General features: G+C 44.8%; 1 long non-coding RNA gene across 1 annotated transcript; it reads right to left on the bottom strand.

Annotated features, from left to right (window-relative positions):
* Window positions 1–28,664: 28,664 nt before the first annotated feature.
* LOC137345585 (uncharacterized) lies at window positions 28,665–65,850 on the bottom strand. The gene is made up of 3 exons (XR_010968577.1): window positions 65,768–65,850; window positions 52,805–53,033; window positions 28,665–29,066 (listed from the first exon to the last, which is right to left on the bottom strand). It is a non-coding gene; the product is annotated as an uncharacterized lncRNA (long non-coding RNA).
* Window positions 65,851–72,089: the final 6,239 nt, after the last annotated feature.

Below are 72,089 nucleotides of genomic sequence, written 5' to 3'. Positions count from 1 at the left end.
AACCATTTGCTCAGCAAGACCATTAGATCTAGGGTAATGTGGTGAGGATGTCATATGGTTTACGCCCCATTTGGCACACATATCCCTGAAAGGTTTACCTGTATACTGTGGTCCATTGTCAGAAATGATTTCTTCAGGTGCACCAAATAGACTGAAAATGGCCCTCAATGTGTCTGCGACGACTGCGCTTGAAGGGCTGGATTTTAAAGGCTCTCTGCTGTGGGGAACGGTGGTGGGGGGTGGGGGGGCAATGCACATCGGTAAGGCGGAGGCCTGCCACCAACCCCGACGCCGGTAGGCACCATACCGATTACAGCGGTGGTGGCGAGGCCTCGTTGTGGACGCCCCGCCGCTTGGCGACAGGACCCGCATTAAAATATGTAAATTGATACCTACCATGCAGGCTGCAGCGGTTCTTCCAGCACGTTGCACTCTTCACTCTGGCGGCTGACAAGCTGTGCCTTCGAATCCCCGTTCGGAGAAACATGGTGCGACACCTGTGGGGAGAGGGGTGGAGGTTTTATTCTCTGTGTGGGAGTGGAGGTTGCGGGGTTAGAATGACTCGGATTGGTCAGGTAGGTGATGGGAAGGGGTAAAGGACAAAGATGCCAAACTTGGGGGGGGGGGCGAAAGATCGAATTTTCAACATCGGTATTCCGGTGGGGAAAAGGGCAGGAATGTTGTGATATTCCATAGAGGGAGAGGGTGGTAATGGGAAGGCTTGTGCATTCATTTTTAAAACTTTAAAGTTCCTGGCCCTTTAAAAATTTCAAAGCTCTTTTCGGGTTGCAAGCCCTTTAAAAATGGCGCTGGCAACTGCACATTGGTGCTGGATGCCACTGCTGGCATGGCTTGCCTGTCCGCTGCATGTGATCACGGCGGGGGGGGGAGGGGGGGGTGGCGGGGTGGGGCGCCGCCAACATGCAAATGAGCCGCCGCGCTCTGTGACATGGACCCCGTGCATGAGGGTCGCATTCTTTTATGGCAGCCACCTATTTCGGCGGCAGTCTTAAGATGCAGCCCAAAGTGTCTTTTACCTGTCTGACAATTGGAAATTTGGAGAAATAATCGGTGACTAAGATAAAGTTGGCTCCAGTAACGGAAAACAGATCAGTGGTAATTTTGGACCAAGGGACTGATGGAATCTCATGTGGGTGTAGATAATCAGTGCGTTATTGTGGCTGGTGGCTCTGGCATGCCTTTCACTTCCTCACTAACCTTTTGATGTCACTGTTGATCCCTTGTCAATAAACAGTGTCTCGTGCCAGTTGTCTGGTTCGCTCTATGCCCATATGTCCTTGGCGAAGTTGTGACAAGATGTCCTGTCGGAGAGCTTTGGGCAAAATCACTTGTTTTCCTTGAAGGTGACGCCTCTCGAGATACCAAGTTCATCTCTATAAGGCCAAAGGCACCTGAGGGTTTCTGGCACCTCTTTTACCGTATCTGGCCAACCTTCTATGATGACCCTCCTCAGTGCCTTCAGTTGTGGGTCATTGGTTGTTTCTGATTATAGTTGGTCACATTTGTGCTGACCAAAATGCAATAAGTTGATTTTGAGCACATCTTCCACCTCAATGTCCATGCTGTCTACTTGTAGATGCAGTGGAACTTCTTCATTCTTGTTCGGGCTTGGCAATCTGCTCAGCGTATCAGAGGTGATAATTTTGGTACCTGGTTTGTAGCAGACATCGAAGTCGTACCCCTGTACTTTCACTAAGAGCCTCTGTAGTCGAGGTGGTGCATTTGACAATAGTTTGCACCCGATCATCTCCAGTGGTTTGTGGTCAGTTTCCACCATGAACTGCTTACCGAACAGGTAGGTGTGGAACCGTGTGATCCCAATCACCAGAGCAAGTGTTTCATGCTCTACGTCTGAGTAATTGGATTGTGCTGAGGATAAACATTTGGACCCGAATGCAATCGGTTTGCCATCCTGCAGGATGCACACTCCTAGCTCTTTCCCTGAGCCATTGCCTTCTTCCTTGGGTCGTGGTACTGCAGGGTACTGGTTTTTGCTGACAATGCTTGTTTGAGAGATTCAAACATATGCTGATGGTCCTCCTGCATTACAAATGGTATGTCTTTCTTTAAGAGCTCTCTAAGTGATGCTGCTTTGTCAGAAAAAATTGGAATATATAGTGCCAAGAAGTTGAAAAATCCAAGACATCTTTGGAGGTCTTCCTTGTTTTATGGGTTAGGCAAATCTTTACATCTTTGACTTTGCCTGGGTCAGGACGGATTCCACAACCGGAATTGATGGAGCCAAAAAATTGATCTGACATATTCACCTGGCAGTTCTTGTTGTTAAAAACGAGCCCTTTGCGACCAGCTACTGCCATCAATGAATGAAGATTCTGTTCATGTTTTTCTTTGGTTTTGCCCATTACCACAATGTCATTGGCAATCCATATACAGCTAGGCACATTCTCTATAATTCTGTCCGTATGCTGCTGTTGCCCTGTTGCTGTGCCTGTTTGTTTGTGACCTACTGTGATTTCTGGCTGCATCTTTGGAGCCAGATTTCTTGCATATGTGGGCCCAGTGTCTTTTTGCACCGCATGCCTTGCACAAGTCTTGAAATGCAGGACAACTTTGCGGTGAATGGGACAGACCTCACTTACCACACAGCTTGCCAGCTCTTTTTGACCTGGTTATTGTGCTTGCAGATGCTGTTGTCCAGCTATAATGACTTCATTTTTCCTGCCATCTTCCAGCAGCGCAATAATGCTGTGACCTTTCTTTTTCCCCAAGAGGTCTTTCTGAAACGTTTCAATGGGTCTTGATACAATCACCAGCTCCATTAGTCACTCAGACAGCTCAGTTTCTGAAAAATCACATTTGTTGCCCTTGCTACAGCATCTACTGATGAACTGGTCTATTGATTCCTCCAGCTGTTGCCTGTAGGACATCAATTCCAGGCAGTGAATTCTAAAATTTACTCTTAATTGGAGCTGATCTTCTAGCACTTTCCATATCTTTGTGGGATCTTTCTGGTCCTCTTCACATAAGTCTGAGGTATTGATTCTATGTAATCTCTCATTTCCAACTGCTATTAGTATTTTTACAGTCTGTTTTTCTGGTTCTGTAATCACTTGCTCTATAAAGCATAACTGCATTCTTTGTTTGAAAAGTTGGAACTTGGATAGGATATCCATGGCCTTCCAGTTCATGCTGTGAAATTTGGTATCCATCTTCCTGCTGTTCTTTTGCTTAAAACATGCTTTAGAATTGTTCTGTGATTCTGCACTGTTCCCCTTTAAGAAATTCTCTGTTGTTTAGACTAGCTTCTTGAATTGAGAGGAGCAGGTGTTTTACAATGCTCTATGTTTATCTTGCTTGCAACACTTAAGCTTGTCTGTTTACACAGCTATGCAATAGGCAGTTCAATTGCTTGTTATTTTTTGCTAGAGTTTTTTTGCAGCACTTAAGCTGGTCTGTTTACACAGCTGTTCACTAGGCAGTTCAATTGCTTTTTTTTGCTAGTGTTTGTTTATGCTCATCATGCTCGAGTGGTTTAATGGTATTTTTATAGCTGTGGCTGCATGAATGGAGGCTCTTCTTCATGCTTGAGTGGTTTAATAAGTTTTTTAAACTTTGGCTGCATGAATGGAAGCTCTTCAGTGATTTTTTTACATGGCGTCTTTAGAAAAAAAATTAAACTTTTAAGCATTTCAAAGCTTTTTTAAAAAAACCAGTATCCCTTTACCATTGGCACAGTGACTCACCTGATTTACTTACAGCCTTTCTTTCTGAGCTCCGTCTTCTGTAACTGGAGATGGTTCTTTCTTCTTTCCACATTCTGGGCCAGTATTTCTGTGGTACATTCTCTCCAGTCTCTTCAGTGGTATGGGTTTGTATCCCACTGCTGCCACCATATAATGAGTTCTTTATGTTGTCTCATGAAACATAAATGAGATGCATGGAGTCCAGTTTGCTGAAGATCTCAAACAGGTTTATTGCAGCTAAACTATTATATACACCGACCACTCCCTGGTGTGCAGCAAGGTTAGACTCAGACCAAAGAAGTTGCATCATTCCAAGCAGAAGGGCCACCCGCGCATCAACACGAGCAGAATTTCTCACCCACAGCTGTTACAAAAATTTCTAAATTCACTTGTAACAGCCCTTCAAAACACTCCCACAGGGGATGCTGAGACCAAGTGGGCCCACATCAGAGACGCCATCTATGAGTCAGCTTTGACCACCTACGGCAAAAGTGCGAAGAGAAATGCAGACTGGTTTCAATCTCATAATGAAGAGCTGGAACCTGTCATAGCCGCTAAGCGCATTGCACTTTTGAACTACAAGAAAGCCCCCAGCGATTTAACATCCGCAGCACTTAAAGCAGCCAGAAGTACTGCACAAAGAACAGCTAGGCGTTGCGCAAACGACTACTGGCAACACCTATGCAGTCATATTCAGCTGGCCTCAGACACCGGAAACATCAGAGGAATGTATGATGGCATGAAGAGAGCTCTTGGGCCAACCATCAAGAAGATCACCCCCCTCAAATCTAAATCGGGGGACATAATCACTGACCAACGCAAACAGATGGACCGCTGGGTTGAGCACTACCTAGAACTGTACTCCAGGGAGAATGCTGTCACTGAGACTGCCCTCAATGCAGCCCAGCCTCTACCAGTCATGGATGAGCTGGACATACAGCCAACCAAATCGGAACTCAGTGATGCCATTGATTCCCTAGCCAGCGGAAAAGCCCCTGGGAAGGACAGCATTACCCCTGAAATAATCAAGAGTGTCAAGCCTGCTATACTCTCAGCACTACATGAACTGCTATGCCTGTGCTGGGACGAGGGAGCAGTACCCCAGGACATGTGCGATGCCAACATCATCACCCTCTATAAAAACAAAGGTGACCGCGGTGACTGCAACAACTACCGTGGAATCTCCCTGCTCAGCATAGTGGGGAAAGTCTTTGCTCGAGTCGCTCTGAACAGGCTCCAGAAGCTGGCCGAGCGCGTCTACCCTGAGGCACAGTGTGGCTTTCGTGCAGAGAGATCGACTATTGACATGCTGTTCTCCCTTCGTCAGATACAGGAGAAATGCCGTGAACAGCAGATGCCCCTCTACATTGCTTTCATTGATCTCACCAAAGCCTTTGACCTCGTCAGCAGACGTGGTCTCTTCAGACTACTAGAAAAGATCGGATGTCCACCAAAGCTACTAAGTATCATCACCTCATTCCATGACAATATGAAAGGCACAATTCAACATGGTGGCTCCTCATCAGAGCCCTTTCCTATCCTGAGTGGTGTGAAACAGGGCTGTGTTCTCGCACCCACACTTTTTGGGATTTTCTTCTCCCTGCTGCTTTCACATGCGTTCAAATCCTCTGAAGAAGGAATTTTCCTCCACACAAGATCAGGGGGCAGGTTGTTCAACCTTGCCCGTCTAAGAGCGAAGTCCAAAGTACGGAAAGTCCTCATCAGAGAACTCCTCTTTGCTGACGATGCTGCTTTAACATCTCACACTGAAGAATGCCTGCAGAGTCTCATCGACAGGTTTGCGTCTGCCTGCAATGAATTTGGCCTAACCATCAGCCTCAAGAAAACGAACATCATGGGGCAGGATGTCAGAAATGCTCCATCCATCAATATTGGCGACCACGCTCTGGAAGTGGTTCAAGAGTTCACCTACCTAGGCTCAACTATCACCAGTAACCTGTCTCTAGATGCAGAAATCAACAAGCGCATGGGTAAGGCTTCCACTGCTATGTTCAGACTGGCCAAGAGAGTGTGGGAAAATGGCGCACTGACACGGAACACAAAAGTCCGAGTGTATCAGGCCTGTGTCCTCAGTACCTTGCTCTACGGCAGCGAGGCCTGGACAACGTATGCCAGCCAAGAGCGACGTCTCAATTCATTCCATCTTCGCTGCCTTCGGAGAATACTTGGCATCAGGTGGCAGGACTATATCTCCAACACAGAAGTCCTTGAAGCGGCCAACATCCCCAGCTTATACACACTACTGAGTCAGCGGCGCTTGAGATGGCTTGGCCATGTGAGCCGCATGGAAGATGGCAGGATCCCCAAAGACACATTGTACAGCGAGCTCGCCACTGGTATCAGACCCACCGGCCGTCCATGTCTCCGTTATAAAGACGTCTGCAAACGCGACATGAAATCGTGTGACATTGATCACAAGTCGTGGGAGTCAGTTGCCAGCATTCGCCAGAGCTGGCGGGCAGCCATAAAGACAGGGCTAAATTGTGGCGAGTCGAAGAGACTTAGTAGTTGGCAGGAAAAAAGACAGAGGCGCAAGGGGAGAGCCAACTGTGCAACAGCCCCAACAAACAAATTTCTCTGCAGCACCTGTGGAAGAGCCTGTTACTCCAGAATTGGCCTTTATAGCCACTCCAGGCGCTGCTTCACAAACCACTGACCACCTCCAGGCGCGTATCCATTGTCTCTCGAGATAAGGAGGCCCAAAAGATTATATACAGTACAGAGCAAACTATTTACAGAACCTTACTCTGGGTGTTACAGTTGCAGAGTGACTCTGGCTTGGAGTCACATGACTACATCCTGGTACCTAGCCATTAGCATACTAAGATCTTAAAGGGACATCACTTTTAAAGGCACTCACACAACATCACCTTAATTGTAAGTTTTATCATCATTGCTCAGTTATTTCTTGGAAGTAACGTGTGTCTGTCTGCACTTCTTTGCAACTCTTCTAGGAGATGCTGTGCCTGAAGAGCAGTCTGACAGCACCAGAGCAACTACTCCTACACCAACCTTATCCACTCATGGTAATTTGTCTACTCCAGTTATACACACTTGAGAGGAGTTAATTAGCAAGTTAGAACAAATAACAGTGGGTAAAGCACTGAGCACTAGTGAGCAGAAGGAGCTGAAGAGGGAGAGAATGATACAGCCATCTCCCTCCAGAAGATGGAAAAATGTCCTCCCTTGGCTGTGGAATCTTATCCCTGAGATAATCAATCTCATGTGGAGAATGTCTCTTGCAGGTGAAGCTTATGAATAAGTTGGAGGAGCCTATTACTCACCTCTGCAATATTAAGATAATGTTATCATCATATAATGTTATAATATCATTATGTCATAATGATTTGGATGTGGGGACCAATTGTAATATTTCCAAGTTTGCGGATGACACAAAGCTTGGTGGAAATGTGAGTTGTGAGGAGGATGCAACAAGGCTTCAAGGGGATTTGGACAGGCTGAGTGAGTGGGCAAGAATATGGCAGATGTTATATAATGTGGATAAGTGTGAGGTTATTCACTTTGGTAGGAGGAACGGAAATGCAGAATATTTCTTAAATGGTAAGAGATTGGAAAGTATTGATGACCAAAGGGACATGGGTGTCCTTGTTCATAAGACACTAAAGGCTAGGTGCAGCAAGCAATTAGGAATCCAAACAGTATATTAGTCTTTATTGCAAGAGGATTTGAGTACAGGATCAAACAAGTCTTGCTTTAATTGTATAAAACTTTGGGGAGGCCCGTACCTGGAATATTGTGTGCAGTTCTGGTCCCCTTGCCTCAGGAAGGATGTACTTTCCATACAGGGAGTACAGGGGAGGTTCACCAGACTGATTCCTGGGATGGCAGGATTGTCCTATGAGCAGAGATTGAGGAGATTGGGCCTGCATTCTCTGGAGTTTAGAAGAATGAGAGGCAATCTCATTGAAACTTACAAAATTCTTAAAGGGATAGACAGTGTAGATGCAGAAAGGATGTTTCCCCTGGCTGTGGGGTCGAGAACCAGGGGACACAATCTCAGAATAAAGGGCAAGCCATTTAGGACTGAGATAAGGAGGAACTTCTTCACCCAGAGGGTGGTGAATCTTTGGACTTCTCTGCCCCAGGGGGTGGTGGAAGCTCAGTCACTGAGTAAGTTCAAGACAGAGATCGATAGATTTCTAGTTGCTAATGACATCAAGGGATATGGGGATAGTATGGGAATATGGTGTTGAGGTTGATCAGCCATAATCTAGAATGGCGGAGCAGGCTCAAAGGACTGAATGGTCTACCCCTGTTCCTATTAAATGCCTATTTAGGATGTCCGCCAGAACGTCTTAAAAAAGGGCCCACAAATTTAACAGTGGGACCAATGCACACACATATTGGGTGTTGAATTTCCCACTGAAAAATGGGTACAGCGCATAGCAATTTCTATCCACATTGTTCTGGGACATGGTGCTCAGTGTTCAGTAATCCAGGGGTTCATTCAATGGATCATATTCTTAGATGAATGCTACGATTGATATTTATTGGAAACTTGTGAATTATTCACCGATGTTTCTTATCAGCTGCTGGATATGGGTTTCCTGGAACCTCCTCAAGTGCTTCTTTGACAACCTCCACATTCTTGTGCAATGAACAGTCTATTCCTTCATACTGCTCCTCATTCTTGTCCTCTTTACTTGAAAGGACTGACATTTTCTGAATGGCATAATTTTGCAGCATCAGTACCATGAATAACATGCTGAACACTGGGATATCCTACTAACCTTGACATCGTCCATAGCGAAGGTGATAAATTGAGATCCCTGCCTGAACAAAGAATCTTTGACTTTCTTGATACTTTTGTGTACAGAGGATTGACTGATGTGATTGAGGTTTCCTAAGGCCACCTTGAAGGATACAATGGTATAAAAATTCAGCACTGTGTTCACTTCAACAGTCACTGACAAGGCTGGGCTCCTTATTGAGGTGGGCTGCAAAGATCTGCGGCCAGTAACTGTTGTAATTGCCCCATAGCCCTGAGTGAGATGTACAGCATTCCCACAAACTGCCTCGGTGAGAAATCCAGATATGACTCTCAGGATCTGTAGATCAGATGTTGATGCCTTCTGCAATGTCCAACTATCCTTGCTTCCATCCTCTTCTCTTCCATATCATTGCCAGCCTCCTCTTACTCATAACACAGGAACAACAATCTTCCCAGAGGGAAATCTTTCTTTCCTCGAAATGTTCTAACTGCTTTTACTGCTCACTGTAAGACTGTACTGTTTAGTGCTCAAGATGTAGAATGCTATGTTAAATTTGTAGCCCCTCTTAGTCTATAAATTTTATGGCAGTGTTACAATCTGTTCCATCACCAACTTATTTTCCTTTCATTATCAGTGGCTGTAGGTCATGTTTCACAAGGAAATTCCAGCCCTGTGTGAACTTTACATTTTTTCTTGCATGAAATTTTCATTCACAAATTAGATATCCTACTGATATTGTGGCCTGGAAATTGCTCAGTGATATTGCCAACAACAATAACAATAACAACTTATATTTATATAGTGCCTTTAATATAATAAAACATCCCAAGATGCTTGACAGAGGCATTATAAAGCAAAATATGACACTGAGCCATATATGGACATATTAGAGCAGATGACAAAAACGTGTCATCTTTGGTAGTTTTCAAGGAATGTCTTAAAGGAAGAAAGAAAGGTAGAGAGGTGGAAAGTTTTAGGGAGGGAATTCCAGAGTTTAGGACCTAGGCAGCTGAAGGCACGGCCACCAATGGTGGAGTGATTAAAATTGAGGATGCTCAACAGACCGGAATTAGAGGAGCACAGATACCTTGGAGGGTTGTAGAACTGGAGGAGATTACAGAGTTATTGAGGGGCAAGGCCATGGAGGGATTTGAAAACAAGGATGGGAATTTTAAAATCAAGGCATGGCTTAACTTGGAGCCAATGTATGTCAGTGAGAACAGGGGTGATAGGTGAATGGAACTTGGTGCAAATTAAGACACGGGCAGCAGAGTTTTGGATGACCTCAAATTTAAGGAGGGTGGAATTTGGAAGGCCAACCAGGGTGCTCATCAATGCTCAGTTTAGGTTCCACCAGGACCACTCGACTTCAGACCTCAATACAGCCTTGCTCTAAGCATGGGCATAAAAGAAAGAAGGAAAGAAACACTTTCATTTATATCGTTCCTTTCATGACCTCAGGACATTTCAAAGTGCTTTACAACCACTGAAGTACTTTTTGAGATGTAGCCACCGTTGTAATGTAGGAAACAAGCTGAAATTCCAAGGTACCGTGAGAGTGGCTGCCCTTGACGTCAAAGCAGCATTCAATCAAACGTGGTACCAAGAAACCCAAAGGCAAAAATTAAGACAATGTGGATCTGGTACAAAACTCTCCAGTGACTAGAGTCATACTTGGTACAAAGGTTGTGGTTGTTGGAGGCCAATCATCCCAGACATTGCTGCAGAAGTTATTCATCTGGAAGCAACAGGATGTGTCAAGCATCCAGGCTTGGCATTCATACCACACCAGTGCCACACAAATAACATCTCCAACAAGAGAGAGTATAATTACCTCCCCTTGACATTCAATGGCACGACCATTGCTGAATCTCACCATTAACATGCTGGGGTTCACCATTGACCAGAAACTTAACTGGACTATGGAAGAGAAAAATCAGATTGGATCATCACTCCAGATCTCAAAAGTGTGTGAACTTGATATTGATAGGAACAGGCTCAGGTGTGGTGCTCCTCCAAGGCTGAATAACCTGTTGACCTTCACTACCTTAGCTCATATAAAGAATGAGTATTTTGGTAAGGTTCAAGATGGCTACCTGTACCTTAATATTAGACAATATCTGCAGGAGAAGAAAGGGGGACAATGGGGAGGCGGAATTACTTGGTTTAAAGAAATCAGTTATATCAACAAGAATGTGATGGATTCTCCATAAATCACGGATCCCTAATATGTATGATGGATTAAAGAAAAATCTTTAAGTGTAAAGCAATTTTTTATTGAAAGACGAAGTGGTCTGGAATTGGGTAAACAAATATTGAAATTCTATGACCTGGAATTTTCAGTGGGGGTGTAATCGATGAGTAAAACCAAAACCTACGCTCGACGTTGTACCTATTTTGCTGATGGCAATGTACACCTGGATTTTCTGTGCACCTAACCTGATTACTGTGGAATATAAGAATCAGTTTAAAAAACACCAGTGTGATTTGAATGTAACCATTGGGGATCCAGAGAAACTCATGCTGCGGGGTGCAGGGGGGTAACTTTCTTCAACTGTGAGGCTTTGGAATGCAAGTAGCTTTCTCTCTCTTTTTAAATTCTTCTTAAATTTATTTACATTTTCAGTCTCTTCTCTTCTCACAGGTGAATGTAGACTGAAAAGTTGCAAAGAAGAGGGCCTGTGATTTTGTGGCAGGTTTCCTGTAGGCCCTCCTGGATGAGATAGAAGGAAAATCCTGAGCTCCACCATGTCACAACCATCCTGGCCATAGCTGGGAGGTGGGAGACTCACCGTGCTCTCCCTTTCTTTCCCCTCCATTCTAGACCATCATTCAAGACTCCCTGACCTACGGAGACTACATTATTAAACTTGAACAAAGTTTTTGGAAGTTAAATATTTATTAAAGTTTTTCAAAGTGCACTGTAAATTTAAAAAAGTGAAATCGAAAGTAGTCGTTAAGATTTCTACTTTGTAACAAAGCAGGTTTTGCTCTCAAATGGCGTAATTTGTGATCCCTTTTCAGGTTCGAACCTTGGTGATGGGGATCTCAGTCAGTGAAAGTCTCTGCCACTGACAGCTCTTTGGCTGCCTTGCCTTTCAAAGTGACAACAACAAAAAAGTGCTATATAAATATAATACAAAGTCCCAAGGCAGTTCACAGGAGTATTATAAAACAAAATATGACAATGAGCCACATAAGGAGATATTAGGTCATATGAACAAAAGCTTGCTTAAAGAGGTAGGTTTTAAGGAGTGTCTTAAAGGAGGAAAGCAAAGTAGAGAGGCAGAGAGGAGTAGGGAGCGTATTCCAGAGCTTAGGCCTAGGCAACTGAAGGCATGGCCACCAATGGTGGAACAATTAAAATAGGGGAAGCTCAACAGGCCAGCATTAGAGAAACACAGTTATCTTAGAGGGTTGTGGGGCTGAAGGGGATTACAGTGATGGAGGGAAGCGAGGCCATGGATGGATTTGAAAACAAGGATGAGAATTTTAAAATCAAGACATTGCTTGGCTTGGAGTCAGTGTAGATCAGCGAGCACTGGGATGATAAGATAATGGGACTTGGTGCGAATTAAGACACAGGCCACAGAACTTTGGCTGACTTCAAGTTTACAGAGGGTAGAATACGAGAGACCAGCCAAGAGTGCGTTGGAATAGTGAAATCTAGAGGTAATGAATATTCCAGCTGCAGATGAGCTGAGAGATGGGCGATGTCATGGAAGTGGAAATAGGCAATCTTAGTGATGGTGTGAATATGAGCTCAGAAGCAAACCTCAGGGTCAAATGTGACACCAAGATCATGAACAGACTGGTGCTAGGGAGACGGATGGAGTCAATGGCTAGGCAAGCAAAGACAATGGCTTCAGTCTTCTCAATGTTTAATTGGACACTGCAAGCAAATGTGTAATATCACTTGGTTCCAACTTCCACAGCTCAAGATTCTACAAAGAGTTTTTTTTATTCTTTTATGGGATCTGGACAACTGTGGCAAGGCCAGCATTTGTTGCCCATTTCTAATTGCACTTGACAATTGAGTGGCTTGCTAGGTAATTTCAGAGGGCAGTTAAGAGTCAAATACATTGCTGTGAGTCTAAAGTCACATGTAGGCCAGAACAGGTAAGGACAGCAGATTTTCTTCCCTAAAGGACATCAGTGAACCAGATGGGATTTTTAATATAAATCGCTCCATGGCACCATTAGTGAGACTAGCTTTCAATTTCAAAGTTTTTAATTAATTGTCATGAACCCATCCCTAGGGCATTAGCCTGCGCCTCTAGATTACTAGTTCAGTAACGTTATCACTACTCCACCACCTCCCTCAGAGCACAGCAGATGGCAACAGCAATCTTCACTATCCATTCCAGGGAGTTATGGCAGGAAACCTCCCGCCCCTCACTTCACTCAATTACTTCACTCAAAGGGTTGTGAATCTTTGGAATGCTCTACTCCAGAGAGTTGTGTATGCTCCATCATTGAATACATTTAAGGCTGGGATAGATAGATTTTTGGTCTCGCAGAGAATCAACAGATATGGAGCGAGGGCAGGAGAGTGGAATTGAAGCCCAAGATCAGCCATGTTCATATTGAATGGCAGAGCAGGCTCGATGGGCTTTATGGTCTACTTCTGCTCCTATTCCTTGTGTCCTTGTGTTCAAGAAGTTTCAGCAGTACTAGTGATGGCAAGGGGAGAGGGATTCACCACCCAATGTTTGCTTATTATCCAATATTATTACACCCCATCCAGGGTGGGGTTGCAGAGGAAAATCCAGTTTTTTATTTTCATCTTTGATCATGTAATGGTGGAATAGATGAGAACCGCATATTATCTAACCTCTAAGTACTGTTTGATGTTTTACACTGACACCAACTACAAACACCCTGAGGCCGAACTATAAAAGAAGCAATGAATGTTGTGTCCAAACTACATATTCAATGAAGTACCGCTATTTGGATAATGATTCAAAGGAATGTTTCTTTCATTTATTATTCCACTGGCCATTTCAGAAACCAAAAGTGTGTAATTTCGAAGGCAGGCTACAAGCAACATATCACGTAACACTTTGGGTCTGGATTGCAGCCAGCACTGGATCTTGCTAATACACGCCCAGCAGTTGAGGTTGCCAGGTGTTTCTCAAGGTGTGGAAAGACAGCCATTGCTAACAATATAAGCTGAAGGAGCACCTGTCACCTGTGCTGCCCTGCCCTTTTAATCACTGTATGTGCGGACAAGTAAAATTGCACCTCCAGGTGATACTTTATTTTGCATTGTCATTGCCCTGAATGTAGCTTTTCTCTGCTAAATGTTTCTGCAATTGTATTGGTTCATGTGTAACTCCCATCAGTTCATTAATATGCCTGGAATATGAAGAAGTAACTAAAAGACAAGAGACATTTCAAAACCACTTTTGAAATTTATTTGTAATGGAAGTATGGAGAGAAAAAGATAGAGACAGAGATAAAAAATCTATTTTACTTAGCTTTTGAAATTTACGATTAAATCTGAAGCAACCCACATTGGATTCAGCACACATCACGCATACTGATCTGTACAGGCCTGGTAGGTGCCATTATAATTAAAAAGCTATTGTAAAATTCTTTAGGAATAAGAAACATGCCGGGTCAAACATGTTATGGATCAGAACTGCTATGGATAGTCTGTCAGTAAAAAGAATGAAAGATTTGCGGTTATATGCTGCCTTTCATGAGCTCAGAACCTCCAAAGCGCTTTACAACCATGTAATGTAGTCACTGTTGTAATGTAGGAAATGCAGCAACCAATTTGCGCACAACAAGCCTCCACAAACAGCAGCGTGATAATGACCAGATAACCTGTTTTTGTGTTGTTGATTAATGGATAAATATTGGCCAGGCTCCTCTGTTCCTCTTTAAAATAGCAGCATGGGATCTTTTTAAGTCCACCTGAGTGACCGACACTGCAGCATTCCATCAATACTATACTGTATTGTCTCTCATTTGGGAGGAGGACTTGAATTCATATTCTTCTGATTCAGAGGTCAGAGTGTTACCAACTGAGCCACAGTAGACCTAGTCGCGATGATGCTAAAATTCTGCAGGTCTAACGTGACAGCATATGTGATGTGATGTACCTACTGGGAACCTTCACTGCTGCCCTGCCTTTTGGGGAAAGTTCCCTTATTAGCATTTCAATGGCCAGCACTTGCGCCAGCATAGTGGTACCTTAGAAAATGAGGGTACTGGGCAAGCCTTAGATGTCTGCTGTGGCCCAGCAGGTACCATGCTTACTTCTAAGGCAAACAGTTGTAGATTCAGATGCCACTCCAGAGACTTGGCACAAAATCTAGCCTGATACTCTGGGGGTGTACTGTATAAGCAGAGGTGTTGCCTTTTGGATAAGATGTTAAACTGAGGTTCCATTCGCCCTCTCAGGTCCTATGGCACTATTTTAAGAAAAGCAAGTGTTCTGGTCAATATTTATTTCTCAACCAACATTGTTGTCATGTTCAAGTTATTGTTTATGGGACCTTGCTGTATGCAAATTGGCATTTGCAGTTCTTACACTGCAACAGTGATTACACTTCAAAAGTACTTCATTGGCTGTAAAACATTTTGGGACATCCTGATGTTGTCAATGGCGCTATAAAAATGCAAGTCTTTCTATTGTTTTATTTGTCACCTGCCCCCTCTACCACTGACCCAGAAGAGGGCAAAAGGTTATCACCCCCAATCACTCACCATTACAAGATGGCCAAAGAAAGAAATGTTGTCCAAAATCCTTAGAGTCCAGGCTACATATCAGGCCTGGACCCCAAGGTGGCCTCATGTCAGCCAGCCAGTAAACCATTATACCTCTTCTCACCTGATGTACCCAAGCAGCCCAGACCAGGGCCCAGGAAAGCCACAACCTGGAAATCACCACCCCCCCCAGTCTTGACCTTCTGATCCTGGTTAATTTATTTGGGGTGAGAAGTTCAACCTGAAACAAGGCTCTGCAGAAACTAGCATATCCAGGTACCCTTTTTATTTTCCAGGCCTTTTACCACCTTCCCACTCAATCTATAAAAGTAGTGCACCTGTGAAAGCCTGTGAAAATTCAGGATCCAATATCCTCAGTGGTAATAGAAATACATTAACAGTGACTATAATATCTGTATTGGCCTGTGTAATAATACAAATCTATGTATAATTATATCTCTATAAAATATAGATTGACAAATAGCATTTAGGATTTGACCTATCGGATTTGTTCCAAAATTCTGCAGAAATATTACATAGCCATTAGGATGTTGCGGCTCAACTTGCTGACAGTGGTGCTGCTCTCACTACTGAATCAAAAGGTTGTGCATTTGCGTTCCACTCCAGGTCTTGAGACCCATATATAGGAAACTTCCGGCTGATTATCACATACTAACCTCCCTCAGCAGATGAATCAGTACTCCTCCATCTTGAATACCACTTGAAAGAAACACTGAGGGTAGCAAGGGTACAGAATGTAATGTAATCTGGGTGGGGGACTTCAATGTCCATCACCAAGAGTGGCTCGGCATCACCAACGATGACCAAGCTGGCCGAGTCCTGAAGAACATAGCTGCCAGACTGGGCCTGCAGCAGGTGTTAAGAGAAACAAGAGGGAAAAACCTACTTGACCTCAGACTCACTAATCTATCTGTTGTAGATGCATCTCCCCATGACAGTATTGGTAGGAGTGACCACCACACAGACCTTGTGGAGGCGAAGTCCCGCCTTCACACTGAGAACACTATCCATCTTGTTGTGCGGCACTACTGCCGTGCTCAATGGGATAGATTCAGAACAAATCTAGCACCTCAATACTGGGCATCCATGAGACACTGTGGGCCATCAGCAGCAAAGAAATTGTATTTAACCACAATCTATAACTTCATGGTCCGGCAAATCCCTCACTCTACCATGACCATCAAGCCAGGGATCAACCCCAGTTTAATGAGGAGTGCAGAAGAGCATGTCAGGAGCAGCACCAGGCATACCTAAAAATGAGGTGTCAACCTGGTGAGGCTACAACACAGGACTACATGTGGAAGCAGCAAGTGCTAGACAGAGCTAAGTGATTCCATAACCAATGGATCAGATTTAAGCTCTGAAGTCCTGCTACATCCAGTCATGAATGATGGTGGGCAATTAAACAACTAACAGGAGGATGAGGCTCCACAAATGATGGGGAAGCCCAGCACATTAGTGCAAAATACAAGGCTGAAGCATTTGCAACTATCTTCAGCCAGAAGTGCTGGGTGGATGTTCCATCTCAGCCTCCTCCTGAGGTCCCCAGCATCCCAGAAACAAGTCTTCAGACAATTCGATTCACTCCTCGTGATATCAAGAAACAGCTGAAGGCACTGGATACTGCAAAGGCCAAGGGCCCCGACAACATCCCGGCAGTAGTACTGAAGACTTGTGCTCCAGAACTAGCCATGCCCTTAGCCAAGCTCTTCCAGTACAGCTACAACACTGGCATCTACCTGGCAATGTGCAAAATTGCCTATGTTTGTCCTGTTTACAAAAGTGAGAACAAATCCAATCCAGCCAATTACAGGCCCATCAGTCTACTTGCAATCATCAGCAAAGTGGTGGAAGGTATCATTGGCAGTGCTATCAAATGGAATTTATAAAACAATAACCTGCTTACTGATACTCAGTTTGGGTTCTGCCAGGGCCACTTGGCTCCAGGCTCATTAAAACCTTGGTCCAAACATAGACAAGAAAGCTGAATTCCAGAGGTGAGGTGAGAGTGATTACCCTTGACATCGAGGCAGCATTTGATTGAGTGTGGCATCAAGACGCCCGAGCAAAATTGAAGTCAATGGGAGTCGGGGGCAAACTCTCCACTGGGTGGAGTCACACCTAACACAAAGGAAGATGGCTGTGCTACACAAACAAAAAATGCTGGAAATACTCAGCAGGTCTGGCAGCATCTGTGGAAAGAGAAGCAGAGTTAATGTTTCAGGTCAGTGACCCTTCATTAGAACTGGCAGATATTAGAAATGTAAAAGGTTTTAAACAAGTAAAGCGGGGGTGGGGCAAGAGATAACAAAAGAGAAGGTGTTGATAGGACAAGGTCACAGAGAATAACTGACCAGAAGGTTATGGAGCAAAGGCAAACGGTATGTTAATGGTGTGCTGGAAGGCGGCACAGTGGTGCAGTGGTTAGCACCGCAGCCTCACAGCTCCAGCGACCCGGGTTCAATTCTGGGTACTGCCTGTGTGGAGTTTGCAAGTTCTCCCTGTGTCTGCGTGGGTTTCCTCCGGGTGCTCCGGTTTTCTCCCACAGCCAAAAGACTTGCAGTTGATAGGTAAATTGGCCATTATAAATTGCCCTTAGTATAGGTAGGCAGTAGGGGAATATAGGGACAGGTGAGGATGTGGTAGGAATATGGGATTAGTGTAGGATTAGTATAAATGGGTGGTTAATGGTCGGCACAGACTCGGTGGGCCGAAGGGCCTGTTTCAGTGCTGTATCTCTAAATCAAAAATAAATCAAGGCAAAGCATTAGTACAGCGAGGGTGATAATAGACTGAAAACTGAACAGTCTGGCCCCAAGCACAAACATGAAAAAAGAGTGGGTAGGCAAAGTAGAAACTAACTAAACAAACTAAAATAAAATAAACACATAAAAAAGAAAAAAGAAAAAGAAAAAAATAACTAAAAATAAAAATAAAAAGGTGGGCCCGTCACGCTCTGAAATTATTGAACTCAAGATGGCCGTACTTGTTCGAAGTCAATAATCTCAGTCCCAGGACTTCACTGCAGAGTTCCTCAAGGTTGTGTCCTAGGCCCAACCATCTTCAGCTGCTTCATCAATGACCTTCCTTCAACCATAAGGTCAGAAATGGGTTGTTCGCTGATGATTGCACAGTTTTCAGTGTCATTTGGGACTCCTCAGTTACTGAAACAGTCCATGTCCGCATGCAGCAAGATCTGGACAACATTCAGGCTTGGCGTGACAAGTAACATTCACGTCACACATATACCAGGCAATGACCATCTTCAATAAGTGAGAATCTAACCATTTCCCCTTGATGCTCAATGACATTACAATTGTTGAATCCATCAATATCCTGGGGGTTACCATTGACCAGATATTTAACAGGACCAGGCACAAAATATTGTGGCTATAAGAGCACGTCAGAGGCTGGGGATTCTGTGGTAAATAACTCACCTCCTGTCTCCCCAAAGCTTGTCCACCATCTACAATGCACAAGTCTGGAGTGTGATGGAATACTCTCCATTTGCCTGGATGGGTGCAGCTCCAATAACACTCAAGAAGCTCAACACCATCCAGGACAAAGCAGCCCTCTTGATCGGCACCCCATTTATCATCTTAAACATTCACCCCCTCCACCACCGGTGCACAGTGGCAGCAGTGTGTACCATCTACAAGATGCACTGCAGCAACCTGCCAAGGTTCCTTAGACAGCACCTTCCAAACCCGCGACCTCTACCACCTAGAAGGACAAGGGCAGCAGACTCATAGGAAAACCACCACTTTTAAGTTCCCCTCCAAGCCACCACACCATCCTGACTTGCAACTATATCACCATTCCTTCACTGTCACTGGGTCAAAATCCTGGAACTCCCTTCCTAACAGCACTGTGGGTATACCTACACCACATGAATTGCAGTAGCTGAAGAAGGCAGCTCACCACCACCTTCTCAAAGGCAATTAGGGTTGGGCAACAAATGCTGACCTAGCCAGTGACACTTACATCCAATGAGTGAATTTAAAAAAATGAATTGGATATCTGATAGGAGAAAGGCACAATAGTAACGTTGTGGGGACTAGAGGAGGGGAAGTCAGATGCGCATGCTTCAGCTTGACAGCCAGAAGAGATTGTGGGATGAGGAGGAAATGGGATGTGGGAAGGGGCATTAAGTATGAGATTACCTTTATCTTCAATTGATTCATTTCTGCCACTGGCCATGGGCTCAGCAATTGCTGTTCCAATAATAGGGAGCATCATCTCGAGTGAAGAGTGCAGGTGCGATTGTCCCCCCATAAGTATCCACTGTTGCCTGCGGTTGTGCTTCACCTTGTCATGCAAGAGAGAGGGAAGTGAGTGACATGCAATCTTTTTGGATGGTGTGGTTGTCATGGTTGAATAGGTGAAATTTGTGAGATGTGGGTGAGCCAACGCCAGCCACAATGCAACTCCACTTTAAGAGGTGCACATTAACTTTCAGCAGTGCAGGTTAGCTTTAATTTGTGCTAAGAAGTTAGGAATTTTACCTCCTGCTGATTTTTGCCGTTAATAAGCTTGATTAGCACTGGCTGGATGCAGCAAACATTCAAATGAACATTGGATGATAGTATTTAAGCCCATTGGGCTCTGAAATTATTTTGTGGGATATTAGAGGTTAGGATCCTTGCCTGAAATTCCTCCCTCTGTACTTTACGGGAGATGTTACCCAATTTAAAATAAATAGGCTCCGCTAAAAGACTGGAGAGAGATTTATCAGAGGAGCACAACACAAAACACCAAAAAAAAATTCCTCTGGTTTCGACGAAAGCACTATTCTAATGAGATGAGTTTGATTATAAATATTTGATTAAAAAGGACAACTTTGTCAGTCCCCAACAGGTTGTAACAATATTTCCAAACCAGTTGAAACCACTTGGAAATGCCAGTTGGTTTTAACTGGTCTTTTCTGGTCTCAACTGCAGGTAAGTGGTCCTAACTGGTGACTGGTGTTGTCTGGATACAGCTGGGATAACTGGCAATCATAACTGGGAACAATTTGGTATTCCCAGCTGCCCAGTCAACTTTAACTGGAAACATTTGGGCTCATCTGGTACCAACTGGCTTGCTGACTGGATTATCTGGAACCAGCTGGCAGACAAAGTGGAGCCAGTTGACAGATAGCTGCTTCAACTGTGACTAGTTGGCAGGTAGAATCTTTAAACTGGAAAATATTACGAATAGTCAATCCAGTTAGACTGCCTGCAGCTACTCCCTGTATCTTTGTCTCTGCCTGTGCATTGTGTGGTTCTTAGGACCCTGCTTTTGTTTTTCTTTTGAGAGCTGACTATGTGATTTCCAATGAATTGGATTGTATTCTGCATTGCTGCACCCTACTCTGACTAATACAGCTCCGTAAGAAGGTATAAAAAATGTTTACATTCATGTTCTGATTAAATAAGTGTAAACATATTTAAATTCATGCTTTGATTGGAAAGACTGTAAAGGTTTATATTGAATGGATTCTTGTTTTTAGTAGTTTTTAGAGATGTTGTTTTATCAATGTTCTGTTGCAAGAAAATGGTGCCATAAAGTCTGGGGTGAGACAAGAGAAGCCCATCAAATTATGAGCCCGGTTAGGGAGAAAGTATCAATTGTTATAAGGTGAAAACAGGTGCAAAGCTGCAGAGTTTGGCACAAGGCAGCTCTGAAAAAAAAGATACAAAAGCAGGGTCCTAAGAACCACAAGGCACATGAAAGTGATGGAGATACAGGAAGAACCACAGAAGAAGACTCACACAGACAAAGAAGCCAGAGTGGAAGAAGACATCAGAGAAGGACCGAAGGCAACATCACCTGTGTCCAGGCAGCTTCGAGGAGCAAGGATTGAAAGCGGCTTGTCTACTATCGCCTATTGGTAAGTAATTTGTTTAAGCATTTAATCTTTTGACTTGTTGCACTGAAACCATTGCCTGTGGCCCTTTTTGTCTTGTCCAAGAACTTACAGCTCTGTCTGATTGGAAACAGATGATGGAGTAAATTGGAGTTGTGCAAATGGCCTCCCAACTCTGATATATGAATGAAGCCAATTATTTTTCCTTATGTTGCAGCAAGAGAATCAGACATGCCTAGGTGTGGCGGTGCACCCCCAGCAACACACAAGCAGTATCAGACATGCCCGCACCCCCAGCACTAACCAGGAAGAGTCAGCAAGCCCCAATTCTTATGGAGCATGAAGAGGCAGTGAGCAGTTGTATACTAAAAATTGATAACAAGGTAATGATTCTTATAATTAATTTTCAAAAGGATAGATAATCATTGTTGGTTTCAGCAGAAGGTGATCTGTTAAGCGGCTTATAAACTACTCCCACCAGTGACTGCTTTCTCTTGAAATTTCTTGTCTCCAACCAAACTGATCTTCCGAGCCAAGATCATTTCTCACTACTGTACTGATCGCATCCTTCATTAACAGAGCTACCCCACCTCCTTTTCCTTATTTCCTATCCTTCCAAAATATCAAATACCCTTTAATATCCAGTTCCCAGTTCTCAGTCACCTTACAACCATGTCTCTGTAACGGGTATCATATATTCATACTGTATTTGTGCCATCAATTCATCCATCTTGTTATGAATGCTGCATGCATTCAGATAAAGAGCCTTTAATTCTGTCGATTTACCAGTGGATGTGATGTATTTGGATTTACAGAAAGCTTTCGATAAGGTCCCACACAGGAGGTTAGTAAGCAAAATTAGAGCACACGGGATTGGGCTTAATATACTGACATGGATTGAGAATTGGTTAATGGACAGAAAGCAGAGAATAGGAATAAATGGGTCATTTTTAGGTTGGCAGGCTGTAACTAGTGGGGTACCACAAGGATCAGTGCTTGGTCCCCAGCTATTCATAATTTATATCAATGATTTGGATGTGAGGACCAAATGTAATATTTCCAAGTTAAACTAGGTGGAAATGTCAGTTTTGAGGAGGATGCAAAGAGGCTTCAAGGGAATTTCGACAGGCTAAGTGAGTGGGCAAGAACATGGCTGATGAAATGTGGAAAAATGTGAAGTTATCCACTTTGGTAGGAAAAACAGAAGTGCCGAGTATTTCTTAAATGGTGAGAGATTGGGAAGTGTTGATGTCCAAAGGGACTGGGTGTCCTTGTTCATTAGTCACTTAAAGCTTACATGCAGGTGCAGTAAGCAAATAGGAAGGTAAATGTTATGCTGGCCTTCATTGCAAGAGGATTTGAGTACAGGAGTAAAGAAGTCTCGCTGCAATTGTATCGTGCCTTAGTGAGACCGCATTTGGAGTATTGTGTACAGTTTGGTCTCCTTACCTAAGGAAGGATAAACTTGCCATAGAGGGAGCGCAATGAAGCTTCACCAGACTGACCCCTGGGATGGTGGGATTGTCCTATGAGGAGAGATTGAGGAGACTGGGCCTATATTCTCTAGAGTTTAGAAAAATGAGAGGTGATTTCATTGAAGCATACAAAATTCTTACAGGGTTTGACAGGGTGGATGCAGGAAGGATGTTTCCCCTGGCTGACGGGTCTAGAACCAGGGGACACCATCTCAGAATGAGGGGAAAGACATTTAAGACTGGGATGAGGAGGAGTTTCTTCACTCAGAGGGTGGTGAATCTTTGGAATTCTCTGTCCCTGAGGGCTGTGCAAGCTCAGTCATTGAGTATATTCAAGACAGAGATCGATAGATTTCTAAATATTAAAGACATCAAGGGATATGGGGATAGTGCGGGAAAATGGTGTTGAGTTGAAGATCAGCCATGATCTCATTGAATGGTGGAGCAGACTCGAGGGGCTGAATAGCCTACTTCTCCTATTTGCTATGTTCAAATGTTGAACCCTCTTCTCCATCTTCGTCACCACAATTTTGCACCTCATCTCCAGAAAGCTCCCCACAGGAGTGGAAATAACCTACTGGATGGACAGGAAATTATTCAATTTCCACTGGCTTCACTCCAAAACAAAGGTCATCCCAACTTCCATCATTGAACTTTAGTATGTGGACTGAGCTCCAGGTCTTCATTGACTTGTTCACTGAAGCATATGAGAGGATGGTCCTTACTTTAAACATTGGGAAAACTAAGGTCCTCTTCCAACCCACTCCCACAGCACAACATCATACTCTGTCGATCAGGATCCATGGCGAAACCCTAAAAAAAGTGTACCATTTTCCATATCTTGGGAGTCTCCTGTCATCAAAGGCAGACAGAGATGACAAAATTCACCAATGGCTTCAATGTGTCAGCTTTGCCTTTGGCCAACTGAGGAAGAGAGTATTTGAGGAACAGGACCTCAAACCCGGGACTAAGGTCATGGTGTACCTGGTAGTTGTGATCCCTGTGCCCCTATATGCTTCAGAGACTTGGACAATCTATAGCTGAGATCTCAAAGCACTGTGATTGCTGGAGCAAGAGTTCTGTGGGAGGCTGCTGATTTTCAGGTCAGGAGCTCCATTTGTAGCCAAGTTGTCTGCTGAGAGAAGGGACGCACCACTACCTTTAAAGCTGATCTGGAGCCATTGAATTCTGGAAAGGGAAATCCTGTGTGTATACTTGTAAGTGTATGTGTGGGAAGGAGGAGCATTCCCTGGCATTAATGCTAACAGTAATTGGCATTTCTCAACTGTGAGCTTAAGGTAATCAATGAAACTTGATAAAATTATCTAATATTTCCCTGAAGTTTAGCCTTTCAATTCACATGCAGATAGTGTGTAGTTTAGTGTCCTAGGCCCAGCCATTTTCATCTGCTTCATCAATGACATTCCCTCCATTATAAAGTCAGAAGGGGGGATGTTTGCTGATGATTGCACAGTATTCAGGACCATTCAGAACTCCTCAGTTGCTGAAGCAGTCTGTTCCCTCATGCAGCAAGAACTGGACAACATTCAGGCTTGGGCTGATAAGTGGCAAGTAACATTTATGCCACACAAGTGCCAGGCAATGACCACCTCCAACAAGAGAGATTCTAACAATTTCATCTTGACATTCAATAGCATTACCCTTGCTAAATCCACCACCATCAACATCCTGAGGGTTACCTATGACCAGAAACTTAACGGATCAAGCCATATAAATAATGTGGCTACAAGAGCAGGTCAGCGGCTGGGAATTCTGCAGAGAGTAATTCACCTCCTGACTCCCCAAAGCATGTCCACCATCTACAAGGCACAAGTCAGGAGTGTGATGGAATATTCTCCACTTGCCTGAATGAGTGCAGCTCCAGCAACACTCAAGAAGCTTGATACCATCAAAGACAAAGCAGCCCAGTTGATTGGCACCCATCCACCACCTTCAACATTCATTCCCTTCACCACCAACGCAGTGGCAGCAGTGTGTACCATCTACAAGATGCACTTTAGCAACTCTCCACGGCTCCTTCAACAGCACCTTCCAAACGCACGATCTCCACCATATGGCAAGTTTCGGGAACCTTGGATAATGAGGGATATTGTGAACCTAGTCAAAAAGAAAAAGGAAGTATTCGTAAGGGCTAGAAGGCTGGGAACAGACGAAGCCCTTGAGGAATAGAAAGTAGGAAGGAAATTAAGCAAGGAGTCAGGAGGGCTAAAAGGGGTCATGAAAAGTCAAACAGGATTAAGGAGAATCCCAAGGCTTTTATACGTATATAAAGAGCAAGAAGGTAACCAGGGAAAGGGTTGGCCCACTCAAGGACAGAGGAGGGAATCTATGTGTGGAGCCAGAAGAAATGGGAGAGGTACTAAATGAGTACTTTGCATCAGTATTCACCAAAGAGAAGGACTTGGTGGATGATGAGCCTAGGGAAGGGAGTGTAGATAGTCTCAGTCATCTCATTATCAAAAAGGAGGAGGTGTTGGGTGTCTTGCAAAGCATTAAGGTAGATAAGTCCCCAGGGCCTGATGGGATCTACCCCAGAATACTGAGGGAGGCAAGGGAAGAAATTGCTGGGGCCTTGACAGAAATCTTTGCATCCTCATTGGCTACAGGTGAGGTCCCAGAGGACTGGAAAATAGCCAATGTTGTTCCTTTGTTTAAGAAGGGTAGCAAGGATAATCCAGGAAATTATAGGCCGGTGAGCCTTACGTCAGTGGTAGGGAAATTATTAGAGAGGATTCTTCGGGACAGGATTTACTCCCATTTGGAAATGAATGAACTTATTAGCGAGAGGCAGCGTGGTTTTGTGAAGGGGAGGTCGTGTCTCACTAATTTGATTGAGTTTTTTGAGGAAGTGATGAAGATAATGATGAAGGAAGAGCAGTGGATGTTGTCTATACGGACTTCAGTAAAGCCTTTGACAAGGTCCCTCATGACAGACTGGTACAAAAGGTGAAGTCACACGGGATCAGAGGTGAGCTGGCAAGATGGATACAGAACTGGCTCGGTCATAGAAGACAGAGGGTAGCAGTGGAAGGGTGCTTTTCTTAATGGAGGGCTGTGACTAGTGGTGTTCCACAGGGATCAGTGCTGGGACCTTTGCTGTTTGTGTTATATATAAATGGTCTGGAGGAAAATGTAGCTGGTCTGATTAGTAAGTTTGCGGACGACACAAAGGTTGGTGGAGTTGCGGATAGTGATGAAGATTGTCAGAGGATATAGCAGGATATAGATCAGTTGGAGACGTGGGCGGAGAAATGGCAGATGGAGTTTAATCTGGACAAATGTGAGGTAATGCATTTTGGAAGATCTAATACAGGTGGGAGGTATACAGTAAATGGCAGAACCCTTAGGAGTATTGACAGGCAGAGAGATCTGGGCGTACAGGTCCACAGGTCACTGAAAGTGGCAACACAGGTGGATAAGGTAGTCAAGAAGGCATACGGCATGCTTGCCTTCATCGGTCGGGGTATAGAGTATAAAAATTTGCAAGTCATGCTGCAGCTGTACAGAACTTTAGTTAGGCCACACTTAGAATATTGCGTGCAATTCTGGTCGCCACACTACCAGAAGGACGTGGAGGCTTTGGAGAGGGTACAGAAGCGGTTTACCAGGATGTTGCCTGGTCTGGAGGGAATTAGCTATGAGAAGAAGTTGGATAAACTCGGATTGTTTTCACTGGAACGATGGAGGTGGAGGGGTGACATGATAGAGGTTTACAAAGAGTGGCATGGACAGAGTGGATAGTCAGAAGCTTTTACCCAGGGTGGAAGAGTCAGTTACTAGGGGACATAGGTTTAAGGTGCGAGGGGCAAAGTTTAGAGGGGATGTGCGAGGCAAGTTCTTTACACAGAGGGTGGTGAGTGCCTGGAACTTGCTGCCAGGGGAGGTGGTGGAAGCAGGTACAATAGCGACGTTTAAGAGGCATCTTGACAAATACATGAATAGGATGGGAATAGAGGGATACGGTCCCCGGAAGTGCAAAAGGTTTTAGTTTAGACAGGCATCAAGATCAGTGCAGGCTTGGAGGGCCAAATGGCCTGTTCCTGTGCTGTACTGTTCTTTGTTCTTGTTCTTTTCTCTGCTCACCACCAGATTTCCAAATAGAATTGAAAGGAACCAAGCTCAGAATTACAGTGTTACATGCAGTTCTGTTTACTTTTGCTTGTTGTCCTTGCTGTGCCTGCTTTGATGATGTGGTCATTCTTCTCAGGTAACAGTACATCTTACCACACAGTGCATGAGTAAACACTGTCAGTTTAGTTGAGTGTGTGATTGTAGCTGAGCTACACAGCCCAGCAGATCCAGGTCAGTGCTGCAGTAGTTAGCTGCAGTTCAGCGGTATTGCAGCATAACAATTGGTGTAGAGAAAATCAGCCCTGCACGGCAGAAGCAAAGAACCAGTCTTTTGTTATTCAGTGACCCCCACAAAAAAGTGCATATGCTGCAATAGGTGAGGACAGGATTGAGCTTCATTGGCAACAATAGCAAACTTGTTATTTTACAGGACGAGTAATCCAGAGGCCAGGACTAATGTTCCTGAGTACATGAGTTCAAATCCCACTGTGGAAGCTGGGGAATTTAAATTCAGTCAATTAAATCAATCTGAATTTGTAAAACCACACTATCAATAATGGTAATCATGTAGTTACTGGATTGATGTATAAACCCATCTGGTTCACCAATGTCCTTTAGTGCTGTCCTTACCTGGTTTGATCTATATGTGACTCCCGACCTTTAGCAATGTGGTTGACTTCTACCTGCTTGCTGAAATGGCCTAGCAAGCCACTCAGTTGTTAAGAAGGTAGCTCACCACCACCTTCTCAAGGGCAATTAAAGATGGGTAATAAATGCTGGCCTAGTCAGCACTGTACATGTCCCATGAATGAATAAGAAAGAAATGGCCCCATGGCCAAATAGTTAGTCAGAACTCATTGCCTTGGTCTGTGCAGAAAGAATCCTTTCGTGATTCAATGGGGGGGGGGGGGGGGCACCCATTTACTCCAGCAGTCGCATGCAATCAGCAGAGGCAGAGGGAGAAAGTTACTTGCATATTTTGCATATATGCCAATTACCAGCAGCAGAGTCATTTGTATCAATGAATAAGTGGCAGGATTTATTTCTCAGACTCGACAACAGGAATATCTGAATCTCGGCTTCAACATATTCTTCTCATCCATAAGCCATACTGGTATCACAGTTTTTCATTAGTAAGCTGGAAAATGTGGTTAATGCAATATATGTAAGCTATTCCTTGGGGATATGTGGCAGATTTCTATGTCTCATGGAATTATATTTCTTGCTCAGACTTCTGATGTAATCTCAGCGATGTATCCTATAGGGGATAACTGAGTATTTACAAGCATACGCCTCTGACCTACCAACTTATAACATTTTGGCACATACTTGGCCAACCTCTCCACAACTGCTGTCGGGAGGCACAACCCTTTCCGCAATTAGGCTGCAGGCCATTTGTTCTAAAAGTATTTTTCTCTGCATTGGCCAATTTTTCCTTTGCCAATTTCTCCCCCGCCTTTGCTGAAAGTTGCTAGTGTATGACTTCACAATTTACCGCATCCCATAGTTCTTCACCCAAACAGCCATTTTTCAACTGTGAACCTCAACAGTGAAGCTATTTGACTAAATAGATCATCACACCAGAGCTCCGGTCCTCACATGATGCACATGCATAAGCACTTTCCAATATGAGTCATTGCACAGCAAGCAAAAGCAGGAAACTTGATTGATTTTATTTTCTTACCTATTCCAAGGGCACTGAGGCTAATTGAAGAGATCTATATTCTGCCTAGGTTAACTCAGCACAACTTAGAAATCGAACCTTGGTATAGTGCACAGGGTATTGTCGTTACCGACTAGACTGTCAGAAGCTGATTACATTTCTTGTTGTACTGTAGTGATAAGTGTTTGGAATAATCCACCAGACAAAAACATTGGGGATTTTCAAAATAAATTGGATGCAAAAATGGATAGGAGAGTTAAGATCTAGGAGCAATAAATTTCAATACCTTTTTCTCAGCTTTGACTATTTTTGTTTTTGTGTTTCAAATAATATTGGAAGGAACAAAGCTCAATGATTAAAGTCCACTTTATTGTGCTTGTTATCTTTTCCACATTTCCATTTTTTCAAGTTAATGAGACATTTATAAATTTGTGTGTGAATGCAACTTCGGTCACAGCATCAAGCACTTTGAATTTTGGCAGAATTCTTCTCTCAGCTTCAATGATTACTTCTTGGATAAAATGAAAAATCTAAAAAACTCATGTCCTCAGGATGTTCCAAAGCACTTTACAGCCAAAGAAGTACTTTTTGAGGTGTAGTCACTGTTGTAATGTTGGAAAATGTGACAGGCAGTTTGCGCACAACAAGCTCCCACAAACAGCAATGAGATAATAACCATATAATCTGTTCTGTGATATTGTTTGAAGGATAAGTGCTGGACAGGACACCAGGAGAATTAACTAAAAGCAAAATACTGCGGATGCTGGAAATCTGAAACAAAAACAAGAAATGCTGGAATCACTCAGCAGGTCTGGCAGCATCTGTGGAAAGAGAACCAGAGTTAACGTTTCGGGTCAGTGACCCTTCTTCGGAGAATTAACTACCCTGTTCTTCTTCAATAAGTGCCATCAGATCCTTTACATCCACCTGAGAGGGCAGATGGAACCTTGATTTACTGTCTCATCCGAAAGACGGCACTTGCAACAGTGCAGCACTCCCTCAGTACTGGTACTGCACTGGGGGGCCAGTCTAGGTTATGTGCTCAAGTCTCTGGAATGGGACTTGAACACTTGACCTTCTGACTCAGAAATGAAATTATTCAGTAAGGGAGCTGTAGAATCAACTGCCCTAATGTTTACTTGGACATGCGTTGGGAATGGACTGGGATGGGTTCCAATATTGTGTGGTAAATTGGAAGTAAGTTCTGCAACCATGTATCATGTAACTTCTGGGTTTGTTGTCCAATCCACTGTAGTGGGCCTGATGGGGTCTCGCAAAGCACAGTCTCAACACCAGTATCTAAAGGGCCAATATGAGGATGGAAGTTGGTGTTGAGTTAAAAGGAACAACTTCAGCAATGGATTTGAGATGTTCAAAGACTGTACCCTGGTTTAGTGAGACCTTGCTTGACATGCTGCTGGGGGCAGTGAGTAGCCGGAGGGACTTATAGCTATGGGAGGATGAAACTGGTGCCATGTCCCTGCATTCAGTGCAGGAAGCATTTTAATGACCTATGCAGGTCACGAACAGTGGAGTGTAGTTTCACATTCATCCCAATTCTGCTGCGTGCATCACCCCAACCTCTCAAATAAAAGCGAAATACAACAGATACTGGAAATCTGAAATAAAAACAGAAAATGCTGGAAGTGCTCAGCAGGTCTGGCAGCATCTGTTGCTGCCAGAGTTAATGTTTCAGCTCTGTGACCTTTCATCAGACCTGAAACGTTAACTTTGCTTCTCTCTCCACAGATGCTGCTTGACCTGCTGAGTATTTCCACACTTTCTGTTTTCACACCAACCCCTCAATCTGCTTTCTCATAGAGAGATACAGCACTGAAACAGGCCCTTCGGCCCACTGAGTCCGCGCCGACCAACAACCACCCATTTATACTAATCCTACATTAATCCCATTTTTCCCTCTCACATCTCCACCTTCCCTCAAATCTCCTACCACCTATCTACACTAGGGGCAATTTTTACAATGGCCAATTTACCTATCAACCCGCAAGTCTTTGGCATGTGGGAGGAAACCAGAGCACCCGGAGGAAACCCACGCGGTCACAGGGAGAACTTGCAAACTCCGCACAGGTAGTACCCAGAACCAAACCCGGGTCGCTGGAGCTGTGAGGCTGTGGTGCTAGCCACTGCGCTGCCCTCAATCCTACTCCCTTACTCAATCCTACTCCATCATATTACTCCTCACACCCACTTACCTTGAACACCCATCCATCCTCTGCACTTCCTCATATCCACATCTATCCAATCACCACTCCCAATCACCCTCATCCTTATGCAATTTTATGCTTTCCCCCCATAGTCATCTCACCAAATGCATTCTATCCATTGGGTGAACACATACCATTACACTCATGCATATGTCTGTTCATTCCCTCCTTGCAAGAGAAGAGAGTACAGAACACGAAAGAGAGGGGAAAATTAGAGGTGTGCCTTCTCACAACTTGCAACTGACAAGCACAGAGAGATTAGGGGAGTTTCAATGTCCCTGACCAATGGATATGGAGAGACGGGGAGCTCCTAGCAACCTGCTGACACAATTAACTATCAGTGACCCAGATGTCATACAACACCCAGTCATGTTGACTTGATTTCAACAGCAAGTGAAATATGATCTTTGCAATGATAACTTGTAACCTATCTTGCCAGGACTAATTCATGTCTTTCATTCTGACAGGGCCTTCGCATGTTTTGAAGTAGTCAATGGAGGTCACCTACAATGGCTCCTCAGAGGAGCTGTGTCATTCTGAGGGTGCACTGCACTACCACAGGACTCATACATAGCGTGCCCTACCTCAGAAACTCAGAGTTTGGTGGGACCAATAAGAGAAATAATTGGGTTTTCTCCTGGTGATTCACACTTCACAAATGAGCAAGAGCAGAAGGTGGTGACAGGGACAGCAGTGGAGAGTCCACGATGGAGGGTGCAGCCTTTTCCAAAATCTGCTCATCTGGACACAGATGTTGTACCCTGGAGGACATCCATGAAGAGGAGAATAATTGAGTAGCAGCAGGGAATGTGTGATGAACTGGCAGGACTTCAAAACACATTGACCACGATCACAGAGAGAATGGAGGAGTTCACCTCAAACATGAGTGGGTTGATTTATTTTATTTATTTAGAGATACAGCACTGAAACAGGCCCTTCGACCCACCCAGTCTGTGCCGACCAACAACCACCCATTTATACTAACCCTGCCCTAATCCCATACTCCTACCACCTACCTACACACACTAAGGGCAATTTACAATGGCCAATTTACCTATCAACCTGGAAGTCTTTGGCTGTGGGAGGAAACCCATGCGGTCACAGGGAGAACTTGCAAACTCCTCACAGGCAGTACCCAGAATTGAACCCGGGTCCCTGGAGCTGTGAGGCTGCGGTGCTAACCACTGTGCCGCCCCTAATGTCACAGGGCATTGCAGTGACTTGTTGTTTCATGGATAGAGTGACCATATCCAGGGACCATCAGATGCAACTATTAACTGAATCCATGCATGCCTTGAACACAGCTGTGCAGACTCTGGCTGGCAGTATGTCTGCTACCTTAAATAGGATGACAGGTACCTTAGCCTGATAGCACCGCACTGATCTGACCAAAGTGCTCACCACCACAATGGTAGCAGCGAAATGTGGCTGGGCCATGAGAGGGATAATGGCGAAAGGGGACATGAAAGTGGGCCCTCCACTCAAAGCCCTTCCACTTCTCACCCGTTGCCCCACCTCCCCCATCAGTAGCCACATGCTGCCTAGTGTCCCGATGGCCAAGTCTATTCCTACACAGGAGCAGGTGGAGCAGTCTTTGGTGGAGCCCTCACAGGCTCCAAAACGAGAGGACGTCAGCGAAGAGAATCCCAACAGTCAGAGCAGAGATGTGAGTAGATGTGACACTACCGAAGTAATGCAGGTTAAACCTCATAGGATAGCAGAAAAAAGGAGGTAGGCACAAGGATATGCAATTGGGTGTCTGAGAAAATAATGTACTGTTAGGTTTCTGTCATTTGGTTAGGCACATAAATATTATTATTATGTACCACGTTCCCATCTTGTTTATTCTTGGATGCTGGGTGACAAGTCGCCTTTTAACTTGCTTGTTGATGAATGGGAATTGACAGGACCAATGGGGAGATGCGCACGGGGTGGTTGGATGGTTGCATGACTGCTTAGTGTCAGAGGCATTGGGTGGGTGGAGGGGGGGGCGGGGAAGTGACAGGGAAGAGTGGCTGTTGCATGTACTTGTGACCTGGGTTTACTGATGCAACGTAAGTGAGATGTGTATTAATAAAGGCATCCAGGGCAGCAATGTGAGCAGCAGGGGATGCATTGTTGTCATCACCCTCCTCCTCCTCCCCTCCAAATCATTTGAGGAAAATCTGAGCTCTTCAACTTTTTCCTCCTGCAAGTCCAAACCTTGTTGCTGTGCAATTGTGCAGAGCACATCAAACAATGACCATTCTGAACGAAATATAAGCTAAATGCTGTGGATGCTAGCAATGTGAAATAAAAACAGAAAGTGCTAGAAATACTCAGCAGGTCTGGCAGCATCCGTGGAAAGAGAAACAGAGTTAACGTTTCAGGCCTGTGACCTTTCATCAAAACTGGCAAAGATTAGAAATGTCATAGGTTTTAGTGAAGTGGGGGTGGGGGGGAAGGGAACAAAAGGGAAGGTGTGTGATCGAGCAGAGGGCAGGAGAGATAAAATGACAAAGATGTCATGGAACAAAAGCAAAGGGAGTGCTAATGGTGTGGTGAAAGACAAAGCATTAGTCCTGAGAATGTTAATGTCAGAATAATGAACAGCTCTGTCCAAAAGCACAAACATGAAAAATCAAGTTTAAGATAGGGACATGGTTAAAAAATCAAATCCAATAATAATAAAAAGGCCAGTCATGCTCTGAAATTATTGAACTCAATGTTGAGTCTTGATGGCTGTAGTGTGCCTAATCGGAGAATGAGGTGTTGTTCCTCAAGCTTGCGTTGATTTTCACCGGAACACTATAGCAGGCCGAGGACAGAAATGTGAGCATGAGAGCAGGGTGGTGTGTTGAAATGGCAAGCAACCAGAAGCTTGGGTCATGCTTTCAGACTGAGCAGAGGTGTTCCGCAAAGCAGTCAGCCAAACTGTGTTTGGTCTCCCCAATGTAGAGGAGACCACATTGTGAGCAGCGAATACAGTATACTACATTGAAAGAAGTACAAGTAAATCGCTGCTTCACCTTGAAGGAATGTTGGGGGGCCTTAGATGGTGAGGAGAGAGGAGGTAAAAGGGCAGGTATTACACCTCCTGTGATTGCATGGGAAGGGGACAAAGTGTCGGGGGTGATGGAGGAGCAGACCAGGGTGTCGGGGAGGGAACGATCCCTTCGGAATGGTGACGGGAGAGGAGTGGAAGATGTGTTTGGTGGTGGCATCACACTGGAGGTGGCGGAAATGACGGAGGATGATCCTTTGGAGGTCTAGGCTGGTGGGGTGGAAAGTGAGGACAAGGGGAACACTGTCGCAGTTCTGGGAGGGAGGGGAAGGGGTGAGGGCAGAAGTGCGGGAAATGAGTCGGGCACGGTTGAGGGCCCTGTCAACCACAGTGGGGTGGACTCCTCGATTGAGGAAAAAGGAAGGCATATCAGAAGTGCTGTCGTGGAAGGTTGCATCATCAGAGCAGATGTGTCAGAGATGGAGTAACTGGGAAAATGGAATGGAGTTCTTACAGGAAGCAGGGTATGAGGAAGTGTAGTCAAGGTATCCGTGGGAGTTGGTGAACTTAGAAGGAATATTAGTGGACAGTCTATCACCAGAGGTGGAGACAGAGAAGTCGAGAAAGGAAGGGAAGTGTCAGAGATGGACCACGTAAAGGTGAGAGAAGAGTGGAAACTGGAAGCAAAGTTGATGAAGTTTTCCAGTTTGGGGTGAGAGGCAGATGTAGGTAGATTCTTGATGAGCCTCCAAACCCACTGCATGGGAGAGCATAAAATTCCACCCCAGCATTGCAGCCAATGGAGAGAGAAAGAGGCCAGTGAGCTGTGTCTGAGATACAGCTGCTATCTGATCACCGGTACAGCAGACGGCTGCTAAGATTTGAACCCGGTTCAAAAGTTGAGGTTTGCAGAGGAGAAAAGATCAACGGAGTCACCAGAGATTGCCTCCTTAATGGAAATCCAGTCGAAGGTGCTCGGAAGAAGTGTTTGAAGAAACAGTTGGCTTTGAGAAGGACACTGAGAGATCCAACCCAACTGCAACTGGGAGGAGTTTGGGACCTTTAACTGCAAGGACACCTTTTCGATGGGAACATTGTATAACATATAAATGTGGTGTGAGGTTTGTGAGTGTGTTATGAGTTAATAGGAAATACCTTTCTCTGTAATTTAGTGTATTAGTTACCCATTAAGCACTGCTTAGTTAATGTTGACTTTTCTTTTAGTTTAGTTATAGTAAAAGTCTTAAAATGTGAAATCTTGTCGTGTGATTCTTTAATTAGCCTTTGGAAAGATCATATCTCTTGTTTTTAGGTTAGCAATTTCTACTGAGGTCATAACACCATTCAATCACACATCTGGCAGTGATATGGCATTCATTACATGGGCTTTAGTGTTGGAGTTTCTGACAGGTATCATGAGCCAAGTTTGAATGGGTATCCCTCATCTCCTAGCAGCCACCCCTTAAGTGTACTTGCAGGTCTAAAGATGTCGTGGAGCTTAGACTGCCACAGCACGAAAGCATCATGACAGTTGCCCTGGAACCTTGCGCATGCCTGCAGAAATATCTTTTTGTGGTTGCACACCAGCTGCACATTGATGGAGTGGATGCCCTTGTCGAATGCTCTTGGGAGATCTGGTGTTGCGCTGGTTGCCACATGAGTACAGTCAATGATGCCCTACAGTTGCAGGAATCTGGGCAGAGCTGCATAGCTGAGCAGGCAAAATTAGTATAATATCCCTGGTAAGCAACCCATCAGTTACCTGTCTTATGCATTTATGGGCCACTGGCTGGGAGATCCTGGTTATATCTCTGGCAGAGCCCTGGAAGGAGCCAGAAGCAAAAAAGTTGAGGGCAGTGGTGATGTTGACAGCCAATGGCAACTTGTAGCCAGCAGGTCCAGCAGGCAGCAGGTCTTCTAGGAGATTGCAGACTGACTAAATTGCTCTACAGAGAACCAGCATGGACTTGATGAGCTGAATGGCCTCCTTTTGTGCTGTAATGACTATTTCTGCCACCACCTGACATGACAATTTAAGCCTCCTGAGACACTGAGCAGAATTTCAATGTACCAGAGCAGCATGCAGCAGGGAGGCCGACAGCATGTCAGGAACCCGTTTGCAATTGAAGTGGGATTTCCATGGCTCTTTATCTGAGCCACGGCATTAGCATCCTGCTTCTGGGTTTCCCGACCAATCAGAGAGGGTGGGTGGGATGATGTGCCAGATCTGTCAAAGGAAGGATTTCTAGTTAAAGTGACCCCCGCAGGGGTCAGAATGGCTGAAATGTGCATTGAATCCTGAGGCTTCAGCAACCACAGGAATGGAGAGGAGACCAGGCTAAGGCTGCCCATCAACACCCCCCTCCCCCCACCCGAGGATCTCTGATTCTTACCTGGAGGTCATAATGCATGATCTGAGGGACTGCTTTGAGGTGAGCTCTCCCAAGTACAAGAGGAAGAGGGCAACCTCTCCAACCAAGCAGGCATGAATGGCAGTGGCCAAGGAAGTCAGCAGCAGGAGTGCAGTCCCTCTAACCTGGAGACCGTGCGTCAAGGACCTCAGGAGGGTGGGAAAGGTGAGTGGCAAAACACTTTCAGGTGCCAAACCCCACACTCTGGCTTTCCCTGCATTCACCTGCACAGCTCTCCTCAGGACAACGCACCTTGCAGCTCCACTCATCCCTCTCTCTGCAGGCACCTCACATCCCTATCTGAACAGCCAACACTCACACTCAGCCTCATCATATTGCTCTCTCATGCATGTGCTTCACAGTCACCTTCCACAAATGTTGTCCTTCCCTCCTTCCACACAATCCATTTCTGGTACTCAGAACTGTCAGCTTCCTTTCCCTGCAGAAGAGAGTGCACAACTCCAGGGAAAGGCAGGGAACCGGGGGGATGGGGTGGCTATCCAGTGACAGCCACCTTGACAGCCACTGGCAATGCATGCCCTTTTGGACCACTGGGAAGGGAGTCTTGTTCAAGGAGGCTGCAGACGTCAGCAATGGCCTGCTGTGACAGCCTGAGCCTCCTGAGGCTCTGGTGGTTACATGTTGACAGAGCTGATCCTCTGCCTGTAGATTCTGTCTTGGGGCTCTCATCTCCTCTGAGCTGGATCTCTGTGTCCATCCCCTCTGCCCTGTGGAGCGGCATGTGGTTAAGAAGAAGGCAGCTGCTGTACAGTTGCTGCTCCTCTGGTTCCTCCTCAAAGGTGTAAGTTAGAGCTGCATAAGCTGCTCCCATCCTGCAGTGAAAGCTGACAGCAGGGAAGTGCAGATCAAGGTGAGTGAAGTGCAAGGCAGATGAAGCAGTGAAAACACTCTCTCAGAAGAAGTGCTGTGAGCAGCAGCCTCTCACCTGAGTAAGGCTACAGCTCTTCAGTTTCACTAATTGAAGGACTCCCCACTTTACATTCACCTAGGTGACACTGGCGAGTTGCTGACAGCTCTGGAAATATGTGTGAATCATAGAAGTTTATAGCATGGAAGGAAACCATTTGGCCCATTGTGCCTGTGCCAGCCGAATCCCAGCCTAATCCCATTTCCACCTTTTGGTCTGTAGCCTCGTAGCTTACGGCATTTCAAGTGCATATTCAACCACTTTTTAAATTATAAGAGGGTTTTTACCTCTAACTACCTTTCAGGCACTGTGTTCCAGATTCCCACCACCCTCTGGGTGAAAAGATTTCCCCTTGAACTCCCTATAATCTTCTGACCTCTTACCCTAATTATATGCCCCTGGTTATGGACCCCTCAACCAAGGTGAATAGGGCCTTCCTATCCACTCTATCTAGACCCCTTATAATTTTATACCCTTCAATTAGGTCTCCTCTCAGCCCCCTCTTCCAAAGAAAACAACCCTACCTTATCCAATCTTTCCTCACAACTAAAATTCTCAAGTCCAGGCAACATCCTCAAAAATCTCATCTGTAACTTCTTTAGTTTTCCAGGCCTGACCATCAATCACCTTCCTTTCAACATGGGGTCAGAAGTGGGAATGTTCGTTTATGATTTCACAGTGTTGAGTTCCATTCGCAACTCCTCAGATAATGAAGCAGTCTGTGCCCGTATGACAAGACATGGACAACATTCAGGCTTGGGTTGATAAGTAGCAAGTAACTTCCATGCCACACAAGTGTCAGGCAATGACCATCTCCAAGAAGAGAGAATCTGACCATCTCCCATTGACATTCAATGGCATTACCATCACTGAATCTCCCACTATCAACATTCTGGGGTAAGCATTGACCAGAAATTTAACTAGACCAGCCATACCAATACTCTGGATCCTGGACAACCATATGTGCATGAAGTGTCGTCACTTGCAGCAGCTTGAGCTCCAGGTTTCAGAACTTGAGCAGCAGCTGGCGTCACTGCTGTGCACCCGTGAGGATGAGCACCTCGTGGAAAGCACATTTATAGATGCGGTCACCCCACAGCTTAAGAGTATGCAGGTAGAAAGGGAATGGGTGACCACCAGACAGCCAAGTAGAAACAGGCAGGTAGTGCAGGAGTCGCCTGAGTGCAGCCCACTCTCTAACCAGTACTCAGTGCTGAATACTGATGAGAATAATGGTTCATATGGGAGTACAATAAGAGCCAAGTCCACGGCACCACAGGTGGCTCCACTGCACAGGGGTTATAAGGAAGACTGGATGAGCATAGTGATAGGCGATTCGATAGGGGAATAGACAGGCATTTCTGTGGCCGCAGATGTGAATCCAGAAAGGTGTGTTTCCTCCCTGGTGCCAGGTTCAAGGATGTCACTGAACGACTACAGAGCACCCTGAGGGGGAGAGTGAATAGCCAGCAGTCATGGTACACATTGATATGAACGACACAGGCAGAGAGAGGTATGTGGTCCTGCAGTCAGAATTTAGGGAGCTGGGTAAGAAATTAGCAAGCAGGACCTCAAAATTAGTAATCTCCCGATTAATCACGCGCAAGTGAGTATAAAAATAGGAGGATAAAGCAGATGAATACGAGGCTAGAAATAATGTGCAAGAGGGAGGGCTTTGGATTCTTGGGATATTGGGACCGGCTTTGGGGAGATGGGACCTGTACAAGCCGGATGGGTTACACCTAAATAGAGCTGGGAATGAGTTCCTTGCAGGGCAATTTGCTAGTGCTATTGGAGAAGGTTTAAACTAACTTGGCAGAGGTATGGGAACCAGGAAGAAATATCAGAGAGGAATACCAAGGTGCACAGAATACTGGGAGAGAGAGATAGCATGACAGTAGAGAATAGTAAGTTATTAAATGGGGTTAGAGTAAGGGAAAAAGAAATAAAGTCTAAATCAGAGTTAATGTCTACGTATGTGAATGCACGGAGTGTGGTTAATAAGATTATTGAGTTATAGGTGCAGATTAACATGTGGAAATATGATATTGTGGCTAAAATAGAGACCTGGCTCAAAGAAGGGTAGGACTGGGTGTTAGATATTCCTGGATACAAGGTGTTCTGGAAAGATAAGAAAGGAAGAAAAGTGGGAGGAGTGGCCATATTGATTAAGGAGAACACTGCAGTGCTGGACAGAAAGGATATCCGAGAGGGGTCAAGGGCAGAATTATTTGGCTAGAGCTAAGGAACAAAAAAGGTGCAGTTACATTGCTCTGTATAGTCTGTAGGCCACCAACAAATGGAAAGGAAGCAGATAAAAAATTTGCAATGAAATTACAGAGAGGTGCAAGAATTATAGAGTAGTTATAAAGGGGGACTTTAATTATCTGAATATAGGCTGGGTTAGTATTGGTGTAAAGGCAGAAAAGGGCAAGAGTTCCTAGATTGTGTTCAGGAAATTTTTTTACAGCAGTATGTTTCCAGTCCAACAAGAGGGGAGGTACTGCTAGTCCTGGTTCTTGGGAATGAGTTGGGCCAAGTGGATCAAATATCAGTAGGAGGGGAAAGGTAGGGCAAACAAATCCAGAGCTCCCTCGATGACAAAAGAGATAGAGATCAAAATAAAGAAGAAAAAGTGTGCTTATGACAGATGTCAGGTAGATAAAACAATGGCAAGCGAGGCTGAATATAGAAGGTTTAGAGGGGAAGTGAAGAGGCTGATAAGAGAAGCAAAGAGGGAGTATGAAAAGAGACTGGTGGCTAACATAAAAAAAGAGAATCCCAAACTCTTCTATAAGCATATAAATAGTAAAAAGGTGGTAAAAAGAGGAGTGGGGCTGATTAGAGACCAAAAAGTGGATTTACACATGGAGGCAGGGGAAATAACTGAGATGCTAAATGAATACTTTGCATCTGTATTTACTAAGGAAGAAGATGCTATGCAAGCCATGGTGAAAAAGGAGGTAATTAATACTCTAGAAGGATTTAGAATTGACAAGGAGCTGGTATTAGATAGGCTGTCTATATTTAAAGTTGATAAAACACCAGGACCAGATGAGATGCATCCAAGGATAGTGAGCGAGGTGAGAACGGACATTGTGGAAGCACTGGGCATAATTTTCCAGTCTTCCTTCGACTCAGGGATAGTGCCAGAGAACTGGAGAATTGCAAATTTATTTTATTTTTTATTTAGAGATACAGCACTGAAACAGGCCCTTCGGCCCACCGAGTCTGTGCCGACCAACAACCACCCATTTATACTAACCCTACAGTAATCCCATATTCCCTATCACCTCCCTACACTAGGGGCAATTTACAACAGCCAATTTACCTATCACCTGCATGTCTTTGGCTGTGGGAGGAAACCGGAGCACCCGGCGAAAACCCACGCAGACACAGGGAGAACTTGCAAACTCCGCACAGGCAGTACCGAGAATCGAACCCGGGTCCCTGGAGCTGTGAGGCTGCGGTGCTAACCACTGCGCCACTGTGCCGCCCACTTGTTACACCCTTGTTCAAAAAAAGGTGTAAAGATAAGCCCAGAAACTACAGGCCAGTCAGTTTAACCTTGGTGGTGGGGAAACTTCTAGAAACAATAATTTGGGACAAAATTAATGGGCACATGGACAAATGCGGGGTAATTAAGGATAGCCAGCATAGATTTGTCAAGGGAATATCATGTTTAACTAACTTGCTGGAGTTTTTTGAAGAGGTAACAGAGAGGACAATGCTGTTGATGTGGTGTACATGGACTTCCAGAAGGCATTTGATACAGTGCCACACAATAGACCTGTGAGCAAAGTTATAGCTCATGGAATAAAAGGGACAGTAGCAACATGGATAAGAAATTGGCTGAGTGACAGGAAACAAAGAGTAGTGGTTAATGGATGTTTTTCAGGCTGGGGGAAGGTTTGTAGTGGAGTTCCCCAGGAGTCAGTGTTGGGATCCTTGCTCTTCCTAATGACCTAGACCTTGGTACACAGGGCACAATTTCAAAATTTGCAGATGATACTAAACTTGGAAGCATTGTGAACTATGAGGAGGACAATGTAGAACTTCAAAAGGACATAGTGGAATAGGCAGACAAGTGGCAGATGATGTTCAATGCGGAGAAGTCTGAAGTAATTAATTTTGGTAGAAAGAACATGGACAGTCAATATAAGATAAAGCGTACAACTCTGAAGGGAGTGCAGGAGCAGAGGGACCTGGATGTGTATGTGAATAAGTCAATGAAGGTGGCAGGACAGGATGAGAGAGCTGTTAATAAAGCATACAATATTAATAGGGCATAGAGTACAAGAACAAGGAGGTTATGTTGAACTTGTATAAGACACTAGTTTGGCCTCAGCTGGAGTATTGCATCCAATTCTGGGCACCGCACTTCGGAAAAGATGTGAAAGCATTGGAGACAGTACAGAAAAGATTCATAAGAACAGTTCCAGGGATGAGGAACTTCAGTTATGAAGATAAATTGAAGAAGTTGGGACTATTTTCCTTAGAGAACAGAAGGCTGAGAGGTGATTTGATAGAAGTATTCAAAACCATGAGGGGTCTGGACAGAGTAAATAGGGAGAAACTGTTCCTGCTCATGAAAGGATCGAGAACGAGAAGGCTGAGATTTAAAGTAATTGGCAACAGAAGCAATATGACATGAGGAACATTTTTTCACACAGCGAGTGGTTAAGGTCTGGAATGCACTGCCTGAGAATGTGGTGCAGGCAGGTTCAATTGAGACATTCAATAGGGAAAAGGAAGAATGTCCAGGGTTACAAGGAGAAAGCAAAGGAATAGCACCAGGTGAAATGCTCATTCGGAGAGCCAGTGCAGACACGATGGGCCGGATGGCCACCTTCTGTGCTGTAGTAATTCTGTGACTCACCTCCTGACTTCCCAAATCCTGTCAACCATCTGCAAGGCACAAGTCAGGAGTGTGATGGAATACTGTCCACTTGCCTGGATGGGTGCAGCTCCAACAACACTCAAGAAGCTCGACACCATCAGAACAAAGCAGCCCGCTTGATCGGCGTCCCATCCACCACCTTCAACATTCACTCTCTCCACCACCGACGCACAGTGGCAGCAGTGTGTACCGTCTACAAGATGCACTGCAGCAACGCACCAAGGCTCCTTCGACAGCACCTTCCAGACCCGCGACCTCTACCATCTAAAAGAACAAGGACAGCAGGTGCATGGGAACGCCACCACCTGCAAGTTCTCCTCCAAGCCACACACCATCCTGACTTGGAAAGGTATTATCGGTCCTCCGTCATCGTTGAGTCCAAATTTTGGAACTCCCTCAACTGAGGGCACTGTGGGTGTACCTACACCATATGGACTGCAGCGGTTCAAGAAGGCAGTTCACCATAACGTTCTCAAGGCAATTAGGGATGGACAAGAAATGCTGACCTTACCAGCGACCTCCACATCCATGAACAAATAAAAAGAAGGGTTCTGGATAAATCTGTCTTTACATCATTCCTGTTTCAATCAATCAGTTTGTTTCCCCTCTGTAATTGTTTCTTCATGCATACTCTGAATTTCTGACCTACGCACTCTTGGCTAGTATACTAGAAGCAAGTTTGAAATGTCAACAAATCATGGCTCGGATTCTTGACATTGGGTTGTACCACTGATCAGCTGACCTCACTTCTGTCATTTTAACAACTTTACTTCTGTAACTTTGGTTGCAGGCTGAATTATTTCAGCTTTTAGAAGTTAATTAGGGGCAAAACTTGTTCTTCTGCTGTGGAGACAATCAGCACATTGCCTTTGAAGGACTGAAAGAAATATTTTGGCACTGATTAAAGTGTGAACCATCAGAGTTAGACAATGTAATTACATTGTCTGTCAACCACTCCCTGTTCAGATATCGTGGAACAGAGAGTTATAAAAGTTATGCATTTATATTTCAGGAATGTGAACATGCAACCATTGCATTTGAATATAGCATCAAGCATTATTATGGGGTAACATAGTGATTTTTAGGAAGAGGAATAGGACATTAGACCCAACAAGCTCATCCTTTTTTTGATTGATCACAACCCCAATGGTTGCCTTGTTGCCATATCTTTTAATCCCTTTTCTTTTCAGAGATATGTCTAGTTGCCTCTTGAACATTTTAATTCTTTTTGCTCCAATAGCTTTCCCTGGTAACTTATTCCAGAAGTCTATTAAACTTTGTGCAATAACATTCTTCCTGACTTTCATCTTACACCTAATTTCCTGCATCTGGATACAGCAGCCGAGAGGAAAGACAAGGTGCATAGAAAACAAGGAGAGACAAACAGCAACAGGACAACGAACAGCATGGAAAGAACAGGAATTAGATGGAATAAAAAAGCAAAGACAACTACCATGCTGTTGGATTGCATGTGTGTTGATGTGAGGAGTGTTGCAAATGAAGAGATGAGCTACTGGCACACATTGCCACATGGGCTTATGGTCTAATTGCTACACCAGAGATCTGACTGAAGCAATGGGCAAAAGTGGAACTAAACATTCCTGGTGACAACGTATTCAGGAGGGATAGGGAAGGAAAAACGATAGGAGCTGGGGTGAGACTATTCATCAAGGATAATATTACAGCTCTACAGTAGGACAATATACTGAAGACTAAATCTATTTGGTTCGAGTTAAGGAACAGTAAAGGGGCTGTTACATTGCTGGGTGTTTACTCCCCCAAATAGTCAGTTGGAGATTGAGGAGTAAATCTGAAGGGAAATTCTGGGAAATGTTAAAATAATAGAGCGGTGTTAGTAGGGGGCTTCAATTACCATCATATAGACTGGGGAAGTAAACAGAGTAAAGGGCAAGGTGGGTGAAGAATTCCTGAAATGTGTACAGGAGAAATAAATATTAAAAGTAAATAGATCATTAAAGGAATGGTGTGGTCAAATTAGGGTAAGTAAGGGAACTCTTCTTGTGGAGGCAGAGGCATGACAGAGTGACTGAATGAGTATTTTGCATCTGTCTTCACAAAAGCTGAAATTAGTAATGCAGTATAAGTGGGGGAGGTGGGGGGGTAGAGATTTTGGCTAGGATAAAAATAGGTAGAAAGGAGGTGCTAAATAGGTTGGCATTACTCAAATTTAGCAAGTCACCCTGTCCAGATGGGATGCATCCTAGGTTGCTATGGGAAGCTAGGGTAGAGATAGCAGAAGCTCTGACCACAATGTTTCAAATCCCCTTGGATATGGGAGTGTTTCCAGAGGACTGGAAGATTTCAAATGTTGAACCCCCATTCAAAAATCAGGCCAATAAGTCTAAAGTCAATAATGGAGGTCCTAATGGAGACCATTGTCAAGGGCAAAATTAATTCTGACTTGGAGAAGCATAACAGCACAGATTGTCAAAGCAAAATCTAATGTGGATTTAGATGGAAATATGGATTTTCAAAATGCATTTCATAACAGACTTGTTCAGATAATAGAAGCACATGGTATTAACAGGACACTGGTAACTTGGGTGCACAATTGGCTAAGGGATAGGAGGCAGACAGTGATGATGAACAGATGCTTTTCTGACTGGAGAGAAGTATGTAGTGGGGACCCCCCGGGGTTGTTATTAGGACCATTGTTTTTCTGGTTATATACAAATGACCTGGATTTGGGTATAAGGAGTACAGTTTTGAAGTTTGTGGATGATACAAACTGTGGCAACTTTGTAAATAATGAGCAGGATAGCAGCAGACGTCGGGGGACAGAGAGAGATGAGTGAATGGGCGGACACGTGGCAGATGTAATTTAATGTGATAAATGTGAAGTGATACACTTTGGAAGGAACAACATGGAGAGGCAGTATAATGTAAATAGTATTATTTTGATGGGGTGCAAAAGCTGAGGGATCTGGGCGTGCTTAGTCACAAATCCTTGAAGTTGATAAGGTGGTTTAGAAAGTGTATGAGATACTTAACTTTGTAAATAGTGAAAAGGAAGACATGCATTTAAGTTGTGTTTTTCACGACCACTGGACATCTCAAAGCATTTCACAGCCAGTGAAGTACTTTTTGAGGCGTGGTCGCTGTTGTAATGGAGGAAATACGGCAGTCAATTTGCACACACCAAATTCATACAAACAGCAATGTGATAACGACCAGTTAATTTGTTTTTGTGATGTTGATTGAGGGATAAATATTGGCCAGGACACCGAGGCTAACTCCCTGCTCTTCTTCAAAAGAGCACCATGGGATCTTTACATCCATCAGAGCAGGCAGATAGGGCCTTGGTTTAACATTTCATTGCAAAACAGCACCTCTGACAGTGCAGCACTCCAGTGTCAGCCTATATTTTTTTGCTCAAGTCCTGGAGTGGGACTCGAAGCTAGAACCTTGTGATTTGGAAGCAAGAGTGCTGCAAAGTAAGCCACAGCTGAATAGAGGCAGTGAATACAAAAACAAGGAATCATTCTATATCTTTACAAATTACTGGTTCGGCCTCAGCTGGAGTATTGTGTAGGGTTCTGGGCACCAGACTTTAGGAAGGATGTCAAGGCCTTGAAGAGGATACAGAGGAGATTTACTAGGATGATACCAGGGACAAGGGACTTCAGTGATGTGGAGAGATTGGAGAAGCTGGGTTTGTACTCCTTAGGGAGCTTTGAATAGTTTTTCAAAATTATGCAGGGTTTTGATAAAGCACATAGGAAAAAGTGGGTCAGTAACCAGAGGTCATAGATTTAAAATAATTGGCAAAAGAACTAGATCAAAAATGAGGAGAATCTAGCACACACTAAGGGTTATTAAGATCTGTAAGGCACTATCTGATATGGTGGTAGTATCAGATTCCATAGGGACGTTCAAATGGAAGTTAGATATGTTTTTGAACAGAACTAATTTGCAGGGTTATGGGTAAATGTTGTATGGGGTGTGGGACAAAATTGGACAGCTCTTTCAACGAACTGGCAGGGGCAGGCCAAGGAAATGGCCTTTTTCTGTGCTGTAACATTCTATGATTCCATATTCCATTTAATACGTAATTTTGTTCTTTGCTGCTCTACTAAGTATTTAAAATGGACTCTGTTAATTCTAACGCAGTTATCTAAATAATCTGAACCTGGTTGCATTGTTCCTTATCATCTGTGCTACATCTACAAACTTGGCCGGTTTCTCTTTATCCAGACCATTTATATATAGCATCAATTTAGTTTGTTCTAGCTCCTCTGATGGTCGGATATGTGAGGACAACACTGTGGATAGGATTTTATTGGCACACCGTGAGTCCCGACAGCGGGATCAAATGCGGGTCCCAAGCCTGTGCAGCTCAACGGTGGGACGACGGTAGCAGCTTTACCTGCGGCGGCCAATTAAGAGGCCACTGCCGGGACAGCCACCCCATTAAGGACGACAGCCTGCATCTCCAAACTCCTGGCCCAATCAGAGGGCTGGCAGCTCAGCGGCCTCAGCAGCAGAACCGATAGAGGCTGAGGGTCTCAGGGGAAAAAGGCAGTGCCTCCATATTGAGGCGCCCTCGAAGGGCCATCAGAAACACAAATGATGTGCCAGGACCAGGCAGGCAGTGCGGTGAGTGGAGGGGTGAACCCTTCTGTGACAGCATTGGGTCTGCGGGGGCAGCCACTGCCATACAGCCTCTGGAAAGCAAGGCACCCCCACCCCAGGGAGCCATTGGGAGGCTACCTGAATGCAGCTGGTGGACTCCTAACGTGTTGGGCCGGGGTGGGGGCGTGGTATAATAGCCATCAATAGACCAATTAATAAGATGAAGAGCGGAGCAATGTGAAGCAGACCAGGAGCGGAGCAGTGATCCCCTCATACCTATGTAATTGGCGTTGTTTGAGTTTAAGATTCTTGTTTTGGCCTCAAGTATGTTGCTCTCAAACTTAATATGGAATTCAGTTGTTTTATGATTACTTTCTTCCCCTTTACTATGAGATTACTAATTAACCCTGCCTCATTATACAATATTAGATAAAATATCTTTATCCCTCATCCACAATGTATTATTCGAGGAAGCTGTCATGAAAGTATTCTACAAACTCATCTTCCACAATTCCTTTGCCAATTTGATTTGTCCAGTCTATATAACGATTAAAGACCTCCCACGCCCAATTATTACATTGCCTTTGTTACAAGCTCCAATTACCTCTTGCTTAATGCTCTGTCCAAAAGTGTAACTACTGTTAGAGGGCCCATAAACTCTTCCCACCAGCGTTTATTGACCCTGGTTATTCCTAATCTCCACCCATACTGATTCTACTGATCTTCTGAGACAAGATCCTTTCTTACTACTGTCCTTATGTAATCCTTTATTATCAGGGCTACCTACTCTTGCTCCTTTTCCATTCTGCCTGTCTTTTCAAAATGTTAAGTACCCTGGAATGTTTATTTCCCAATCTTAGTCAACTTGCAACTATGTCTCTGTAATGGCAATTAGATCAAACTGATTTATCTCTGTGCTGCTAGTTTAGTTATCTTGTTACAAATGCTTCATGCATTCAGATAAAGAGCCTTTAATTTCATTTTTTTAACCACTATTCTTTGCATAGACCTTATTCGCTGATGCACTATTACCGTTAAGCTATCTCTCCCTTACTGTCACACTCTGCTTGTTTTTACCCAAATCACTACACTTCTCTATGCCTCGACTTTTCTCTTTGGATTTCTGAATTTCCTTTCATCTGACTCCTCCCCCCACTTCTTTTAGTTTAAAGCCCTATCCACAGCCCTAGTTATAGAATTTGCCAGGATGCTAATTCCAATTCAATTTAAGTGGAGCCCATCCCCAAGGAGCAGCTCCCTTTTTCCCCAGTACTGGTACCAGTGCCCCATGAATCAACACCCCTCTTCCCACACCACTCTTTGAGCCACACATTCAAATCTCTAATCTGCTTGACCCGACGCCACTTTGTTTGTGGCTTAAGTAGTAATCCAGAGACTATTACCCTGCCCTTGTTTATTAATTTAGAACACAGTTCCTCACATTCCCTCTGCGGAACCTCAATTCCTATTTCCACCTATGTCATTACTTCCTACATGGACCACAACAACTGGAACCTTCTTCTCCAGTCACGAAGAGAACTCTGGTACCAGGCAGGCAATACCTTTCGGAACTCCTCGTTTTGGCTTTAGAGAACAGTATTCCCCTGACTATGCAATCCTCTACCACTGCCACATTCCTTTTTACACCCCTCCCCCCCCACCTTGAATAGCCTCCTGCACCATGGTGCCATGATCGGTTTGCCCATCCAATCTGCAGTGCTTGTTCTCATCCACACAGGTAGCAAGTACCTTGCACCCGTTGGACAAAGACAGGGGTTGAGGCTCCTCCATTACTACATGCTGGATCCCAATACCTGCCCAGCTCGCAGGACCCTCCTCATCCTGACCATCGAGCACCTCTAAAGTATTACTTAGCTTAAGGAATGCAACTACCTCCCAGAATGAAGTGTCCAGGTAACACTCCCCCTCCCTGATGCCCCACAAGGTCCACCACAGGGACTCCAATCCAACAACACTGAGACAAAGTTCCTTGAGCTGTAGACATTGGCAGCAGATGTGGTTGTCCAGGACCACAGTGCTGTCAAGAAACTCCCACATGCTGCAGTAATGGCATACCAACTGTCTATCTACATCATGGCCGGAATTTTATGCCAACCCAATGAGCTGGATGGTGGTGGAGGGGTGACGTAAAATTAAGCGGGAGGTTCTGGGAGGCCTTCCTGATTTGCTCCTCCCTCTGCCCCACTTTACGTAGGGTGGGGAGGCGTAAAATGGGTCGCCTACCCCAGGCCAATCAAGGCCCTTAAGTTGCCAATTAACGGCCACTTAAGGGCCTTCGCCTGCTTGAATGCAGATTTTACCTGCAAGCTCCCCTCCAAGTCACACACCATCCTGACTTGGAACTATATCGCCGTTCCTTCACTGTCGCTGGGTCAAAATCCTGGAACTCCCTTCCTAACAGCACAGCGGGTTCACCATTGACTTTTACGTCGGTGGCCAGCTCCCATCCACCCACCATAAAATCCAGCCCCATGTCTATCTAAACTGTTTATTTCTTAAATTTTTAGAATAAGTTAGAATTATTGCTCAATTGATTATTTTATTTCTATAGATTAATTAGTTTATCTAGTTTATTCATTTCTAACTTTGAACTATATTGCCAATATTTCACTGTCGCTCAGTCACAATCCTGGAACTCCCTTCCTAACAGCACTGTGGGTGCACCTATCAGATGCCGTTCAAGAAGGCAGCTCACCACCACCTTTTCAAGGGCAATTAGGGATAGGCAATAACTGCTGGCCTTACCAGTGATGCTCATATTCTATGAACAAATAAAAAAAAATTATTGAAATGATAGTAGGTTACAGATTCCTAGCTCTGAGTTTGACAAACCTCCCTATCTTAAAGAGCAAAAATGAAACTAATACTCACCAACCAATCACCTACCTGCTGCCCAGTAATGTTACTCCTTGATTTTTTTGTTGATTGATAGTCCACTTTCGAGTCCCTCTCCTGCAATGCTCCAGGCTCTGCTGCTGCCATCACTGCCTCCATACTGCTGTCCTGTGATGTCAGTGCTTGACTTATTTTGCGATTTTGAAGCTCTGGTTCCCGACTCTCTGCACCTCTCGCTCTCCCATAGGTCTGACCTCAGATCTTGTTTTATCCTCAGTCACTCCTCACTCTCATTTGGTATTCAGTTACCCCAGCTGGGAAGTGTGAGAGTGTGAATGTCAAAGAGGAGCAGGATTGCCCACGTGGTTAAAAAGCCGGCCAACACTTACTGTCTCGATTTGCACCTGAAGAGTGGGCATTCAGACACAATACTGCAAGGCTGTCATTGCCATATCACTGCATGATTCAGCTCTATAGAAGAGGAGGGAAGAAAACTAGGAAAATTGTCATTAATGTCTCTCAAAATGTTCCAACTGAGTAGTTCAAATTCTTCCTCATAGATCCATGACAATTCTCTTTTTATCAGGTTATGGTTTTCCAAATATTCTTCAAAATTATTTCAAAGATTTTGCCTATGACCAATGTTCGGTATATCAGTCTGCAGATTCCAGGTAGACCTCTGGATTCTTTCTAAATAATGGCATTTTTAGTCATTTTGTATCCCTGTGCAATATTGCCTGAATTTAATGCACTTACAAAAATGTCAACTAAAACTTCACTAATTTCAATTTCCATCACCTTTGACAACAAGAATGTGTATTTTCATAGTGACTTTAACTTAAGCAACTGGCAAAGTGCTTCACAAATAGGTACAAGAAAACTGATGCCAATTCAGGAAGGGAGAGAATAAGAGGGGTGACTAAAAATTGGTTCAGAGATGAGTCTTGAGAAGGATTCCACAAGGTGAATAGAGGGGTAGCAAGTATTTCGGAGGTGGTTCCAAAGAGTAGGACTGAAGTGACTAATAGCGCAGCTGTCAGTTGTTGGGTAAGTGAATAGGGATGTACATAAGGTTAGAGTCAAAGGAATGAAGCATTCAAGAATGGACAGAGAACTAAAGGACATTGAGCAGATTGGGCGAGACAACACTATGTAGGAACTTATAGGCAAGAGCAAAGGTTTTGAACTTGATGTGAGGAGCCAGTGTAAATCAACAAGGCCAGGGTGATTTTAGCATGATACAAAATATGGGTGCAGAGTTTTGAAAAAGAGGGTGGGGCATTGAAGGCCAGCAAAGAGACCATTGGAGCAGTTGAGTCTGGAGGTGACAAAAACATTAATATGTATTTCAGTGATAGAGGTGCTGAGGTAGTGCCAGAGGTTAATGATGTAGAGGTGCAAGTAAGCAGCATTGATTAGGGCGGCACAGTGGTTAGCACCACAGCCTCACAGCTCCAGCAACCCGGGTTCGGTTCTGGGTACTGCCTGTGCGGAGTTTGCAAGTTCTCCCTGTGACCGTGTGGGTTTCCTCCAGGTGCTCTGGTTTCCTCCCACATGCTAAAGACTCGCGGGTTGATAGGTAAATTGGCCATTGTTAAAAAAAAATTGCCCCTAGTGTAGGTAGGTGGTGGGGATGTGAGAGGGCGCAGAGTGGCCCCCTTTACGGAGACTTGCGGGGAGATGGGGTAGTATTTAAAAGTAAAAATGAATGTATAAAGAGAATATGGACAAGGACTTGGAGGGAGATGTAATATAAGGGTTTGGAAGGCTTAATGTCTGGGACAGTGTGAGTGACACCTCCCACTATGATGATGTAAGAGATCACATGAGAGAGAGACTTGAAGGAGAAGAAGCAGCATGGCATCAAGGAGTTAGACGTACTTAAGTGAAGTTGTATATAGTTCTTTAAAATGTAATAAACTAGTTATTGTTAAAACTTACCGAAGACTCAGTAATCTCTCCGAGCTAGACTAACCATACATACAACAGATACATACAACATACAACAGATACTTTGCATCGGTATTCGCCGAGGAGAGGGACATGACGGATGTTGAGGTTAGGGACAGATGTTTGATTACTCTAGGTCAAGTTGGCATAAGGAGGGAGGAAGTGTTGGGTATTCTAAAAGGCATTAAGGTGGACAAGTCCCCAGGTCCGGATGGGATCTATCCCAGGTTACTGAGGGAAGCGAGAGAGGAAATAGCTGGGGCCTTAACAGATATCTTTGCAGCATCCTTAAACACGGGCGAGGTCCCGGAGGACTGGAGAATTGCTAATGTTGTCCCCTTGTTTAAGAAGAGTAGCAGGGAAAATCCAGGTAACTATAGACCGGTGAGCCTGACGTCAGTGGTAGGGAAGCTGCTGGAGAAGATACTGAGGGATAGGATCTATTCCCATTTGGAAGAAAATGGGCTTATCAGTGATAGGCAACATGGTTTTGTGCAGGGAAGGTCATGTCTTACCAACTTAATAGAATTCTTTGAGGAAGTGACAAAGTTGATTGATGAGGGAAGGGCTGTAGATGTCATATACATGGACTTCAGTAAGGCGTTTGATAAGGTTCCCCATGGCAGGCTGATGGAGAAAGTGAAGGCGCTTGGGGTCCAAGGTGTACTAGCTAGATGGATAAAGAACTGGCTGGGCAACAGGAGACAGAGAGTAGCAGTAGAAGGGAGTTTCTCAAAATGGAGACGTGTGACCAGTGGTGTTCCACAGGGATCCGTGCTGGGACCACTGTTGTTTGTGATATACATTAATGATTTGGAGGAAAGTATAGGTGGTCTGATTAGCAAGTTTGCAGACGACACTAAGATTGGTGGAGTAGCAGATAGTGAAGGGGACTGTCAGAGAATACAGCAGAATATAGATAGATTGGAGAGTTGGGCAGAGAAATGGCAGCTGGAGTTCAATCAGGGCAAATGCGAGGTGATGCATTTTGGAAGATCCAATTCAAGAGTGAACTATACAGTAAATGGAAAAGTCCTGGGGAAAATTGATGTACAGAGAGATTTGGGTGTTCAGGTCCATTGTTCCCTGAAGGTGGCAACGCAGGACAATAGAGTGGTCAAGAAGGCATACGGCATGCTTTCCTTCATCGGACGGGGTATTGAGTACAAGAGTTGGCAGGTCATGTTACAGTTGTATAGGACTTTGGTTCGGCCACATTTGGAATACTGCGTGCAGTTCTGGTCGCCACATTACCAAAAGGATGTAGATGCTTTGGAGAGGGTGCAGAGGAGGTTCACCAGGATGTTGCCTGGTATGGAGGGGGCTAGCTATGAAGAGAGGTTGAATAGAATAGGATTATTTTCATTAGAAAGACGGAGGTTGAGGGGGGACCTGATTGAGGTGTACAAAATCATGAGAGGTATAGACAGGGTGGATAGCAAGAAGCTTTTTCCCAGAGTGGGGGATTCAATTACTAGGGGTCACGAGTTCAAAGTGAGAGGGGAAACGTTTAGGGGGGATATGCGTGGAAAGTTCTTTACACAGAGGGTGGTGGGTGCCTGGAACGCGTTGCCAGCGGAGGTGGTAGACGCAGGCATGATAGCGTCTTTTAAGATGTATCTAGACAGATACATGAATGAGCACGAAGCAAAGAGATACAGACCCTTAGAAAATAGGCGACATGTTTAGATAGAGGATCTGGATCGGCGCAGGCTTGGAGGGCCGAAGGGCCTGTTCCTGTGCTGTAATTTTCTTTGTTCTTTGTTCTAGTTACAAGTCTGTGGCTCCCAGGCTGATTTCCATTGTTTTACAAAAATAGGATGGCCAGCCAGGTCTGACATTTCCAGTTCCTGATGTATTCGGAGTGATAGGGCATTGGCATAAAACATCACCTGGGTGGAACACAAAGAGGAAAATTGGGTGCGGGGATTGCATAAGCAGAACAGAGCCTGCATGAGTACCCTTTCATGCAAACCAATGGATAGAAAATTGGCACGTTCTGTTACAAGCATTTGATTCTCTCTACCTGATTTTCATCTTTACATGCATCCAGGCTACACTTCATGCCCAAGTAGAATAGGAGGAAAAGCTGCCCCAACATGTATTCATTCCTATAGAAAAATATATCAGAGACGGGCACAGAATTGCTGAAGATTTTGTAAATCACAGCGGAGTATACCTTCCTCTGTGTAAAGTTAAAGAAAAATTATTTTATTAAACTGCCATTAGCTTATAATCCATTTAGTAAACATAAATTTACAAACAAAGCAAAATATGCCACAGAATTTTTTTTTGATTTAATAGAATAGAATTACGTAGAATTTTACAGCACAGAAACAGGCTATTCAGCCCAACAGGTCCATGCTTATGCTGCACACTAGCCTCCTCCCACCTCATTTCATCTCACCCTATAAACATATATTTCTATTCCTTTCAGGGTGTCCTCATACATGAACCACAAGAGTTAGCATTCTTTTTCTTTTCTTTTGGGCCTCCTTATCTCGAGAGACAATGGATACGCGCCTGGAGGTGGTCAGTGGTTTGTGAAGCAGCGCCTGGAGTGGCTATAAAGGCCAATTCTGGAGTGACAGGCTCTTCCACAGGTGCTGCAGAGAAATTTGTTTGTTGGGGCTGTTGCACAGTTGGCTCTCCCCTTGCGCCTCTGTCTTTTTTCCTGCCAACTACTAAGTCTCTTCGACTCGCCACAATTTAGCCCTGTCTTTATGGCTGCCCGCCAGCTCTGGCGAATGCTGGCAACTGACTCCCACGACTTGTGATCAATGTCACACGATTTCATGTCGCGTTTGCAGACGTCTTTATAACGGAGACATGGACGGCCGGTGGGTCTGATACCAGTGGCGAGCTCGCTGTACAATGTGTCTTTGGGGATCCTGCCATCTTCCATGCGGCTCACATGGCCAAGCCATCTCAAGAGTTAGCATGCAGGTACAGCAAGTAATTAGGAAGGCAAATTAATGTTGGTCTTTATTGCAAGTGGGATGGAATATAAACGTTGGCAAGTCTTTCTACAACTGTACAAGGAATTGGTTAGACCGCACCTAGAGTTTTAGTCTCCTTACTTGAGGAGGGATAAACTTGCATTGGAGGCAGTTCAAAGAAGGTTCACTGGGTTGATTCCTGGGATGAAAGGGTTATCTTATGAGGAAAGGTTGAGCAGGTTGGCCCTGTACTCATTGGAGTTTAGAAGAATGAGAGGTGATCTTATTGAAACAGAGACATAGAAAATAGGAACAGGAGTAGGCCATTCAGCCCTTCGAGCCTGATCATCCAAACTCAGTAACCTGTTCCCGCTTTCTCCCTGTATTCCTTGGTCCCATTAGCCCTAAGAACTATATCTAACTCTTTCTTGAATATATTTAATGATTTGGCCTCAACTGCTTTCCGTGGTAGCGAATTCCACAGGTTCACCACTCTCTGGGTGAAGAAATCCCTCCTCATCTCAGTACATATAAGATTCTGAGGGGGTTTGACAGGGTAGATGCAGAGAGGATATTTCCCCTAGTGGGAGAGTCAAGAAAGATGGGGCACAGTTTCAGAAATAGGGATCACCCATTTAAAATGGAGATGAGGAGGAATTTCTTCCCTTAAAGGGTCATGAATCTTTGGAACAAAAACAAGAAATGCTGGAATCACTCAGCAGGTCTGGCAGCATCTGTGGAAAGAGAAGCAGAGTTAATGTTTCGGGTCAGTGACCCTTCTTCGGAACTGACAAATATTAGAAAAGTCACAGATTATAAACAAGTGAGGTGGGGGTTGGGCAAGAGATAACAAAGGAGAAGGTGCAGATTGGACCAGGCCACATAGCTGACCAAAAGGTCACAGAGCAAAGGCAAACAATATGTTAATGGTGTTTTGAAAGACAAAGCATTAGTACAGATTAGGTGTGAATATACTGAATATAGAACATCAGCAAGTGCAAACCTGAAGAAAAACAACCTGAAAAAAACAGTGGGTAAGCAAACTGAACAAACTAAGATGAAATGAAATAAATGCAAAAAATGTAAAAAGGAATGCAAAAAAAAAAGGGAAGAAAAAATAACTAAAAATGACTAAAAATGAAAGTAAAGTGGGGGGCTGTCATGCTCTGAAATTATTGAACTCAATGTTCAGTCCGGCAGGCTGTAGTGTGCCTAATCGGTAGATGAGATGCTGTTCCTCGAGCTTGCGTTGATGTTCACTGGAACACTGCAGCAATCCCAGGACAGAGATGTGAGCATGAGAGCAGGGGGGAGTGTTGAAATGGCAAGCAACCGGAAGCTCAGGGTCCTGCTTGCGGACTGAGCGGAGATGTTCCGCAAAGCGGTCACCCAGTCTGCGCTTGGTCTCCCCAATGTAGAGGAGACCACACTGTGAGCAGCGAATACAGTATACTACATTGAAAGAAGTACAAGTAAATCGCTGCTTCACCTGAAAGGAGTGTTTGGGGCCTGGGATAGTGAGGAGAGAGGAGGTAAATGGGCAGGTATTACACCTCCTGCGATTGCAAGGGAAGGTGCCCTGGGACGGGGACGAGGTGGTGGGGGTAATGGAGGAGTGGACCAGGGTGTCGCGGAGGGAACGATCCCTTCGGATCTTTGGAATTCTCTTCTCCAGATAACAGTGGAGGCGGAGTTATTGAATATATTCAAGGCTGAGTTAGATAGGTTTTTGATTGACAAGGTATTCAAAGGTTATGGGGGCATGCAGGAAAATGGAGTTGAGGCCACAATCAGATCAGCCATAATCTAATTGAATGGCAAAAGAGGCTCGAGGGGCCGAATGACCTACTCCTGATCCTAGTTCTTATGTTCTCCATCATGTACTTATCTAGCTGCCCCTTAAATGCATCTATTTAATTCAACTCAACTATTCTTCATAGAATCATAGAGTCATTGAAAGTTTAAGGCACAGAAAGAGGCCACTTGACCCATCATGTCTGTGTCGGCCGAAAAACGATCCACCTATTCTGATCCCACCTTCCAGCATTTGCTCCATAGCCCTACAGATTACAGCACTTGAGGTGCATATCCAGACTCCTTTTGAATGAGTTGAGGGTCTCTGCCTCAACTACCCTTTCAGGCATTGACCCCCACCACCCTTTGGGTGAAAAAGTGTTTCCTCATCTCCCCTCTAATTTTTCTACCAACCACTTTAAATCTATGCCCCCTCATCACTGAGCTCTCTGCTAAGGTGAATAGACCCTTCACCTCCACTCTATCCAGGCTCCTCAAAATGTTGTACGTCTCAATCAAATCTCCCCTCAGCCTTCTCTGTTCCAAGGAGAACAACCCCAGCCTATCCAATCTTTCCTCATAGCTGCATTTTTCCAGTCCTGGCAACATCCTCGTAAGTCTCCTCTGTACCCTCTCTAGTGAAATTACATCCTTTCTGTAATGAGATGACCAGAACTGCACACAGTACTCAAGTTGTGACCTAACCAATGAGTTATACAGTTCCAGCATAACCTCCCTGCTCTTATATTCTATACCTTGGCTAATAAAGGAAAGGATTCCATATGCCTTTGTAACCACCTTATCGACCTGTCCTGCTACTCAGGACATTCACTCCAAGGTCCCTCACTTACTTTACACTTCTCAGTATTTTCCCACTTATCATGTATTCCTTTGCCTTGTTTGACCTCCCCAAATGCATCACCTTACACTTCTCCAGGTTAAATTCCATTTGCCACTTTTCTGCCCACCTGACCAGACCATCAATATCTTCCTGCAATCTACAGCTATCCTCTTCGTTACCTACGACATGGCCAATCTTTGTGTCATCTGCAAACTTCTTGATCATGCCCCCTACATTTACATCCAAATTGTTAATATATACCACAAAAAGCAGGGGACCCAGTACTGAGCCCTGCGGAATGCCACTGGAAACAGCCCTCGAGTCACAGAAACACCTGGCAACAGGTACCCTTTGTTTCCTGCCACTGAGCCAATTTTGTATCCACCATGTTGCATTTCCCTGGATCCCATGGGATTTTATTTTTTTAACCAGTCTGTCATGTAGGACCTTGTCAAAAGCCTTGCTAAAATCCATGTAGACCACATCAACTGCGCTACCCTCATCTATCTTCCTTGTTATTTCTTCAAAAAATTCGATCAAGTTGGTCAAACAAGATCTTCCCTTAACAAATCCATGCTGACTGTCCTTGATTAACCTGTGCCTTTCTAAGTGACAGTTTATCCAGTCTCTCAGAATAGATTCCAATAATTTGCCCACTACTGAGGTTAGACTGACTGGCCTGTAATTTTTCAGTCTATCCCTTTTTAAACATGGTGGCCAATTCCACATTCTCACCAGTCTCTAAGTTAAGACATTTCTCCTGAATTCTTTATTGGATTTATTGGTGACTATCTTTTATTTCTGGCCTCTAGATTTGGATTCCTCCACAAAGGTAAGCATATTCTCTACATCTACCCTAGTGAACCTCAATATAATTTTAAGGACCTCTATCAGGTCACCTCCCCGTGTTTATAAGTGCATAGGAGCACAGTAGCAAAATAAAAATATGAAGCTCTCCAAGTTTTCACACTCAGATTTTATTTATAATGACCAAAGTGGGATTGTACAAGCCCCATTCACAAAAATGTCATGAGTGGTGTTGACGTTACACACTGTTTAGGCTCATAAATTAGGACATTTTTCATTGGAACAAAGAAGGTTAAGGGATATCTCATGGACGTTTTTAAAATAATGAACGATTTTGAGGGGATAAATAATAAATGATTGTAACGACTGGTTTGGTGAGTTGATAACAACTGGTGATAAACTGAGAAATAATCTAAAATGAAAAGGGATTTGTTTTGATCCATCGGGTTATTTGTAGAATGAATTCTTTACCACAGGTGGCTGTTGAAACAGAGCCTATAACAGCATTTATAAAGAAAATGGATCAGTGTATGAAAAGAAAAAATATAACAGGGTGTGATAAATGGACAGAGGAGTAAGATTAGAGTAGGCAGTTCCAGTTGATGAGCTAGCACCAGCAGAGCAATGATGGGCTGAATGAACTGACTCTCTGCTGCATAGTTACTTAGGGGGTTAAATTGAATTGGGCGTCACCTGTGACACCTGTCGATTGAAATTCAGGCAGCATACCATCTTCATGCTGCCTGCCCATTTGAATGATTTCTGCATGCAGCAAGCACTAATCATGGATGCATAAATCAGCAGGGGGCCCAAAATCATAACTTCCTAGCTCTTTTTAAAGCTAGCCTGCACCTCTTGCATTGTGTCTGTACCGAGTGGTGGCGGTCATGCAAGAAGTAAATTGGACCTGGGGAACAGTGTAGAATAGCATAGCATTGGAGATAGTGGGCGGCAAGATTTTAGGATGCTGCAAAACAGGAGTGATGTCCTGTATCAATTGGGGACCAGGAGGCCCTCCAGACACACGCTCAAAAGGCAATGGAAGGAGATAGCCATGGAGGAAAATACCATGAGTCTAGCTCCGAGGACCTGCATACAGTGGCACAAGAAGTTCAATGACATCATGAGTGGTCAACGTCAATGAATGGATCTTTAACTCCAACAGTAGTCACCCACTGACTGCACACTAGCCTGAGCCACTGCTCAATTCACCATACAGCTATCACTCACCTACCAATAGCATTAATCAATCAGAATTCATATCTAATATTCATAGTTGCACTGCACCCTCACACACTTAGCACTGCGGCAAACCTCACACCCACATCTCAGCTTCCACACACTGCTAGCTATTTAACTATGACAGCCACATCACCCAAATAGATTGCACCACACCCACTGACATACTTCGCTCTCTCTTGAAGGACATCGTAGTGCATTACCAGAGGCGGCAGGAACCAACCAGAGTGGAACAGGTGACCTATTTGTTCAAACCCCCATGGAAGAGACGATGTTTTTTTCTATTCATTCTGGGGATCTGAGTGTCACTGGCCAGGCCAGCATTTATTGCCCAACCCTAATTGCCCTTGAGAAGGTGGTGGTGAGCTGTCTTTTATTTTTTATAGAGATAAAGCACTGAAACAGGCCCTTCGGCCCACCAAGTCTGTGCCGACCAACAACCCGCCATTTATACTAACCCTACAGTAATCCATATTCCCTACCACCTAACTACACTAGAGGCAATTTACAACAGCCAATTTACCTATCACCTGCATGTCTTTGGCTGTGGGAGGAAACCGGAGCGCCCGGCGAAAACCCACGCAGTCACAGAGAGAACTTGCAAACTCCGCACAGGCAGTACCCAGAATCGAACCCGGGTCCCTGGAGCTGTGAGGCTGTAGTGCTAACCACTGCGCCACTGTGCTGCTGCAGTCCTTGGGGTGTAGGTACACCCACTGTGCTGTTAGGTGGTAGAGGTCACAGATTTGGAAGGTGCTGTTGAAGGAACCTTGGTGCGTTGCTGCAGTGCATTTTTAGATGGTACACAATGCGGCCACTGTGCGTCAGTGGTGAAGGGAGTGAATGTTTAAGGCGGTGGATGGGGTGCCAATCAAGTGGGCTGCTTTGTCCTGGATGGTGTCGAGCTTCTTGAGTGTTAATGGAGCTGCACCCATCAAGGCAAGTAGAGAGTATTCCATCACACTCCTGACGTGAGCCTTGTAGATGGTGGACAGGCGTTGGGGCAACAGGAGGTGAGTTACTCACTGCAGAATTCCTAGCCTCTGACCTGCTGTTATAACCACAGTATTTCTGTGGCTGGTCCAGTACAGTTTCTGGTCAATGGTGACCCCTAGGATGTTGATACTGGGGGATTCAGTGATGGTAATTCCCAGTGAACGTCAAAGGGAGATGGTTAGATTCTCTGTTGTCTGAGATGGTCATTGCCTAGCAATTGTGTGGCGTGAATGTTACTTGCCACTTATCAGACCAAGCCTGAATGTTGTCCAGGTCTTGCTGCATATGGACTTGGGCTGCTTCAGTATCTAAGGAGTCACAAATCATCAACAAACATCCCCACTTCTGACCTTATGATGGAGGGAAGATCATTGAGGAAGCAGCTGAAGATGGTTGGACCTAGGACACTATCCTGATGAATTCCTGCAGTTATGTCCTGGGACTGAGATGATTGATCTCCAACAACTACACCCATCTTCCTTTGTGCTAGGTATGACTTCAACCAGCAGAGAGTTTTCCCCCCGATTCCCATTCCCAGTTTTGCTAGGGCTCCTTGATGCCATACTCAGTCAAATGCTGCCTTGATGTCAAGGACAGTCACTCTCACCTCACCTTTGGAGTTCAGCTCTTTTGTCCATGTTTGGACTAAGGCTGTAATGAGGTCTGGAACTGAGTGGCCCTGGTGAAACCCAAAGTGAGCATCAGTGAGCAGGTTATAGCTGAGCAAGTGTCACTTGATATCATTGTCGATGACCCCTTCCATCACTTTGCTGATGATCGAGAGTAGACTGATAGTGCAGTAATTGGCCGGGTTGGATATATCCTGATTTTTGTGCACAGAACATACTTGGGCAATTTTCCACATTGCCGAGTAGATGCCAGTGTTGTAGCTGCCCTGGAACAGCTTGGCTAGGGGCGCGGCTAGTTCTGGAGCACAAGTCTTCAGTACTATTGCTGGAATATTGTCAGAGCCCGTAGCCTTTGCAGTATCCAGTGCCTTCAGCTGTTTCCTGATATCGCTGGAGTGAATTGGATTAGCTGAAGACTAGCATCTGTGATGCTGGGGACCTCAGGAGGAGGCCGAGATGGATCATCCACTCGGCACTTCTGGCTGAAGATGAATGCAAATGCTTCAGCCTTGTCTTTTGCACTGATGTGCTGGGCTCCCCCATCGTTGAGGATGGGGATGTTTGTGGGGCTTCCTCCTCCTGTCAGTTGTTTAATTGTCCACCACCATTCACGACTGGATGTGGCAGGACTGCAGAGCTTAGATCTGATCCGTTAGTTATGGGATCGGTTAGCCCTGTCTTATTGCAGGTTGCTTCCACTGTTTGGCATGCAAGTAGTCCTGGGTTGTAGCTTCACCAGGCTGACACCTCATTTTTAGGTATGTCTGGTTCTGCTCCTGGCATGCCCTCCTGCACTCATCATTGAACCAGTGTTGGTCTCCTGGCTTGATGGTAATGGTAGAGTGGGGGATATGCCGGGCCATGAGGTTACAGATTATGGTTGAATACAATTCTGCTGCTGCTGATGGCCCACAGGACCTCATGGATGCCCCGTTTTGAGTTGCTAGATCTGTTCGAAATCTATCCCATTTAGCACGGTGGTAGTGCCACACAACACAACGGTGGGTACCCTCAGTGTGAAGACAGGACTTCGTCTCCACAAGGACTGTGTGGTGGTCACTCCTACCAATACTGTCATGGACAGTTGCATCTGAAACAGGTACATTGGTGAGGATGAGGTCAAATAGGTTTTTCACTCTTGTTGGTTCTCTCACCACCTGTCGCAGACCCAGTCTAGCAGCTATGTCCTTTAGGACTCGGCTAGCTCTGTCTGTAGTGGTGCTACTGAGCCACTGTTGGTGATGGACATTGAAGTCCCCCACCCAGAGTACACTTTGTGCCCTTGCTACCCTCAGTGCTTCTTCCAATTGATGTTCAACATGGAGAAATATTGATTCATCAGCAGAAGGGAGGCTAGCCATTATTGGAATGGCAATTGCTGAGGCTGTTTCCAGTGGTGGGGCTGAAACCTTGAAAATGATGGTACCCTAGTACCTAATCACATCGGACACCCACAATCTCTTCTGAATTACAAGCTGCAGATGGTATAAGTAGCACCTTATACTTTGCTGCCTCCCCTAACCATAGCATTATGGTTGTGCCTTTCTCTTTTCAGACGTCCAAAAAGTGCAGGCAGTGGAGGAAAAGCAAGAAAACAGTGATGGTAAAGACAAACTGTCACTCGATTTCAAACTTGCAGCGAACAACACTGGGTTGAATTTAGTGGAAATGGCAGGGTCCCAACGCCAGGCCGAAAAGGCAAGGGGAACTGCCATTTGGCCTTTCAGAGCTCCCCGGCACATTTCAACAGTGCTCGGGAACTTAACTTCCCGGCACCAGGACCCTGTCCCTTTAAGGATGGGGGCGCTGCCTCCAAGAGCTGGAAGGGGGCTGGCAGCTCAGTAGTAGCAGCAGTGCTACTGGGAGCAGTGGACACTGCCAGTACTGCACGAGGCCTGAGACCAGGCCCAGCACTGGAGTCATGGACCTCAGGTAAGTGTGACGGGGTTGCCAGGGCCAGTCGGACTGACCCCGGTGAGGGATGGCAGTGGGGTGGGGGGGGGGGGGAGGGGGGGAAGGCTGGTCATTGAGGGTTGTGGGGGGGGGGGGTTAGCCGAAGAGCGGTCTTTCCCATCGAGGACCCTCACTGGGCTACAGATTGCCCACAGAGGAGGGCACACCCCCCCAAACCTGCAGGGAGGCCTCTTTGTTTTACTGCATGACTATTAATTGGCCACTTAAGGACCTCAGTTAGCCCCTGGGCAGGGAGGCTGTCTTCGGCCTTTCCCATTCCCGACTTAATTGCAGGGTGACTGGATGTCGCCTGGCCCTCCATCCCCTGCCTTCTGTCACTGTTCTATGGGTCCCCCCACCTCCCAGCCCATTTCTAGGGGCCAATTAAATTCCACCTACTGTGTGCAATTCAGAGGATAGATTAGAGGTGGGATCTGCACATGGTGAGACACAGAGCACAAGTGGCCTGCAGCCAGGACAAGAGGCAAGGATGGCATATGTGCCAGTGCACCAGTGGATGAGGTCGCACACAAGTTCTGCTGCAGGAGATTCAGATGAACAATTCAATGCAGCCTACAGAAGGCAGCTGATGGCTATGAACAATGAAATGCTTGATGCATTGGGAAGCCTGCCTGAAAGCTTGTGTTCCATGCCGAGGAGCATGGAGAATACAGCACCAACTTGGCACAGAGTTTTGCACAGAGCTTGGAGCCCGCCCTTTCCAACATAGAAGTCGTGGCCAACTCCATTAGCATACTTGTAGACCCAACCATGATGCAGCGTCTGATGGCCGATGTCTCAGCTTCCATTGCAGCACAAGCAGAAGCCCAGCCAATGGCTTAGTGAAAGCTCAGACTTCAGGCATGCAAGCTCAGAATGCTGCCATCTGTCGATACCAGTGTTCAAAGAGGCTTGCAGGCTCTCATAGCAGTCCAGCAATCTGTCCCCCAACACATTGCTAGGATTGCTGAGGTGCAGCCCTGAGGAAGCAGCTGTAGCTCCATGGAGCACAAATCTGTTGTCCTTTCTCAGGATGACAATATTCAAGCTCCCACCTCTGCCTCTCTGCCAGTCCCCTTGCTGTTGCCCTGTCAGCCAGTCAGCCCAGACTGCTGCTGCCCAAGACAAAATGGTGCAATCTGAAGCCGGGTCTTCTCAGCTGCTTGAGGTTGTCTTCCAAGGCCATCTGCAGTCTCCTACACTGAAATTCAGCAGCCTTCCACCAGCCATGCTGCAGCCACTGGGGTAGCACAGCGTCGGAGCACTAGGATAGGCAAAGGCTTACAGAAGACAGGCACTAAGGGAATGCACAAGGGTGTTTAGTTTACGTTTACGTGCAACATGGCATAATTTCATTTCTAAATTTGGTTTAGAATGTTTATTTTGTGCTGGATTTTATTTTTACGTTGTGGCCAAGATGATGATGTAATGATCAGTGTATTTATACCTGTCACCTCAACTCACCTGTGGTGGTGAGTTCCACATTCTAATCACTCTCAGGATAAAGATCTTTCTCCTGAATTTAAGGTTGAATTTACTCGTGATTATCTTATATTTATCGTCTGCAGTGAATGTCTATGATCCGAAAGAGCAAATTATTGCATATGGGTAATAAATAATCACTTGGCATAGAGGAAAGTCAGGAGGGGAGGATCACACACCTATAACAGAGTTACCCTGTATTTAAATGGTGGTCAGAATGCCTAGTCCTACAAACTTGAAAACTGTTGTGGGTGCAGAGATTGTGGTGTTTGTAGCATGGACTTTACCTAAGGTTAACCCCCTCTCTCACCAATATTACCAATTTGTTTGACTTATGTGTATTATGAAAGCTCTTGCCCACACAGCTGACTAGACAATGGAATTGTTACACTAGGGCAGGAGTTTGGGTCGGGACCCAGGTGTCTGGGTCAAATGGGGGTCCCGAACCGTGTGGAGAACAGACACTCGGCAGTGATTGTCCCTGAATGGACTAATTAGTGGCCAGAGGGCATGCCCACTGTCCAATTAAAGATGGCAGGCAGGTTCTGAAAGCTGAACAGCAAATGGGAGGCTTGAAAGGAGCTGCAGCCTGCCATTCAGACAAGAGAGAGAGAGAGAGGGTGCCTGGGAGGGTGCCCTCCCAGCAACTTTTAAAGTAAAAAATGGCCACAGCTGCCAGACCACAATCATGGAGGGTGAACCCCTGCATAGTAGGTGGGAAGGTAGCTGGCCTGTTCCCAATGCTGCGGGGGTTACCGCAGCCGACTGGGAAATTCCAGTTGGCCTCTGTTAATTGGCCATGAACTTACCTGAATTGACTATCCGCTGCTTGCAGGCAGGTAGCCCTTCCACCCCCCAATCCCATTTCCAGGAAAATGACCCAAGGGTGGGATGTTGCCAGCAAACCGGCATGCTGGCTGACGGCAGGAATTTTCATGCCTGCTTGCCTTTATACTCATGTCCATATTGGGGTGAAAATTCTGTCCTACATTCGCAGCTGGCAATCATTTAAATAGCTTGAGATTTCTTATCTGGGAGAGCAGCGTCAGGGTTTGTGCTGCAAATCAGCAGGAAAATGGAGGCTTTTTACCCATTGTACTGTCCATTGAGAAGCCTTCAGTCATTTTAAGGGCAGATCTCTGTGGGTAGAAGCGGGAGGGTCCAATAGCTCATAGAACTACTGCATGAACTCCATAACTCTGCCCGTCATCTAGAGTACGCTGCCTAAAATGTTGAGGCCTGCCAGTTCTTCTAAGAACTCCTTTTTCAAGGAAACAACTGCTCTTTTAAGAGCAAATTCACATTTAGAATGTAAAACCATAAAAATCATCTTTCTACGTGACACCGCTCTCACCATGAAAACCTTCAAATAACTAAGGATGAGTATATGTATCAATTTTCCTTAGCAGCTTTGTGGTGAATATGGATGTCAATTTCCTGCCTATTTCATGTTATACATGTATCAGTTCTTGGTCACAGTGTATCTGGGAGAGGGATATGTCCCTATTTTCTGCTGAGAATATATGTCTAAAATCCTGACCAGGAAGGGATAATTGCACAGTATTAATTTGGCTTCAAAGTATTGACTTGACAACCACATGCACGTTTTCAACCACTGAACCCAAACCTGGAAGTAAAAAATATTCAAACCTGATGCTCAGAAAGTTATACTTAATGGTGGTGAAAAGTTAATAGAATTCACGTTATTTCTGTTATGTATTCCCAGAAATTACTCTCTATGCTGCCAGCTGAAGGAAGAAATAGCTGAGGTCAGTGACAGTTCTTTCTAATTTGTATATTTCTTATCTTCATATCTTTACTTTAAGATAAACAGAAAAATTGCAGCTTTGCCAAAGTTCAGTATTTTCCAACGAACAGGAAACCAAATTCAGCCAGGTACACAAAAGAAAATAAATTCTTGCCACATTGTTAAAGAAACCAATTACCTTTCTGGACTGTAAACTTCATCACTAAGGCAATTTGAAATGCCTTAGCAAGTTTCAACTCAGCTGGGAGAGTTTAGCTGGAGGGTGTTACCATAGTTAAACATTGTTAAGAGCAGGTGCAGAGTGCAAAGGGTGGAGGACAGGGCGTGGAGGAGTGAAAGGCAGAAAATAAGCATCTAACTGCAAGGCAACAGACACAGCTAATCAAACACAGAACTGGAAAAAATCATAGATTAAATTATGACTGCTTTGCTGAAACATTTGCCAAAGAACAGAATCTGTCTTTCATTATTGACAAAAAAGGATTAAAAAACATATGGAACATTTATCATTTCAATCCATTTTTTAACAATCACCAGGTAATTTAAAACTGTCAACATCAATCAAATAGTAATCAATGTGAATACATGCTGATTTAGAAATGGGATCAATGCTGACTAGTGCCAGGGTTGATTTGGCATTGAATGCTGTGGGTTGCGATTGGGGGTATATTTGCCCCAGTTGTAGTTATTGTTACTCAGAATTCTCCATAAACTGTAGCAGAAAACCACAAAGTATCCAAAACCATTAGGACCATTACTAGAATGTCGAAGTTGTTAAAATAATTCAGAATTGTGTTGTGACAAGAATGCTCCATTTGCAGCATTCAGTCATAATTGCAGTAAGATTAAATACCATTAAACAGGCAGTCTCTGCATTCACCATATTTTGAGAAAATGGAAAGGCTTATTTTAAATGAAATGTTTGCTTTTGTTCCTGATATTGTGCCCTATAAACAAGATGGACTAGAAGGAGGATTTAGAGGATGAGATAACATGCTTTAGAAAGGAAGATATACTGGCTACTATGGCCCTGTGTTCTGGAATTCTCTCCCAAAACTATTTCACCTCACTACCTCCCTCCCTAGCTTTAAACGCTTCCTTAAAACCTGGTTTGTTAACATTGATTTAGGATTCCAAGCACACCACCCCCTCCTGCCCCAAATTCATGCTCTGCTATAGTTATTCATTGCCAGAAATGGCTGAACCGTGAGGTGTCATCTTGCTTCAGCCAAGACCACCCAATGCTCCAGGATCATCCTGGAAACCAAGGACCACCCAAGGCTCCTTTTCTCCATGGTTAGCAGCCTCCTATTCCCTGCCCCTCCCACCCACACCAAGTGCGAAGACGTAATTGATTTCTTCATCTCTAAGATTGAGGTCATCTATACAGCTATCTCTGCTGCTATCTCCCTTTCCTTTCCTTCTTATTCCTGACCTTCCCCAGTCTCCTGCATACTGTAGCTCTGATCTCCTGGCACTTTGTAGGTTCTGTGCCATCTTCCTTCATCTTCAGGCTCATTTGTTCCATGAGGCCCGCTTTTTCTCCTTTGACATTCCCCTCACCGAACTACTGACCGCATAACTACCTGTCTTATCTCCATGCTAACCAAGTCTTAATGCTTGTCTCTCTATCCTTCAAATCTACCATTATCAGCCATGTCCTCAAAAAAACAGCCCTTGATCCATTTGTCCTCTCCAGCTTCCACTCTATCTCTAAGCTACCATTCCTGTCTAAGGTTCTTAAATGTGTTGTTATAACCCATCTCCATGCCCATCTTTCCCACAACTCTTGGTTGGAATCCCTTCGGTCTTGCCTCTGCTCACAACACTAGAACTGCTCTGCCCAAAGACATAAATGACATCCTCTTTGATGGTGACAATACTGCATCATCTCTGTTTCTCCTCCTTGAGTTTTCCACAGCGTTTGACACAGCTAAACTTACCATTTTCCTTCATCAAACTTCCTCCATGGTCCAGCTCCATCGGAGTGCCCTTATGTAGTTCCACTTCTACATTTCCATCTTAGTCCTACTCTCTGGAGCCTCCTCCCTTAACTTTCTGCTTCTCCACTTCTGTACTTCTCCTGTCACCTTTGAGAAACGTCTCAAAACTCATCAGCCTAACACTTAACCTGTGGCTGAGCATTTCTTCCCTTATTTCTATTTGTGAAGCGCCCAGGGCCATTTGCTCCAATAAAGATGCTATATAAATGCGTGTTGTTTATTTATTTATTGATACAGCACTGAAACAGGCCCTTCGGCCCACCGAGTCTGTGCCGACCATCAACCACCCATTTTTATACTAATCCTACATTAATCCCATATTCCTACCACATCCCCACCTTCCCTCAATTCCCCTACCACCTACCTATACTAGGGACAATTTATAATGGCCAATTTACCTATCAACCTGCAAGTCTTTGGCTGTGGGAGGAAACCGGAGCACCCGGCGAAAACCCACGTAGTCACAGGGAGAACTTGCAGACTCCACAAAGGCAGTACTCAGAACTGAACCCGGGTTGCTGGATCTTGTTATACCAGTCAAAGATGATTTCTGTTCCCTCGAAACTCAGCTCCGTGAAGCTGAGCTATACAGACCATGAAGATCCCAAATTCTTTCAAATTAGCTGATTTCAGCTAGGTTGATAGTGGTGTTACAATTGGTTTCAGTGCCCCTGAATTTGGAAGAGGACAATTGACTAGGGATCCCATTCTTGATTGTTGTCAAATTAACCCAGCTAAAGTTCATCTGTATGGCCATTATGTGAGGATAGGATCGAGATGGTGATGATGGCTCCGCAAATTGAATAACCTACCAATATTCACTATTCACTCTCGAAACTCAACAAAAGTTGGATGTTTGGGCAAGGTATCAGAGGGTGACTAGCGTACTGCAGAAAAGGTACATTGAAAGATGACGGCTGTGGGTGAGCAGGATGTGTGGGCTGTTTCAGTTAACCAGAATTGCCTTTGTCAACATCAAATATCTGGAATACTCTTTCATCAGTGCAGCCGCAAAGCCAGTAGTGAAGTCAAAGGCTTTGATTTATTGTTATATCACTGCACAATAAATAATTGTACTGATGAGATGATGGAGCAGACATGTCCGCCTTCCAAAATCAAGAAAGGTGTGGGTTACCACAGAAGACAGATTTTCTGGCATTTGGAGTTTCTTAACGTGTAAACAATGCACAATTAAATTGAGGAAACCTACTCACAATTCAAATGCCTACACCATGGGAAAACAGGGATAGAAATTAACAGACAGTTTAAATTTAACTACATGGAGGATGATGAATCCATAGAACACATGACCCAGGGTGGTGGATACTGTTGGCAAATTCAAGATGGATATTACACAGAAAGGGATTGAGGGATATAAGAGACAGAGCACTGTATGATATTTTCCAAACTTGGCACCAGCTACACAGACCAATAAGCTCCTCTGCTCCTATTCTCTAAAAATACCAAATATCTTTAAACCAATCTGCGAGTGAAATATGATCATCTTCATAAAGATAACTTACAACATATTCTTACCTTCTTGGGACTATTTCATGTCTTTCATTTCTAACAGGGCCTTCGCATGTGCAGCTGCAGTCGGTGGAGGTCACTGACAACAATTTCTCAGAGGAGCTGATTCTTTCTGAGGGTGTATTGTCACAGGACTCGTGCAGACCAAGCAGCAGTTCAGATATTCACACTTCAGTGGGACCAGTGTGACAGAGTTGGGTTTTCACCCTTGACTCATGCATAACAAGTGAACAAAAGTTACAGATGGCAAGGTGAGTCCACATCACAGGGCAGCCCTCTCCAAACTCTACTCAGCTGGACACAGACATTGAGCCTCGGGGGCCATCAACAATGAGGAGAATCATTGAGCAGCAGCAGACAATGTATGATGTACTTACAGGCCTTCAAAATGGGATCACCATGATTGCAGAGAGGGGATGATGTCACAGGTCACTGAAATGATGTCTTCTTCCACAGAAAGAGTGGCCAGCACCATGGGCCATCAAACGCTCCAACCAAATGAATCCATACACACCTTCAACACCACCATGCAGACTCTGGATGCCAACAGGTCTGCCGCTTTAAATAGATTGACAGATGCATTAACCTTGGCGTTATGGGTTCGCACTGATTGGCACCAAAGTGTGCTCAAGCAGAGTGGTAGCAGTGGAGTGAGGCTGGGCCGTGAGAGGGATGATGGTGAAAGGGGTCATGGAAGTAGGGACTCTACTCCATGTGCTTCGACTTCTCACCCACAGCTCACCTCTCAGCAAATAGGCCACATGCTGCCTCGTCTCCCACCGATAACCGAGTCTGTCCCTGCACAAGTGCATGTGGAGCAGTCTTTGGTGGAGCCCTCACAGGCTCCAAAATCCAGGGGACATTGACCAAGAGGATTTCAGTATCTGGAGCAGGGAAGTGAGCAGCCTGCCTCTACTTCTGCTGAAGCCACACAAATTGTACCAGACAGGAATAACAAAAAAAGATAGATTAAGGCTTTGTAGTTGCACAAGGGATTGCACACAGATGTCTGAGAAAATGTTGTTTTAGAGTCAAAGAGTCGTACAGCATGGAAACAGGCCCTTCGGCCCACCGCATCCATGCCGACTATAATGCCTATCTATACTAATCCCACCTGCCTGCATTAATTCCATATCCCACTATGCCTTGCTCATTCAAGTACCTGTCCAGATGCCTCTTAAATGTTGCTACTGTTCCTGCCTCCAGCACCTCCTCTGGCAGCTCATTCCAGATACCCACTATTTTTTGTGTGAAAAATTTACCCCTTTTTTGATCCCCTTTAAACCTCCTCCCTCTCACCTTAAATCTATGCCCTCTAGTTTTAGTCACCCCTACCATAGGAAACAGACTCTGGCTATCTACCCTATCTATGCCTCTCATAATTTTATATACCTCTATCATTAGATTAGAGATACAGCACTGAAACAGGCCCTTCGGCCCACCGAGTCTGTGCCGACCATCAACCACCCATTTATACTAATCCTACACTAATCCCATATTCCTACCAAACATCCCCACCTGTCCCTATATTTCCCTACCACCTACCTATACTAGTGACAATTTATAATGGCCAATTTACCTATCAACCTGCAAGTCTTTTGGCTTGTGGGAGGAAACCGGAGCACCCGGAGAAAACCCACGCAGACACAGGGAGAACTTGCAAACTCCACACAGGCAGTACCCAGAATCGAACCCGGGTCCCTGGAGCTGTGAGGCTGCAGTGCTAACCACTGCGCCACTGTGCCCTCTGTCCCCTCTCAGCCTCCTTTGCCCCAGGGAAAACAGACCCAGCCTATCCAATCTCTTTTTATAACTCAAGCCCTCCAAACCAAGCAACATCCTTGTGAATCTTTTCTGCACCCTCTTTAGCTTAATCATATCTTTCCTGCAGTGCGGCAACCAGAACTGCACACAGTACTCCAAATGCGGCCTAACCAACGTTATGTACAACTGTAACATGACGTCCCAACACTTGTACTCAATGCCTCGGCCAATGAAGGCAAGCATTCCATACACCTTCTTCACCACCCTGTCTACCTGTGTTGCCACTTTCAGGGAACTATGTACTTCCACCCCAAGGTCTCTCTACTCAACAACATTCCCCAGGGCCCTGCCATTCACTGTATATGTCCTGCCCTGGTTTAACTTCCCAAAATGCATCACTTCACACTTGTCTGTGTTAAATTCCATTTGCCAATCCCTTGCCCACTTTCCCAGTTGATCTATATCCTGTTGTAACCTTAGACAACCTTCTTCACTGTCCACTATACCACCAATTTTGGTGTCATCTGCAAACTTACTAATCATGCCCCCTACATTCTCATCCAAGTCATTAATATATATGACAAACAACAGAGGGCCCAGCACTGATCCCTGCGGCAGACCACTGGTCACCAGCCTCCAATCTGAAAAACAACCCTCCACTACCACCCTCTGCCTCCTATCACCAAGCCAATTTTGTATTCAATTTGCTAGCTCACCCTGGATCCCATGTGTTCGAACCTTCTGGAGCAGCCTACCATGCGGAACCTTGTCAAAGGCCTTGCTAAAGTCCATGTAAACAACGTCCATCGCACTGAACTCATCAATCCTCTTGGTCACCTCCTTGAAAAACTCAATCCAATTCCTGAGACATGATTTCCCACGCACAAAGCCATGCTGACTATCCCTAATCAGACCATGCATTTCCAAATGCATATAAATCCTGTCTCTCAGAATCCCTTCCAATAACTTTCCCACCACTGATGCAAGGCTCACCAGCCTGTAGTTCCCTGGCTCATCCCTGCTGCCCTTCTTAAATAAAGGCACAACATTAGCTATCCTCCAGTCTTCCGGTACCTCACCCATGGCCAATGATGATACAAAAATCTCTGCCAGGGCCCCAGCAATCTCCTCCCTTACTTCCCATACCATCCTAGGATACACCGGGTCAGGCCCTGGGGATTTATCCATCTTAATTCACTTCAA

Source organism: Heterodontus francisci, chromosome 1 (genome assembly GCF_036365525.1).
Source record: "Heterodontus francisci isolate sHetFra1 chromosome 1, sHetFra1.hap1, whole genome shotgun sequence".
Lineage (NCBI taxonomy): Eukaryota > Metazoa > Chordata > Chondrichthyes > Heterodontiformes > Heterodontidae > Heterodontus > Heterodontus francisci.
The sequence above is the reverse complement of the archived record's forward strand: the minus strand, read 5'-3'. Positions and strand labels throughout refer to the sequence as shown.